We start from the raw sequence: 72,089 nt of genomic DNA, 5'->3' as shown, positions 1-72,089 counted from the left end.
TTTAACCCATCTGACTCGTCCTATTCCTCTGCACTTGCTTTCCAGTAATGGAATGCAAACTCTCAATATCTACATGCAAAACTCATGATTTACCTGATGCAAATTGGTACAGCTGTATTTGAATTCAATGGAGCTATGCCAATTTACATAATCTGAAGATGTGACCCAAGTTGTTTTCTGAGCACCTTTACCCCTCCTGTGCACGGTTTGGCTTTTCAAGTAACTCCTCCTTTATGTCTTACAAAGTAAGGTCCAAATTGCATCCTTGATCCACACATCTATTTACATCCTTTGAATACCACCACATTTGAGCAGGGCTGATGTTAGTCATTTATATAGGTTTCTAATTTTCAGGTTCTCCCCACCTCTGTGACAACATTCCTTTGACCATCTGCCTTCTTTTCAGACACGTTCACTGGCTCTGCCATAGTTTTGATGACAGCCTTTTTAGTATTGCCTTATGCATGACAGTCTCCACCATTATAGCTGCCAAATTGTGTAACATTTAATCACATTAATAATAACATCCACAGTGCTCCATTACTGAGAAGGCATGTCACTGCTTGTTAATACTTTTATGGAAGTGGCAATAATACAAAAGCAGTTTCAGCTTGGGGTCCTTTGAATAGCATATTTTAAAATCTCCACTGAAGTCTTCCTTAGGGTTGTCTGAATAGATGACCCGCAAAATATGCGAGGCTGAGATTTTCAAAGCTGCCTACAGAAGTTAGGCACACAACAGTTATTAAAATTAAAGGGAATGAGTTTATATCTAAATCTCAGTCATTTTTGGAAATCGAAACCTATGCACCTGTAGTGTTCACCATCATTTTTTAAGGTCTAAATAATCATTTCTTCCTTGTATTAGTCCCTGATTATTGTCATACGTAATAGACTGCATAGTTTATTTGTGTACCTCTAGACTCTTCACAATTTATTTTTGCATAACTTGAGACATCTCACTGATTCATACTATTTTCAGAAATACCAGGCATATCTTTCCATTCACCAGAGGAGCAGAACCAGCTACAGAATTTGCATATTGCATATTTGCATATGTACTGATCCCCTTTCAACCTTGACTAATACGAGGATATCCTCTTTTATATTTTATTTTTTGGTATTTTCCTTTTTTTATATTAACCTGGTGGTAGATTTACATTTTAAAAGAAAGTTTCCCTTTGAAATTGTCCGTGGGAATAGAAGAATACTTCTTGGTCTGTGAGCTGCATTTTCTTTGTGGGCAGATACCTGGCAAATGTGGAAGAACTGGAAAAAAGAAAAGGCAATTACTTTGTTTTGTCTTGAAGCTTCTATATCCACAGTAAATATTTTGATCTTCCTGTTCTAATAAAAGGGTTTAGAGCTTTCCAGTAAACATGTTGGTGCCTTATAGGGAGGCACAGCACTGTAAAGTATTCAGACAAGCTCTTTTCCCGAGTGCTCCAGAATAGTACTTTGCAGTGACTCTCTAGGATTGCCAAAATCTGTAATATTTCCTTTTTTCTGGTTTGCCTAAATTATGGCAAGGGACCAAGAGCCCATTACAGGCACTTTTAAAAACTGTATTACAAATTGAAATAAAGAAATAAGAAATCAGCCTGCTCCTAAATAGCGAGGGCTGTATGAAAAGAGGCCTATAGATCTGGATTCCTACTTCCTATTTTAGGTTCTCTTGTGACATCATTGCATCTGAATGGAAACTAACTTTTACAGAGTTGACAGTCATAGATTCATAGATTCCAAAGCCAGGAGAAACCACTTTGATCATCGAGTCTGACCTCTTGTATTACACAGGCCATAGAACTTTCCCAAAATAATTCCTAGAGCATATATTTAGAAAACATCCAATCTTGATTGCAAAATTGTTGTGATGGATTATACCAAGACACTTAGTACACTGTTCCAATGGTTAATTACTCTCATAGTTAAAAATGTAGGTCTTATTTCTAGTCAAAATTTGTCTACCTTCAACTTCCAACCTTTGGATAATGTTATACCTTTCTCTGCTGGATTGAAAAGCCCACTATTAAATACTTGTTCCGCATGTAGGCACTTACAGACTGTTATCAAGTCACCCCTTAATGTTTATTTTGTTTAATTAAATGGATTGAGCTTCTTGAGTCTAATCACTATAAGGCATATTTTTTTCAATCATTCTCATGGCTCTTCTCTGAGCCTTCTCCAAATTATCAATATCCTTCTTGAATTGTGGACATCAAACTGGACACAGTATTCTAGCAGTGGCCACACCTATGTCAAATACAGAAGTAAAATAACCTCTTGTCACAGAACATCTCTGTCACTATCCACTGGCTGGCCAGTTTGAGTGTTCTCGCGGTCACAAAAACACACCAGGTTATTCTTTCACCAAGGTGTGTATTTTTTTTTTCAAATTAGCACAGTGTAAAGCAAGTTTATAGCAGAGGGAGGCTTCCCCACACCCTTCATTCCTCAGCCAGCCCAGGCTCATCTTCTGAGTTTTCCTTCTGAGTTCCTTCCTAGCTTCCCGTCCACTTGTATCCCCCCCCAATTACATTGTTATCCCCAGTGATTACCCCCAGATGCTCATAATCCCCAACAGAAAGGTTAACTGCCTCCAGCTGGGCCTTCAATGTCAGTGACCAGGGTGCTGCTGATAGTGCCCTGTCAGACTGCTCTACTCCTACTCGAAAGTCGCCTGTTTATATATCTAATGACTGAATTAGCCCTTTTGGCCATAATGTTGCACTGGGAGCTATGTTCAATTTATCATCCACCACAACACCCAAATCCTTGTCAGAATCACTGCTACGCAGAATAGAATCCCCCATCCCGTAAGTAAGGACTACATTCTTTGTTTCTATGTATACATTTACATTTAGCCATTTTAAAATGCATATTTATTGTTTGCTTGCCCCCAGCTTACCAAGTGATCCACATTGCTCTATATCAGTGACTTGTCCTCTTCATTATTTACCACCAACTCCCACCCCCCCACCACCACCAATTTTTGTATCATCTGCAGACTTAATCATTGATGTTTTTGTGTTCTTCATGGTCGTTGATAGGAATGTTAAATAGCATACAACCAGGAACCGATCCCAGCAAGACCCTACTTGAAACACACCCTTTTGATGATGATTCCCCATTCAAATTACATTTTGAAACCTAACCGTTAACCAGCTTCTAATATATTTAATGTGTGTTATGTTAATTTTAAATCCTTCTCATCACAGGCACCAACTTTGTGATTTCCCGAGGGCTGCTCGACCCCCACTTCACCACAGGCCCCACCCACCCCTTCCCCCAAGCTCCAACCTCCACCGCGCCTCTTCCTGCCCCTACCCCAACTCTTCCCTTTTCACCCCCTCTCCTGAGCACGCCCTGCCCTCACTCTTCCCCTTCCCCCCAGCATCTCCTGTACACCACTGAACAGCCGAGCGGCGCTGGGGGAGGACAGGGAGGAGCTGATCAGTGGGGCTGCCGGGGGGTGTGGAGCACCCACTATTTTTTTTTCTGGAGCACCCATGGAGTCGGTGACTATGCTTCTAATTTTTTAATCAAAATGGCTTGTGGTACAAAGTTAAATGCCTTACAGAAGTCTAAGTATATTATATCAGCACCATCACCTTTATCAACCAAACTTGTCATCACATCCAAAAAAGATACCAAATCAGTTTGATAGGATCTATTTTCCATAAAGCCATGTTGATTTGCATTAATTACATTACGCTCCTTTAGTTCTTTATTAATTGAATCCCATATCAGGTGCTCCATTATCTTGCCCAGAATCGATGCCAGGCTGACAAATCTATAATTACCTAGATTACCATTTACCCTTTTAAAATATTGACACAATATTAGCCTTCTTTCAGTCTCCTGGAACATCTCCAGTGTTCCACGTCTTATTAAAAATCACTGTTTATTACACTTTGAAATTTAAATACTGTATTTAAATACTATGGGTTAGATCAGGGGTCGGCAACATTCGGCATGCGGCTCGCCAGGGTAAGCACCCTAGTGGGCCGGGCCAGTTTATTTACCTGCTGACGCGGCAGGTTCGGCCGATCGCGGCCCCCACTGGCCGCGGTTCGCTGTCCCGGGCCAATGGGGGTGGCGGGACGGCGAACCACAGCCAGTGGGGGCTGCAATCGGCCGAACATGCCACGTCAGCAGGTAAATAAACTGGCCCGGCCCGCTAGGGTGCTTACCCTGGTGAGCTGCGTGCCGAACGTTGCCGATCCCTGGATTAGATCATCTCTTATGTATCCCTCTAAAGGGCAGAAAACTCCAGGTCTTAAACCTATGACACTGAAGCTAACAGAAAGACTCTACTGACTTCAACTGGCTTTGAATCAGACCATTAGTAAATTTGGGCTTTCAAAATGTATGTCCAATCTGGGGATGGCAATGTTTATTTCTCTGTAGATGTTTGGCTTCCAAATCCTATGTATATCTGCAGCTCTGCACACAAAGAGTCCAGTTTGGCGACTGCATGCTCACAAGCAGGCCTCTGTGTCTGCATGGACTCCCTTTGACTTCAGTGAGTCTATACTTTGGCACAGGGGTTCACCCACTTACATGCAGTTGCGGGATCATGGCCAAAGTGACTTCACATGTTTCCTTCCCTTATCCCCAAAAGACCCTACCAGGCTTCATGACAGCAAAACTCCAGTAGCGTACGTTCCTTTATGAACCACTCTGCTGTCTGTTCTCCAATTTCACAAATTTTGAGACAGGATTCAGAGAATGGAGAAGTATAGCAGGTATTACATAATCCTGATCACCACTGAAAACATTTGAAGGGACATCCACAATGTCAGAGGAACTTCACTGAAGCCACAAAAGAGTTATATCAATTTTACCCTCCTGCATCTGAGAAAAGTGTTAGTTTCTTTTACCTAAAACAATATTCCTTGAAATCTGGAAATAGAAGTGCACATCATATGTAGAAATTCTAAACACCATTTCTAAGAATAAGAGGACAATTATTACACAATTCTTTCAACTCTTCTAATCAAGTGTTATGTCTAAATAGTTAAAATCCTTGACATCTCTCTGGAGGAGCCCAATAAAGTTGTTAAATGACTTTTAATTAAAAAAAACAACATGCGGCCAGATTTGTTGACATGGAATTTATACTGTACCAAATAATCTGCAGATGTTATTAAACCTTTCTTTAATGCCCAACCATGCTATACCTGCAAACATCTTGGCAATTTTTTTGTGCGATCTTCCTAGGGGGTCTCATAGACTCAGATGCTGAAAGGACAATCATCATCATGTAGTCTGATCTCATGCACATTGCAAGTCACAGAATCTCAACCACTCCCCCTGTGGTAGGCCCATAAACTCTGGCTGAGTTACTGAAGTCCTCAAATCTTGATATAAAGACTTAAAGTTACAAATAACCCATAATTTAGTCTAGATCAAACCATCAAGTGACCTTGCCCCATGCTGCAGAGGGAGGAATCCCCCGCCCCCTTAAGGTCTCTGCAACTCTAACCTGGAGAAAAATTCCTTCCTGACCCCAAACATGGTGATCAGTTAGATCCTGAGCATGTGAGCAAAACTCACCATCCAGACACCTGGAAAAGAATTCTCTGTATTAACTCAGAGCCCTCCCATTTCTAGCCATTAGAAATTTTTGTCAATAGCAGTTGCAGTTGGGCCATATGCCATTGTAAGCAATTTCATCATACCATCCACTCCATAAATGTATCAAGCTCAGTCTTGAAACAAATTAGGTTTTTAACCTCCACTACTTGTCTTGGAAGGCTGTTCCAGCACTTCACTTAGAAACTGTAATTTAATTACAAGCATAAACTTGTTTATATCCAGCTTATTCTTGTGCCAACAGTGGTCTTTAACTTAAATAAATTCTCACCCTCCCTGATGTTTATCCCTCTGTTGTATTTATAGAGAGTAATCATATCTCCCCTCAGCCTTCATTTGCTTAGACTAAACAAAGTTCTCATAAGGTATCAGAGTAGCAGCTGTGTTAGTCTGTATCCACAAAAAGAACAGGAGTACTTGTGGCACCTTAGAGACTAACACATTTATTTGAGCATAAGCTTTCGTGGGCTACAGCCCACTTCATCGGATGCATAGAATGGAACATATAGTAAGGAGATATATATATACATACAGAGAACATGAAAAGGTGGGAGATGCCCTACCAACTCTAAGAGGCTAATTAATTAAGAGAAAAAACTTTTGTAGTGATAATCAAGATAGCCCATTTCAGACAGTTTGACAAGAAGATGTGAGGATGCTTAACATGGGGAAATAGTTTCAATGTGTGTAAAGGCTCAGCCATTCCCAGTCTCTATTCAAGCCTAAATTGATGGTATTTAGTTTGCATATTAATTCAAGTTCAGCAGTTTTTCGTTGGAGTAAGGTAGATTCTCCATTCCTGTGATCATCCTAGCAGCCCTTCTCTGCACCTGTTCCAGTTTGAATTCATCTTTCTTAAATTGCACACCATATTGCAGACAGAATTGCACACAGTATTCCAAATGAGGTCTCACCAATGCCTTGTATAATGGTAATTAACTTCCCTATCTCTACTGTAAATACTTCGCCTGATGCATCATAGGCTTACATTAGCCTTTTTCATGGCTGCATCACTCCGGTGGCTCATAGTCATCCTATGATCAACCGAGACACCCAGGTCTTTCGCCTCCTCTGTCACTTCCAACTGGTAAGTCCCCATCTTATAGCAAAATTTCTTGTTAGTCGCTAAGTACATGACCATGCACTTTGCACTATTAAATTTCACCCCATTTCTATTACTCTACTTTTCAAGGTTGTCCAAATCTTTTGTATGATATTCTGGACCTCCTTCATATTGGAAATACCTCCCAACTTTGTGTCATCCACAAATTTATTAGCACACTCCCACTTCTTGTGCCAAAGTAATTAATGAAAATGTTAAATAAGATTATTTCCAAGACTGATCCTTGAGGAACTCCACTAGTAACCTTGCTAAAGCCTGACAGTTCACCTTTCAGCGTGATCTGTTGTAGTCTCTCCTTCAACCAAATCCTTTCTTATAACATCTTTTTATTCTTGTATTAATCAATGTCTTCTCCAATCTATCTAAGAATTTTTCTTGTGGAACTGTAACAAATATTTTACTGAAATCCAGGGTGATTAGATATACTGCATTCCCTTCATCTAGAAAATCAGTTATCTTTTCAAAGAAAGGTTGCAGAGTAGCAGCCGTGTTAGTCTGTATCCGCAAAAAGAACAGGAGTACTTGCGGCACCTTAGAGACTAACAAATTTATTAGAGCATAAGCTTTCGTGGACTACAGCCCACTTCTTCGGATGCATATAGAATGGAACATCCGAAGAAGTGGGCTGTAGTCCACGAAAGCTTATGCTCTAATAAATTTGTAGTCTCTAAGGTGCCACAAGTACTCTTGTTCTTTTTTCAAAGAAAGTGATCAGGTTTGTCTGGTATGTGCAACCATGTTGTATTTTATCCCAGTTACCATTTACCTCTATGTCTTTAACTTCTCTCTCTTTCAAAATTTGTCCTAAAACCTTGCATACTATTGAAGTAAAACTAGCAGGCCTCTAGTTTCCTGGATCACTTTTTATTTCTTTTCAAATATAGGTACTATGTTTTCAGTGTTCTAGTCATAGGGTACAACCCTGAGTTTATGGCTTCATGAATAATCTTGCTACTGGCGTGAATTTTCAGGTGTCAGTTCCTTTAATATTCTTGGATGGAGATTATCCAGGGCCCCTGATTTGGTCCCATTAAGATGCTTGAGTTTGACTTCTACCTCCTATGTGGTAATTTCTGCTTCTATATCCTTGTGCCCATTAATGGCCCTTCTACTGCCCTCATGTTCCTCATTACCCTTATTAAAAAATGAGGCAAAGTATTCATTTATTTGTTTGACTATACCTAGATTATCTTTAATCTCTATCCCAACCTCAGTCTTTAATGGTCCCACTTCTTCCTTCTTTACTGTCTTTTCATTTATATCGCTAAAGAGACTTGTACTATTATTTTTAATTTCCTTTGCGAGATCCAACTCTGCTTGGCTTTTGGCAAGTCTCACTTTTCCCTAACACTTCCTGACCTCCAAGAGGTAGCTTTAGTTGCTAACCCATCCTTTCTTCCAGTCCTGGTAGGGTTTCTGTTGTCTCTTAACAATATGTTTGAGATGCTTGTTCATCCAGTTTGGTCTGCAACCTTCCCTATACTTTTTTTTTCATACTTGCTTGGGAGGCAGGTTTCAGATAGTTTTTCTGCAACTTTGACTTAAAGTAATTCCAAGTCTCCTCCAGATTCAGAACTTTGAGTTCTTCAGTCCAGTCCACTTCCCTAACTAATTACCTTAATTTTTTAAAATTTGCCTTTTTGAGTTCAAGGGCCATATAGTTTCAGACCTATTTTTATTCATCCTTCCATTTAGTTTAAACTGAATTGACTCATGATCACTCAAACTAAGGTAGTCCTCTACAGCCAGTTCTTCTATGAGGTCCTTGCTTCTTAACAATACTAAATCTAAAGTGGCATCAGTTCTTGGTGACTATTGGTGACTATTGGTGAAGAAATCTGTTGGCTATCATATGGAAGATTTGGCCCTACCATTATTAGTAGCATTTGGCCTAGGATTTTTATCTGGGAAATTAAAGTATCCCACCTAAACCTCACCCCCAAAAAATGTTGGGCTAGAAACCTTGTCTAGTGGACTAAAAACAGAATTTGGAGATAAGATCACCTGAATTTTCATTTTGTGTCTGACGCTGACTCTGTGGGTTTAGTCAAATGATCTAAACACTGTGCCTTATCGTCTCCGTTTGATATTTTCTTTACAAACACAAATCCTCTCAGCAATCATCTGAGGTAAAGTGTTATATAAGAATCAAAAGTATTTTATTTTCTGTTGTAAAGACTCTATTGCCTATATTATTTCATGATGTGAGGGGTAAAATGAAGAAAAAAGACTTACCTACAAAATATGTTAAACATGTAGCATGCTTGTGAAAAAATTAAGTAACTTTAGTACTTGGGATAGTGAAAAACAAGAACACTGCCTGAGTGCCAATTCACACTTCTCCACGTAGCTCTGTCAATTAATTTCAAACCTAGATTATAATACCCCCTGTATTGCAGGCCTGAGAGCCTCTTGAGCATAGACTATCAATTCTACTAAATATTATGGTGCTTTGACATGACCAATTTGAAGCTAATGGAAACAAGTGGTAGAAGTCTTCAGATGAATGAAACCAAACTCATTTTCTCTTGTGATTGTTACTCAGTTTTCCAGAAGTCAAAAACCAATGTGCTAATCCCATGATACACCATTTTAAGTATCATCTAAGTATTTCCATTAGTATGTGTCAATGTTACCAAGTTTCCTCCTAGAACTGTAAGATTTATTTTCTCTATTGAATACAGTGTATTGATGCAATTAAAGTACAGCCAGTGTTTTCCTTAGTAGGTAATAGACTTTTAGGATGTTTATTTGTAATTAGCACCAGTAGAGTGTTCTATTGTTTCATTTCATTTAACATAAGGTATGCAAAGAGATAATTCCACATATAGTATTCTTTTTAATGGCAAATAGAAAAAAATGTCCCAATTGTACAATTCCTGCCACTTATCTTTTAGCTACAGGCAGTGAGAGAATATTTGCTATTATAAAAATATATACAAAATATGTCCATACTGATGTTTTATTAACTTACTTTAATAATAGACAATACCAGTCAATTTCAAAACTCGTTCCCTAAAACATCTACTTTAATGTAAAAAGAAAAAAATGTCTAAGTATATGGTAACTGGAAACTACATTGAACTGAGAATAATAACCTGAGTGGGCTCGAAGGTCTTCTAGCATAAACCAAATTGATTAATTAGGAACTTCTCAGCCCATGTCTATAATTTATTCAAATTCATTTACAACAATATTTGACCTGAACTTCAGTAATGAATATGTATAATATTATATCTGTAAATCAACTGTGTGTATATTTTATAGTATGATTACAGTTTAGGGAGAAGGAGAGGCTTTTAAAATCTAAAGGCTGAATTCCATGCCCACTTATACAACTGTAAAACCTGAAGTCATTGAAACTAGTCCACATTTACACCTGTGAAACTGATAGCAAAATATGGCCCTATAGTTGGCAAATGAGCACTCAACTGCAGTCTGATCTGGTAACATACTGTAATAGTATGAGGCAGAGATTCAAAGCTAAATGTGTGTAACAGGGTTTATTGTAACAGATTTAAGTTACCCCACCATGGCAGTGGTGCCACTGCTCCACATGGAGCAATGGAATAAGTTAGCAGCCCCAGGGGCTGAGTGTGGAATGTGGGGGCATTTACCCACAATTGTTTGTAGGTGTCAAGTCACTCAAACAGGTCATGCTCCAGGCTTTGTAATACCAGATAATGAGATTGCCTGAGGAACACTGACAACAGGAGCTTCACAGCAACATCTTGTAAGCCTACACTCATTTATCAATGACATTTCTCTTCACCACTTAGGTTTAATAAAGGATTCCTTTGATAGGATGTATGTCAGGCTTTGATAAGTGATATAGAGGGATCTGAGTATGGACAAGAACAACATAATAACTCTGGGCTAAAATGTATTTTAAGTCTAGCCAAGAGCAAAGAGTGGCATGTGAACTGCACCACCCCAGGACTAGTCTGCCTCAGGCAAACCTGTTATGGGTATTATTTAATATAAATTAATAACATGGGGTGTAAAATAATTAGGCTTAATCAGTCAAGTTCATGGAATGTATTGGAGACAATTTTTTTATTTCAGAAGGTGGAGAAAGCTCCTGGGGAGAGGCTGTTCTAGATTTGATTTTGACAAATAGGGAAGAACTGGTTGAGAATGTGAAAGTGGAAGGCAGCTTGGGTGAAAATGATCATGAAATGATTGAGTTCATGATTCTAAGGAATGGTAGGAGGGAGAACAGCAAAATACAGACAATGGATTTCAAGAAGGCAGACTTTAGCAAACTCAAGGAGTTGGTAGGTAAGATCCCATGGGAAGCAAGTCTAAGGGGAAAAACTATTGAAGACAGTTGGCAGTTTTTCAAAGAGACAATTAAGAGAACAAGAGCAAACTATCCCACTGCGTAGGAAAGATAGGAAGTATGGCAAGAGACCACCCTAACTTAACCAGGAGATCTTCAATGATCTAAAAATCAAAAAAGAGTCCTACAATAAGTGGAAACTATATCAAATTACAAAGGATGAATATAAACAAATAACACAAGTATGTAAACACAAAATTAGAAAGGCCAAGGCACAAAACTAAATCAAACTGGCTAGAGACATAAAGGGTAATAAGAAAACATTCTACAAATACATTAGAAGCAAGAGGAAGACCAAGGACAGGGTAGGACCGTTATTCAATGAGTTGGGGGGGAAATAATAACAGAAAATATGAAAATGGCAGAGGTGCATAATGATGTCTTTGTTTCGGTTGTCACCAAGAAGATTAGTAGCGACTGGATGTTTAACACAGTAAATACCAGTGAAAATAAGGTAGAATCATAAGAGGCTAAAATAGGGAAAGAACAAGTTAAAAATGATGTAGACAAATTAGATATCTTCAAGTCAAATATAGTGCCAATCTATAAAAAGGGAAATAAGGACAACCCAGGGAATTACAGACCAGTCAGCTTAGTTTATGTACCTGGAAAGACAATGGAACATATAATTAAGCAATCAATTTGCAAACAGCTAGAAGATAACAAGGTGATAAGTAACAGTCAGGATGGATTTGTCAAGAACAAATCGTGTCAAACCAACCTGATAGCTTTTTTGACAGGGTAACAAGTCTTGTGAATAGGGGGGAAGTGGTAGACGTGGTATATCTTGACTTTAGTAAAGCTTTTGATACTGTCTCACTTGACCTTCTCATAAACAAACTAGGGAAATGCAACCTAGATGGAGCTACTATAAGGAGGGTGCGTAACTGGTTGGAAAACCGTTCCCAGGGAGTAGTTATCAGTGGTTCACAGTCATGGTAGAAGGGCATAATGAGTGGGGTCCTGGAGGGATCAGTTCTGGGTCCAGTTCTTTTCAATATCTTCCTCAATGTTTAAGATTGTGGCATAGAGAGTACACTTATAACGTTTGTGGATGATACCAAGGTGGGAGGGGTTGCAAATGCTTTGGAGGATAGAATTAAAATTCAAAATGATCTGGACAAACTGGAGAAATGGTCTAAAGTAAATAGGATGAAATTCAATAAGGATGAATGGAAAGTACTTCATTTAGGAAGGAACAGTCAGTTGCATACATACAAAATGTGAAATGACTGCCTGGAAAGGGATCTGGGAAGTGATAGTGGACCACAAGCTAAACATGAGTCAATATTGTAACACTGTTGCAAAAAAAGTGAACATCATTCTGGGATGTATTAGCAGGAGTGTGATAAACAAGACACGAGAAGTAATTCTTCCGCTCTTCTCTGCGATGATTAGGCCTCAACTGGAGTATTGTGTCCATTTCTGGGTGCCATATTTCAGGAAAGATGTGGACAAATTGGAGAAAGTCCAGAGAAGAGCAACAAAAATAATTAAAGGTTTAGAAAACATGACCTATGAGGGAAGATTCAAAAACTTGGATTTGTTTAGTCTGGAAAAGAGGAGAGGGGGGACATGATACCAGTTTTCAAGTAAATAAAAGGTTGTTACAAGGAGGAGGGAGAAGAATTGTTCTTAACCTCTGAGGATAGGACAAGAAGCAATGGTCTTAAATTGCAGGAAAGGAGGGTTAGGTCGGACATTAGGAAAAGCTTCCTAACTATCAGGGTAGTTAAGCACTGGAATAAATTGCTTAGGGAGGTTGTGGAGTCTCCATCATTGGAGATTTTTAAGAGCAGTTTAGATAAACACCTGTCAGGAGTGGTTTAGATAATACTTAGTCCTGCCATGAGTTCAGGGGACTGGACTAGATGACCTCGCGATTCCAGTCCTATGATTCTATAATAAAGCATAATATAGAAAGGAAAGTTCAATATATTATCAACCCATCCAGGAGACAAAAGTGCAGCTGGTTAGACCATCTCAGAGCTTGAGTACCATTTCATTCCTATATACACGAACGTTGTTTACCACAGACAAAAAAGTTTCAGAATTTCTCTGTATTTTTGCATACCTACCACTCATCTGTTATCTCGCTTCTTGGACATATTTTCAAAGAAAAAGGAACATCTATGCAAAGACCTGAGTACAGATAATCTATCTGTCCAAGGTAATTTGTGCACGTTTTGCAGACCTCGTCAAAGTATTCCTCTTATTTCTTGACAGGTTTTACATACACAAAGAACATAGTCTCACATCTGCAGGATGGAGATTACAGCAGGTAGCTATCTTGTTTTGATTATAGCATTCCAGAAGTCAGCAAAGTTTAGAGACATCTGTTCCTTGATACAACTTAACATAAATAAAAGCATCTTGGAAAGAGCTTATAGTTATACAGAAACATACACCCGGTTACATTCTTTAATGCTAATCTGCTTACAGGTTTTGATGGACAGGTCTGGGTTCTTCTGGATCCCGTCCCCACTCAGCAGGGTGAATCGTTTTTCTTTTTTCCTATGAATTTATTTGGTGGTACCTCCACCCCCCTCGTTCCTTCCTGGCATGGTCACCAGGGCAACTTAGGAGGAAAATTCTAACCACAAGGTAATCCCCACTTATTTGCCAGATAGTTGGAGACTCCCAAGAAATAACACAAATACATACAATATATTCAACACAATAATTTTATTAAACAGGAGACAAATATAACATAACAGGGTAAAACACTATTGTTAGGGTCACCAGTGCTCAAGCTGCTAATACCAGTGACTTTCCCCAGTCATGGGACCTGATGTAGCAAATGTAAGATTAGTGTCCTGTTGGTACGCGTACTTTGTTGGGGCTCTTGATGACCTATGACCACTAAATTCTTCTCCGTAGTGGTTTAGCAGCGTGGCTGACTGGGTTCAGAACAGCCCAATGGACTCACAAGAGGGAGAAGATGGTAAATCCCTCCACAGGTTTAATATGCAGCAGGTTGTAAAATCCCCAAATCCTTATTCCCTGGCTCGAGAACACAGTTCAGGGAATAGGGGGTCCCCAAAACAAATTCCCTGACTAACTAACTAAAAGATGGTGCACTCACAAACTCCATGAATGATCCTCAGGTTCAGGGATGATTCTGGACTCCTCAGTCACTGCGGAGGGGCTGATCTCTGCTGGCAGGGATCCTCTTCAAGCAGGAATCAGACTGCTTCGGTCCCAGGATTTCCCCTCACCACAAAGGGGTGCAGGGCTCAAGTTGCATGTTACACAACTGTACTAAAATCCAAACTGTGGTCTCCTAGCCCAGCGTCCAGACATACACACAGCAGGCAGCAGCCCTGAACTAGCAGGCAGAGCAGAGCTGACCATGTGGTGACTGGTGTCACCTAGGGAGCTGGAGGGCTAACTCAGCCTGACTGGGCGAGTTTTCCAGCAAAACTCTACAAACTGGGAATCATCACTGGAGAAGAAAAAGCCCAGCTGAGGGATCTTGCTTTCAGGTCCCTAGAGGCCAGTTTTCAGGGGGAACCCTGAAAGCAGGCCTGAGACTCACCAGCTCTCCACACAGCCGGTCCTGCTCTTGCCCGGACTGGTTCCAGACTGACTCAAAATGGCTTCTCCCCTTTCCTGAACTCCCTGGGAAGGGCATCTCACTCCCTATTGGTTGCCAGGCAGACTCTGATTTTGCCTTGGCTCCCCTTCTTTACCAGGGACAGTGTGTCTCTCCCTGAGCTGCCAGCAGAATCTAGGTAATCTCCTTGGGGGTTATATATATATACCTATATCTATATCTATATATATCTATATATATCATTTTGATATTGCATACTGTGTACACCATTAATATTGGCTATTATTGTCACTAATATGATAACCTTTGCACACTTGCTTTTATCTACCGCCATACATATTTCACAAAAAGAGATATCTATCAGTCATCTACAGTATGTGGAGCAGGAGTCATGCAAACATTACAGCACCTAACTACAGTACAGTTTTACAGTTATACAACAATTGCTTGTAAGAGCAGAATTGATCTAAATACATCTGTTTGTCTGCTATGTCTTCATACTTAGCCTTGAAATTACAATACCGTATTTCCCCTTAGTTATACATTTTATAAAAGCTCTCTATGAATATATTTGCAAGTATACAATTAGCATAGATACACTAATACAATATAGGATATTACTTGCTTACTCTTAGCTACCAATACAGTTTATCCAGATAAACTGGTAGTTAGCAATAAAGCTATTTACATTACTTGTTAATATTTTTGTTTGTGATAGCTCAGTTTTATAGATTCCATATAGCTCTGTTTGTGAAAGCTCAGAGTTAACAAATTCCAATAAATTCTATTTCTTACATGGTAACATTACAACATCAGGTTTATAGTTTTTCAGTCAGTATTCTTCCTTTCTCCTTCTAGCCCATACACAAAGTGTTCTGTTACTTTGGTTCAGTTTGGTCAACATGCCATGAAGAATCACGGGGCTTTGGCTTAGCTTGGTCAACAGACCCCAGTGATTCCCTCCTTGCTCTAGGACAGACACAGATAATAATTTACTGCTGGCTTATACCAACCAATTGGGGCCATGAATTTGTTGCCTTCGTTCTTTTTCTATCATGACTGGAGGGAATGGTTTGGTCCAATGTGATAAAAACTAATATTAGATTTCATATATCTTTTATATCATAATGAAAGTGAATTCTGGTAGGATATACAAAAAAGGGCCACGTAGAAAGGTGCAATGTATGACTTCATGTTAGATAAAGGGCTCAACTGTGGCCAGCCCTGTGAGCAATTGAGGAGGCAAACTGAAAGGTCTTTCCTTTCTTGCCCATGTGCTGAGGCCAGCACAGTGTTAATCCTTGTGTTCCCCTACCATGCTCTGTCCTTCAACAATGGGTCCGCACTAAGGGGAGCACAGGTTGCACCCTATATTTGTGAAGGCATTACGCCCACCTATGGAGTACCAATTACAGATGTGGACTGACATACTGCCGTTCACCATGGGCTTTGGCAGTAAACTGCAGCTGGATCTGAAGTTTGTTCTATGAATATATTGCATGGACACAATCTATTATCCCTATGTCATGTGACAAAGTCTCCCTGTTCCTCAGTCCCCCATCTCTAAAATGGGGCTAATAATACTTCCTTTCTTCTACTCCTTGTCTCTTTAGATAATAAGCTCTTCAGGGCAAGGATAGTCTTTTCCTGGGTGTTTTTAGTGCCTACCATAATTGGAACTTGATCTCCTTTGGGACCTCTAAATACTACAAGAAATAAATAATAATAAGAAGGTGACAGGAACTCTAGAGGATTTTTGACCTGTCTATAATCACTGAGCAGGGTTCATATATTAGGATGAGGTGGGCCACATAATTAGTTCTTGTGATTTTAGGAGTATGATCATTGGTGGGCCTTTGTTTCCTTCCCATCATCATTTCTATGTTTCCATTATTCACACAAACCAGAAACTGTACATAATCAATATTCAGCTGCTCTTAAAATCTACTACACTATATATTGATGGGTATGTGGATTTTAAGTGGCTGAGACAGATATAAACTGGGATGATGGAGAGAACTAAATTATAGCCAATAAAGTTTATACATTAATACTTACAGTATAAAAATCAAGTGACATTGAGATTTATACAAGCAAGACAGTTCAATATACCATAGCTTGCTTTTTTTAAATAACTTTTGTTCTAGCATATCTATAGCTCTATTTCACAAGTAACAGAAAAAGTATATTTCTTCTCAGGCAGTAGTGAAGTTATAGCCACATAGTGAGATACAAATTGATTTTTTTTCTTTGTGTAGGATGGTTTCATCTGTTCTTCAAAAACATGGCAAGACTGTAGCAGGCATTCTCAAAAGGCATTACAGAAAAATGTTTAATCAAGTAAGTCCTATAAATACTATTATAAATTGCATTTAAAAATAGACGTCTGTGACTGGCTTGTTAGGATTTCCCTAGCATAAAACATGACTTTGGGGTGAGAATGATCCTGAACAGGAAACCTTTAATCTAAAATGTAACATAGTTCACCAGGAACTAATTCAAATGACTAAAAGGTTACTTTATGAATATTGTATTTTATAGCACTGAAAACATTTCTCTTTGTATTTTAACTCTGCTCTTTGATGTTTTATATTTCATATTAACTAATTCAATGGGAGATGAAGAAACTTAAATTAAAGGGGAAAGAGCAAACTGATAACATTTTTATACGAGGTCCTGTAAGCCATTTGGACCTTGACACAAAAAATATTATTGATCAAATCTTTAATAATTCTAGTTTAGCTTCCAGGACTCTAATCTGAGTACTATCTGCTGGGAATTTAAACCCTGATCCTACATTGAAATCTATGGGACTACTCACTTGCCTGAAGTTAAGCATGTGTTTAAGTGTTTGCACAATTAGAGAACTTTTCTGTATTGATGCACACGGGATTTGCCCAAATCTATCCTATTAATAGCAATTGTACAGGTCGCACGTGTTACTCCCCTGTGCATTAATGAAAGAAGATCCTCCGTTTTAGATGATTAATAATATAAATAAAAGCCTACAACAAAATAATTGTGGTGTATTGCTAATGTGATTTCAAGTTCTTTTAGTTTATTTTTCAGAATACAAAATGTATTAAGTAATGATCAGGTCATTTTATTGCATGAACCACCCAAATTAAAATGAGGCCAAAACTAATTTAGTTGTTTAATTTGTCCAATCTTGTCCAGTTTTGGCTAAGATCTTCTGTATATCAGGTTACCATCTGCCTAGATAGTGCAGTGATGAGCCCTCTATAAATGCTTAGGAAGGCCTTAGATGGGAGCTATATTCTATCTTGAACAGGGATATACTTGTTGATTATAGAATCATAGAATATCAGGGTTGGAAGGGATCTCAGGAGGTCATCTAGTCCAACCCCCTGCTCAAAGTAGGACCAATTCCCAACTAAATCATCCCAGCCAAGGCTTTGTCAAGCCTGATCTTAGAAACCTCTAAGGAAGGAGATTCCACTATCTCCCTAGGTAACCCATTCCAGTGCTTCATCACCCTCCTAGTGAAAAAGTTTTTCCTAATATCCAACCTAAACCTCCCCCACTGCAACTTGAGACCATTACTCCTTGTTCTGTCATCTGCTACCACTGAGAACAGTCTAGTTCCATCCTCTTTGGAACCCCCTTTCAGGTAGCTGAAAGCAGCTATCAAATCCCCCCTCATTCTTCTCTTCTGCAGACTAAACAATCCCAGTTCCCTCAGCCTCTCCTCATAAGTCATGTGCTCCAGACCCCTAATCATTTTTGTTGCCCTCTGCTGGACTCTTTCCAATTTTTCCACATCTTTCCTGTAGTGTGGGGCCCAAAACTGGACACAGTACTCCAGATAAGGCCTCACCAATGCTGAATAGAGGGGAATGATCACATCCCTCAAGCTGCTAGCAATGCCCTTACTTATACAGCCCCAAATGCCATTAGCCTTCTTGGCAACAAGGGCACACTGTTGACTCATATTCCGCTTCTCATCCACTGTAACCCCTAGGTCCTTTTCTGCAGAACTGCTGCCTAGCTATTCAGTCCCTAGTCTGTAGCAGTGCAGATGTAATACACAAATCTTTTGATGTAAAACACAACCCTTTTCCATCTCTAAGTTACTAAGGAAGAGATATGATTCTGGTTGGGAAGTGGTCTAATGAGATTTCCAAACCCTTTATTCCCACCGATGAGCAATTCTGCACACAGGTAGTCATATTGAAGTTGCATCTCATCTGAGGGAATTGCTCATCAGTGGGAGTAAGGGATTCAGTATCGATCACATAGTAGATTTAGATGGGTTTGGATGGTCCTTCTCCACATCTGCACTGCTTGGTCTCTGTGGTTATTTGGGCCCAGGAGGTTTCTGTTCAGGGAGAAAGACAGGGCATGAAGTCCCAGGGGAAGAGTAGGGGGAAATAATGGGATGTGGTGCTTTGGAGAAGTAAAAAAAACTTTCAGCAATGAACTTCGACATTAAAATTCCATCAGAAGAAAAATGATTTGTGCCCCTCCTCATGCACACAAACTGCAAATGATGGAAGTAAAGTCTACTGCAGATGGGCAATATTTCACATAGCCAGTATAGACACTGCCTTGATTCACTTTTGATGCATCAGTCACCTTAGAATGCAGAGTCATCTGTTTGAAATGGTAGTTTCATTTTTATTTGAACTGGTTCTATGCAACTATTAGATTCCCCACTTCATTATCTCATTGAGATTTGACAACAATGAAATGGGTCCATGGTCATGAAAACTGAGGAAAATACAGAGCCTTGATCTAATCTTTAATGTACGGTATAAGAATTAACTGCCTCATACTTGTTCTGCTGCCAAGTGGATTATAGATGACATGATAGAATTTCAGCCCAAATAAAACATTTCTATCACACCATCAAGCCATCTGGATATGATTTACAAAACACACTTAGCATTTCAATGTGCCTGATGTCTTTGAACAGTATGTATGGCACACATTGCTGAAACTAATATTTACTGATCCTGTCAAAGTGACATCACCATGCGATAGACTATTTATATGAATGAATCTTATCAGTAGCTTTAGCTGAGTTTTGAATACTGAGAGATTATCCTAATGTTGCTACACCCTTTTCCAAGTAGCTCTGAGCATCCTAGAAAATGTACATTTATTTTTTTTAAATGTGTTGATTTCAATGGGGTTGCAAACATTTAATTTTAGCTGAATTGGATCACTAATGTTATAATATAGCCACTTTGAATACGTGCATTGCTTCTTTAAAACCATGATAGGAAGCCAGGCAGCTGGGAATGGTTATAGACTGAAGTTCTCTAGTGAAGCAAAGAGAGAGAGAGAGAAGGGATGACATTGTTTTCCTTATTTTAATGAAGTTCCTTGTTTGTGTTAGAAGAAAATGACTCTTCCCCTTTGTCAGATAACAATCCATACCTCAGTCAATTACTGGATTTAGGAAATAGTTTACAATGCTATTATGTATATACTGGAGTTTAAGATCTTTTAGTAAAATTGAAGTACAAAGACCAATCCCCCCAAAATGTATATAAGGCTTGCAGGTCTCATGTGCCTTCCTAAAGAAATCCAAAGGGCTCATCTCCGGGAGGAAGATGCTTGGTTTAACCTAAGGTGTACATTTAAACCAACTTGGATAAACCCATGCAAATCCCCACACTGACACCTTTATTTTGGTTTAAGAGTGGCTTTTTCAGTTTAGCTGAAGTCAATAGGGAACAGATTTAAGGTAAAGCAAAATAAACCACGCAAACTGAAATAAGAGCATCCACATGGGGGGAGGGGGAGATGCACCTGTTTAATTACATCATTTAAAAAACTAAGCTAATGTAAACTGGTGCAACTTTCTCATATAGACAAGGCCAAACAAATTAAAATCTTTGAGGCTTCCAGGACTCTCCCTGTCAATACTGTTCTCTAACTTGTCAAAACATTAATGGGTGTGAGATTGGAACATACACAGATATCCAATGGACTAATTGTGGCTAGTGACTTTAGTGTATGAGTCTTAAATTAAAATTCAGGAGTTCAGTACATCAGATCATTTAACTCAAGTGTGGTGAATCTATCATGGCAATTGCTAATATGACTGCCGCAGAAGCAAAAAGAGACAAAATGTCACTTATCTGACACATTCTTGCTTTGGGGTATTTTACCTTTTGCGCAGACTTTTTCCTCAGTTTCCTCATGTATTCTGCCAACAGTTTGGTAAAGTTTATCTTGGCAAAGGCAACAGTAAAATAGAAACGTAAGCTTTCAAAATGAGAGCACATCCACTCTGCATTTTCTCCAGTTGGAGAACGAGCTCCACCCCTTTTCCAAATATTTTGTGACATGCACTTTTTCATCATTAATGAAGAAGGTTCTTAAAGACACAAAACATTAAGATTCATGCAACTGTAACTAAAAAAAGGTAGCTGAAGGATAGATTTGTATTGCTTAGTTAATTTGAAAGAACACATATGGTCGTAATGGGAATATGTACTTGCTTTGATTAAAAATCTTCACTAGTTTAAACCTGGAAGCCCAGATTCTGCTCTCATTCCCACAAAGTCAGTGAAAGAAATACAGATTTAGGCCACATAAATGAGAGCAGAATGTAGCCGTAAGGGCCAAATAGAGGTCCCATTGAATTCACTGGGAGTATTGTCATGGATTCTAGTAGGACTAATATTTAGCCTGAAATGATATTGGATTTTAAGGAGCCACAGTTGCATTCCAGGAGGGAATTCAGAGGAACATCAATCCAGAGGCATCCTGTTTGCAGAGGTTACAGGCAGTAAAATACTTTCTGGGTCACTGAAGGAACATGTGTAGGAATTACCTATACTTTTTTAACACGGTGTAGCATACATTTTACTCCCTAGCACTAGCCCTGCAAAGCCATCTGGTGTGGAAGATAGTGGGAAGAACAGGATCATAGCATTTGCTCTACCACACAAGCTAAAGCCCCTTGGGGGCTTCAGCACAGTTTGCAGCACTATGACTCCAATGTTCCTTGTGTTTAAGGAGTCTTGAAGCTTTTGCATCATTATGCAAGGAGGTTAGAGGGCCCAAAATCTGGCCCTAAAATTATTTCTCTGAAAGTGATACAGTTGAGTGCTAAGGAAAGAACTGGGTATTATTTTTAGTTTATAGTTTTTGCTTATCAATGTGTCATCTTTACTCTTGCAATGTTCATTTGAACCCATATTGTCAAGTTCCCGTGTAAATCAGATTATAATTAAGGACCAGTCAAGATGAACCTTTGTTCAGTAGCAGAGGCCACTATGGTTTGTGCCAGCTGACTTTTGAGGCAGGTTCAAGTAAATGGAGTGATTTTTTATTGAATTAATTGATAATTGAAAAATAAATCACTATAGGATCTCTTATGTTATTTAATTTGATAATAAACTCTATTCGTTTTATGGATCAGGTTAAGGGGGCATTTGGGACCTTGGACACTTGGTTTGGAATTTTGGCACTTAAGAATGGTTGAAGTTTTGGCAGAAGAGACAGTAGATTTTACAAAAGGGCAAAAGGCAGTCATGAATGAAATGATTAGTTGTGTTGCATGGGTGGTAAGAAGGGGTCAGGATGGGGAATGAAAAGAAACAAGTGCCAAGCAGTATGAAGAGACTAAGGACTTGTCTGCATAGTGTGGTGTGCTCTATGGGGGTATGATTTCTAAAAATCAATAACATCTTGTGCATCAATTGTTTTGTGTAGACTCTGCTGGTTGCACTAAAGTTTCTCTAGTACGCTATAATATAGTACTGTTTCAAACAATACTACATTAAGCACACCAGCATCATCTACATAGACCAATTAATGCACAACATGTGTAGACAAGCCTTCAGTTAAGTACAGCTGTGACGATGAGGCTAAAGAACCTGAAGCAGAAGATGAGAATGCAGTGAAGAGGTTTGACTAGGGGCATTCACTTATTTTGTCTCATTGGCTTCTTGTCTTTCCGCTGAACGCTGTAACCAACAATTTGCTTTTCATTGCCTATCCCCCACTCTGTCTTAATTTTCAGTATTTTTTTTTAATCTCACATCTTTGACCATCCCTTTGTAAAGCCAAAGTGGCTGCTTCTTTTTTGTGTGTTTTTCCCCTCCGCAGTATTTCTAGTCTATCTGCCCTGTAGGATTTTTCAGCTGTTCTGTCCTATAGGACTTCTCATCTACCTTCTGAGCTATTGGATGTGAATTCAAGTTCCCACTAGTCCTTATCCAAATACTGCAGTAGTTACATTCCTTATTTATCCTTTACTACTTAGAAAAAGAAACTTCCATTAAAGTTTATGGGAGATGAAGGGGCTGAGCACCTCAGGATTTGGCTCTTAATGTCCAATGAATGTGGCAGCCACCATATTGGCCAATATATGAAGGATTGAACCAGGCACTCCCAGAGCTAAAAGTAAGAATTTCTACAGCTTGAGCTAAACAAAGAGGCTCTATAGCTGAGATCTGCAGTAGACTCACATCTTTTACTGACTGGGCATAGAGAAGGACCCATAACACACACTGACTAATGAGTTACACCTGTGCAGCACTCAGAGCAAAGAAAAAAGCTCAAGGACTGATTAATTAGAGGGGAAACTCTAAAAGGTTCTGAGGCACATGAAGACATCAAGCAGTTAAGCTGAATGCCCAAACTGTCCCTGGGACTGGAAGTCCCACATGATTAGGCTTGCTCATGAGACTCTCATTATTTCCTGGCTTTGAGTGGAGATATTGTAAGAAGAATTTCTCATGTTATTGTAGGTATTTCCTCCAGAGAAAATTAGAAAGGGAAGAAGCACAAGAAGTAAAAACACCAGACACAACTGAGCTTTTTAAAAAAGTTGGTTTGAGATAAGGGAGAAAGTAGGTTTTGGTTCTCACTACATATCAACAGATTTGTCTATCATTACTGGCCCTGATCTCTGAATCATGCAGCAGTGTAATATGCTAGCACTAGAACTACCAGAACACTGTTATTTCTTGTTTGAACTTACCTACATATTTCATAGATTTGCTGTTCCCTGTCGTGCGGTAGCACATTCAAAGTAGGGGAATGATGCAGCTTAGTTTAATAGGTGAGAGTTAAAACACATCACATCACCTTCCCACTTAAATTATGTGAAAATGAGACTATGAAAATGCAGGACATATTGGAATACAGCCTAAAGTATAGATGAACTATTTTGGCAAAAATTATTTGATTTGTCAAATTCTTTGTGGGAGTCACAGTTTTGTATACGTTGAACATCTCTTACGGCTTTGGAGTGCTCATTCAATAATGTAGCCACATTTACAGCTTTCTCATTTCCCCACTAGAGAGCTGCTAATTAAACAAAAGAAATAGACATATCAAATACACCATCTGTGCCCTGCATTCATCATTCCCTCTGAAAGTCTTTTCTTTGCACAAAAAATGTCTTTTTTTCCAAACGAGAATATGTTTTCCCTTTTGTGTGACACATTCTATGGCCCAGATCCTCATCTGACATAAATTGGCATAACTCCATTGTCTTAAATGGGATTACACAATTTATACCAACTGAGGACCTGGCTGTCTTTCTTTTAAGAGTACAAATCTTTAGATTACCAGTCCGAATTACATTATGGTAAGTATTTCCTTGAGAAAATGACTTGGGCACTGGAGGAAATGCATATGTAATGCAATACAGGGATCCCTTAAGTACTTCTGGAGCAAAGAATAAAAATTTCTGCTGACTTCAAAGTCAGATTTACATTGGTAGGTCAGCCTGACAGAGAATCCACTGGGGATGAGCCTCCTTAATAATCAAGTTAGTAGGAAAACAGATGGGATTAGAAGTGCCAAATGTTTGCCAGCATGTATTAGCCAATCAGGATGAAGTTAAAGTCAAATCTTTCATGAAGGTCTCAGGGTATTGCATAGTAGCAAGCTTTCCTGCCCATATCTGCCACCCCAACTTCTAGGGAACCAGAGATTCCAATGCCAGATAAGTTTGATGGGGACTGTTACAAGTTCTGTGGTTTCATGAAACCCTGGCGGCTCCTGTTCCTTCTTCAGCTCCCATCATTCTCCACTAACTAGACCTGAGTAGAACTTATTATTAGTCTGGTAACTGGGAAGGACCTATCCTGAGCGTCTACCCTCCTGGAGTCTTCTAGCCCCCTGCTGGGGCAGTTCAAAGAGTTCATCCAAGCAATTGCAATTGTGTTTGATGATCTGAATCACCCAAAATCCACTAAGAATTCACTTCAGGGCTGCATCAGGGAAACAGGCTGGTTGCCAAGTTTGCCTGAGAGTTCCAGAGCCTGGCAACAGACACCAAATGGAACAAGGCAGTACAGCACCATCATTTCTGACATGCCCTAAGTGAGGATATCAAGGACAAGCTGGCACAGGTGGAGATGCTGCCTGAGCTGGAAGTCTTGGTCAAGTTGTGTATCATTACTGATGACTGCCTGACTGGATGCTGCCTGGTGAGAGAGTTGAGTTCCTGATCTCCTTCCGTGTTCTCATCACAGATGCCCATGCAGATCAGTTAGGTTTGGCCTTGTTTCTCTGACGCAGAGAAGGGCTGGGGCTGTACTTTGGGCTTGGGTTGCCAGGTTTCTGGTTTTTGACCAGAACATCTAGTCGAAAAAAGGACCCTGGTGACTCTGGTCAGCACCGCTGATTGGGCCATTAAAAGTCTGGTTGCAGTGCAGGGGCTCCCTGCCCGGATCCACATGGCTCCCAGAAGTGGTCAGCATGTCCCTCTGGCTCCTAAGCAGAGAGGTGACTATGGGGTCTCCGCGCACTGCCCCCACCCCGAGCGCTGGCTCTGTAGCTCCCATTGATTGGGAACCGCAGCCAATGGGAGCTGCAGGAAAGGCACCTGCAGGTGGGGGCAGCACGCAGAGCCCCCCAGCCGCACCTCTGCCAAAGGGACATGCTGACTGCTTCCAGGAGCCCCCTCCCACACCTCAACCCCCTGCCACAGCCTGATGAAAATGAGCAAGTGGGCAAGGGTTGGGGAGAATGAGCAAAGAGGGAGGGGAGGATGGAGTGAGCAGGAGGTGGGGCATCAGGGAAGGGGCAGGATGGGGGCGGGGCCTTGTGGAAGGGGTGGGACAGGGGACAGGGCAAGGGTGTTCGGTTTTCTGTGATTAGAAAGTTGGCAACCCTACTTTGGGCCTATGCCTGTATTGACAGAAATTTGGACACTATACCATGAGATGCCCTCCTAAGCACCAACCAGTGTCTCAACCAAAAAGACTCGAGAGTTCAGACCAAATAAAGGGGTTTGGACTGAGCCTACGTGACCCTCCCTCCCCACTCCAAAACCTTATGCCCCTTCTTGCCTAGCAATACCCTGGATATGGATGGACACTGTCAGCACACCCCAATCCCCCTCTGGCTACAACATCCCATCCTACCAGAGGCTGAGCTGAGGGCACTAATGGACTTGGTGATCTCCAGCAATTTCATGGGCTTAGACTTTGTCTGGGTTCACAACATTTCAACTCAGAGCAAGAGCATCCCCAGTGTAGTCTATTGATGAAGCCCTCCTCTCCTTCAGCCTGGTTACTCATCAAACAGCACCCTTGATGGTTACCACTCTCTAGGGTCACTGGGAGGTTCGACTGTTTGGTCTGATTCCTGTACCTCATTCCCCTGTTATCCATGGCATTCCCTGGCTTACCCCCAATGATTCACACATCTGCTGGGGGCCAGGTACCGTATGCTTCACATCAAGACTCTGCCATCAATTTTGCCTCCCAAAACCATGTTCCAGATTTGAAGCCCCATACAATCTTTGCCACCTACCTGAAAATTCAGAGACCGAATATGGCACACTGAAGGTAACTGCCGCCACCACCCCTGGAATCCCCTTCATAGTTTCAGAAATCCTGGAGAAATATCAAGATTACTCTGATATGTTCAATAAAAAGAATGTGGCTTTGCTGCCACATCACGATTGTAATTGTCCAACTGACCTGCAACCTGGAGCTGAGATACCCTTTGTCTGCATATACTCCCTCTGAGAACCTGAACTCCAGGTGCTCCAGAACTACCTCCACAAGAACCCGGAGAAGGGGTTCATTTGATCTTCCACCTCTCTGCTGGGGGCTCCAATCTTTGTGGCAAAAAGGATAACTCCTTACACGTTTGTATTGGCTACTGAGCTTTGAACAAAGTGATGGTCTAAAACTGCTATCACCACTTATTAACAAACTCTTTGAGAGGCTCCATTCAGCCAAGATTTTTACCAAGTTAGACCTTTGTGAGACCTATAACTTGGTCCGAACCAGGGAAGGTGATGAATGGAAGACTGCATTCCACACCCGATAAGGACATTTGAACTATTTAGTGACTCCTTTTGGGTTATGTAATGCTCTGGCAACATTTCAGCATTTAGTCAATGATATCTGGTCGGACATATTGGACCAATATGTGATTATCTATTTGGATAATCTTGTTTTTTCAGAAAACCCAGCACTGCATGAGCAACATATGCAGCACATTCTCCACAGATCCACCAAAACCCAAACCCAGATTTTATGCCAAACCGGAGAAATGTGAGTTTGACAAAGACAGTGAAGTTCCTTGGTTATATAATTTCCCCACCAAAGGAATAACAATGAACCCACAGAAGGTATCTGCCATATCCAGATGGAATTCCTCAAAGGTCATAGAGGCATTCAGTGTTTTCTTGAGTTTGCCAGTTTTGTCAAAGGATTCTTTCTAGGGCTGTCAATTAATCACAATTAACTCAGAAAAATTAATTGTGATTAAAAAATAATCATGATTAATTGTACTGTTAAACAGTAGAATGCCAATTGAAATTTATTAAATATTTGTGGATGTTTTTCTACATTTTCAAATATATCGATTTCAATTACAACACAGAATACAAATGTCAAAGGGGTAGCCGTATTAGTCTAGATCTGTAAAAGTAGCAAAGGGTCCTGTGGCACCTTATAGACTAACAGACGTATTGGAGCATGAGCTTTCATGGGTGAATACCCACTTCTTCGGATGCATGAGTCCGAAGAAGTGAGTATTCACCCACGAAAGCTCCAATACGTCTGTTAGTCTATAAGGTGCCACAGGACTCTTTGCTGCTTTTACGGAATACAAAGTGTACAGTGCTCACTTTATATTATTCTTGATTACAAATATTTGCACTGTAAAAATGATAAAAAGAAATAGTATTTTTCAACTCATCTCATACAAGTACTGTAGTGCAAACTCTTTATCATGAAATTGCAACTTACAAATGTCAGGGGTTTTTTTTTTGGTTACATAACTTCACTCAAAAACAAAAGAATGTACAACTTTAGAGCCTATAAGTCCACTCAGTCCTATTTCTTGTTCAGCCAATTGCTAAGGGAAACAAATTTGTTTACATTTTTGGGAGATAATGCTGCCTACTTCTTAAAGTGAGAACAGGCGTTCCCATGGCACTGTTATAGCTGGCATCAGAAGATATTTATGTTCCAGATATGCTAAAGATTTATATGCCTCTTCATGCTTCGGCCATTCCAGAGGACATGCTTCCATGCTGATGATGCTTGTTAAAAAAATAATGTGTAAGTTACATTTGTGACTGAACTGCTTGGGGGGGAAGAACTGTATGTCTCCGGCTCTGTTTTACCCGCATTCTGCCATATATTTCATGTTATAACAGTCTCGGATGATGACCCAGAACATGTTGTTTGTTTTAAGAACATTTTCACTGCAAATTTGACAAAATGCAATGAAGATACCAATGTGAAATTTCTAAAGATAGCTACATCATTTGACCCAAGGTTAATGAATCTGAAGTGCCTTCCAAAATCTGAGAGGGTTGAGGTGTGGAGCATGCTGTCAGAAATTTTCAAAGAGCAACACTCTGATGTGGAAACTATAGAACCCAAACCACCAAAAAAGAAAATCAACCTGCTGATGGCATCTGACTCAAATGATGAAAATGAACATGCGTCGGTCCGTACTGCTTTGGATCATTATCGAGCAGAACCCATCATCAGCATGGACTCATGTCCTCTGGAATGGTGGTTCAAGCATAAAAGAACATATAAATCTTTAGCAAATTCGACATGTAAATATCTCACAACGCCGGCTACAAAAATGCCTGTTCTCACTTTCAGGTGACATTGTAAACAAGAAGCAGGCATTATTATCTTCTGCAAATGTGAACAAACTTGTTTGTCTGAGCAATTGGCTGAACAAGAAGTAGGAGTGATTGGACTTTTAGGCTCTAAAGTTTTACATTGTTTTGTTTTTGAATGCAGTTTTTTTTTTTTTTACATTATTCTACATTTGTAAGTTCAACTTTCATGGTAAAGAGATTGTACTACAGTAGTTGTGTTAGGTGAATTGAAAAATACTATTTATGTTGTTTTTTACAGTGCAAATATTTGTAATAAAAATAAATATAAAGTGAGAACTGTATCCTTTTTGTATTCTGTGTTTTAATTGAAATCAATATATTTTAAAATGTAGAAAACATTCAAAAATATTTAAATAAATGATATTCTTCTATCGTTTAACAGTGCGATTAATCACGATTACTTTTTTAAATTGTTTGACAGCACTAATTCTTTCACCTTATTGCCCCGATAACTGTGCTTCCTTGAAAGGGAGTCCACTTTGTTTGGTCACCAGAGGCACAGTTCACATTTGATTAGCTAAAAAGATCTTTTACCTCAGTTCCTATGCTAATGAACCCAGATTCTGCCAAACCCTTCACCGTAGAGAGAGATACTTCCAATTTTGCCTGCGGAGGTTTTCTGTCATAACACAGTGGTTCTCATAACCAATTCCATGCCTGTGTCTTTTATTTATGAAAACTAACCCCCTGCTGAGAAGAATTATGATAAAGGTGGTTTTTGAGGAATGGAGACACCTTCTAGAAGGAGCTTGGTTCCCAATCCAGATCTTTACTGACCACAAGAATCTGGAATATCATCAAACTGCTCATAATCTTAACCAGCAACAGATCTATTGGTCTCTTTTCTTTGCCAGGCTTGATTTTGTTGTCACTTCGTGCCCTAGATTACGAAATGGCAAGGCAGATGCCCTGACCCACAAAGATGAATATGCTGAATCAGGCACAGCTCTCTCCACTACCATTTTACATCCATCAAATTTTACTCAAGGGACAGCAAACAGAGATCTGATGTCCCTCATCTGGCTCCAGTTTCCCCAAGACCTCCAAACTACCAAGATCTGTCAGACCCTAGCTGCTTCTAAAGTTCTGCCTAGCTCAGGGTTTCATTTGAAGAATGGTCTGATTATCGCAGAAGGCCCTTTTATATCCAAGAGGGCCAGCCCAGACTCAAGGTGTTAAAAGATGGGACACAATACACTAATCACCAGCCATTTTGGCTACTTCAAAACCCAAGACCTAGAGTTATGGAATTTCTGGTGGCCAAGGCTGATTACTGATGTTAATAGTTATGTTAATTCATGTGATCTGTGCTGTTGGAGCAAGTGCCCATGTGCCAAATCACTCAATCTTCTTCAGGTTGTGCCTACCTCATCTCAACCCTGGGCCTTAGTATTTTTGAACTTCATTACAGAGCTACCCCACTCGCCGGGATGCACCATCTTCCTTGTCGGTGTTGATCTCCAAACCAAGGTGATGCATTTCCATTTGCTGCCTCCCAGCTGCCCAGGAAACAGTCCACCTTTTTCTAGATCATTTTTTCAGTTGCATGGGCTGCCAGGCAAAGTACTCTCAGATTGAGGGTTGCAATTCACTTCTTGTTTTAGCCATGAACTCTGCAGACTCTTAGGAATGGAATTGTTTACCTTGTTGGTCTGTCACCCACAGACCAACAGGCAGACAGAACAAGTGAACCTTATCCTTCCAGTTGTGCTGGAACAAGTTTTATAATGGGGGTGCTGAAAGCCATTGAACGAAACTAAATCCTGTTTATGATGAAAACCACTTCAAGCCAACGGGTGCTGTTGTACCCCCAGCATCCCTAGTTGCAGCACCTATTCAGCCAGAAGCACTGTCCTTACTCCTCTGGTTCTAGCCAACAACTGACCAGCAGCTTCTTTTATATGGGCCTACTGGACTCTGGCTGCTCCCCACAGCCACTCTAGATAGTTTGGAGGACTCACCTCTACTGCACTTTTCCTGTGACTGGGTATGGTAGGGCTGTGAGGCCTCCAGCAGGGGGCCTCAGGGCCTGCTACACCCTGCCACAGGAAGGCATTGTCAGGGGCCAGCCTGCAGCAAAGCCAGTCTCCTGGAAATCCAGTGAGCACAGCTGGCCCTGGTAGAAGCTGTCTGATTGATTGCACTACCTGACTGGTTGCATGAGTCTTCAGGCTGATACTTTAACTCAGTAGCAGCAGCTAGCCAGGGGCTGCTCAATGCTTTCTAGTCTGCAACTGTGCTTAGTCTTGTCCCTGCCTCCACTGTCTCTAACTTTGCTCCTGCTCCTGCCCTATCCTGTACCTAGTCCAGCCCCCAGTTCTTTCCTTCTCTGACTCCGACCCTCCACTATGCCTTCTGATTGTGACTCCAGTTAACTCTTTTGCTTAAGCTCTGATTCCCAGCTATGACCATTGGTTTCAGTCCTGGAGCTGTCCCATCTGGACTCAGCTCTAATTGGTAGGGGGAACTCTTGCTTCAACTACTAGGCCTATGACTCACTGACATCAATATAGGTGACTCCCTTCAAATCAGACATAAGGCACATTGGTAGGCTATTGTTGAGGGAGATGCTACTACCCACTTTTGTTGCTGTACTTGCTCTATGGACATTTTAAAATTACATCTGCTAATCCAGGGCCTTTCACGAGTACTAAATTCATATACACTTAAAACAAAAGTTAAACACCAGGCAGAAAAATCTTTATGTACATTTTTTGAAACAGCTCTTTTAGACAAACCCAGACAGAATCTCAATTCCCTGCTTTCTTCTCCAATCCCATTTATAATAGCTGTTACATTTTTGAATCTATACCTTACTGTTGTGTCACATGATTGTTAAAAATCAATGCTTCAAAAAATTTATTTTCTCCACTTAATAGTCTTTGTAAGTCACATTAGTTTTCCTTGTTTTGTGTATAATGATTTGTTGCTTGCAAAAAGCCCTGTATAATTCACTTTATTGTAAATTCATTACTTATATTATTGCAAAAAAAAAAGTTGAGAAGAGAAATATATTAAAAAGCAAAATAAAGAGGTAGGAGATATTACCATGGCTGTATATCTTTGTTATTTACACACACACACACACACACACACACACACACGAAACGTTTTTATAAGCGCTTTGGCTTTCATGCATTAGGATACATGTTGATTCTGGGGGAAAAAAACATAACACCTTTTATTGCTTTACTGCTTGCACTATTAATTTAAATTGGTTAAGCTATCCCTCATGCATTATCAATAAGGCTAGACAAAATTACAATGTTTAATTTTCTTGAGATGCTTTTATTATTGTCTGGTGATATACAAAAGTCATAACTACAAATCAGTTAATTTCTCTGGTGTGTGTATGGTTTTTTTTTTTTTGTTTCTTGGGATAATAACTAGTGAAAACCAAATTGGACTATTGGCAGAATTCAGCTATCCTGAATGTATACCTTTCAAAAAGTGTGCAGAGTAGTGTCATCCATAATTTCGTACATTTTAAAAGAAGCATGTGAGCTAGGGCCCTCTTCTGCAGTCCTTACCCAGTGTGAAATTCACCACAGAGACCAGCAGGCCTGCATCAGCCTTGTGTATCTCAAAGCACACATAAGCCTTTGAAGTGCAGCTTATTTGGGACACAGAGTCTTCTGCAGTTCCTCTGCACAGGAATGAATTTCACCCTCAAGTCCCATTCCTGCAAAATTTTATGCACATGCATAACTTCACACATAAGTAGTCCCCTTGACTTTTAATTGTTGGTTAAAAATTCAGTGCTGTCTTGCCCCTTCCCTTAATGAGTCCTTAAGCAAAAACAGAGAAGACAAAACCTGTCATTCCTGATATTTCTTGGGGGGGAGGGGGGAAAGAGGGAATATCCTGCCAGGCATCTATTTATACATCATAAAGAACTCAAAAATGGCACAATTATCTTTCTTTGACGGTTACCTTCAATGGCTCATAATAAAATCAATGCTACTTCTCAGCTTGAGACCCTGGACTATAGCTACACCACTCTGCTAATGAGCTGTCTCCTTAACCAAACGGCAGAGGGGGAAGGAGGGTATCAGAAGATTTGCATGATATTTACTAAATATGAGCGTCAATAATGCACTGTAGCAGGGTGGACACCTGCTCCGGCCTGGAAGGGCCTGAGATAGCCCAGGGAGCAGGTAGCATGAAGGCTGAGCTGATTGAGGGAAGTGGCTGCAGATGGGGCCACACCCCAATCAGGCTTCAGCTGGCCTATATAAGAGGCTAGGAGCCTGGAGCTCAGTAGAGTCTCTCTCTGCCTTCAGAGAGAGAAGGGCCTGGCTGCAGGGAGCTAGACAGAGTACCTGAGTGGAGCAGGGCTGGGGAAAGGCTGAGGAGGTGGGGAGCTCCAGCCTGGATAGCCCCAGGCTGTGGCCTGGTAATAGACCAAGGGGTACTGGGGGTTGCAGAGGGCAGCCCAGGGTTAGGCTAAGGGAGCAGGTCTGAACCCAACCTTGCCGATGATGAGTGGCCTATACTGCAGTCTGCCCCAGAGAGTGGGGGCTAGCTGGTGACTGGCAGTGGCCTTATTGTGAGGTGGGGTTAGTGGGTGGGGGTTCCCCTGGGAGGGGAGACCTAGCATATGTATGGGTATTGCCAGGGGGCAGCACCCAGAGCAATGGGCACCGGGGTCCTGGTAGGGACACGGGGGCCAGAGAAGAGGAAAGGTGGATCACTGGCCTACAGAGGGTGCTCCAGAGGCTGGTGAGCTAATTCCCTGGACAACCAGCAGGAGGTGCCGCAGGGGTGAGTCCGAATACTCTTACATGCACTTATGGAGATCAGACTGCCATAGCACTCTGTCTTGGGAGAGCTTGACGCCTGGCTGAAGGCTAGTTGGCTGAAGCTCTGTTCAGACAAAGATGAATGTAATATTGGTGCTCAGCCTCAGCATCTCTCTTGGAAAGCCTTTGTCAATGTCATTTTCTTACATTACGAGAGTCTTCCGAAGTAGGCAGCTGTCATTTCAATGTTCCCAGTGGAAAAGCCATTTTTTTTTTAATTTTGCAAAAAGGAAACTTTGTCAGAAAATCATTCCGAGACACAAATTCTGTCCAGCTCTATTACCTCCATTTTACAGACTGGGATCAAAGAAAGGCTAAATTACTTGCCCAGGGTCACTGAGGAAGTTTATGGTGGAGCAAAGAACTGAACTGGGTTACCGAAGGCCATGATATTAGTAGGCTAATCACTGGACCACCCTTCCACGCAGCTTTGTGGATAGAGATCTAACCACAATGATCCATGCATTCAACAACTCCAGGGTTCATTACTGTAACTCACTGTATATGAAGTGGAGTATGAATACAGTGCACATCCTAAATTGATACAGAATGCACCTGCTCACCTTCACTAGAGGTTAGGCCACCATGAACACATCAGGCCTGTGCTTAAGTCCTTCCCTAGCCAGCTTTCAACGCCAGTTCAAGGCGTCATTTTAATTTTCAAATCAATTAACGGATCAAGCCCCATGGACGTCACTCTATGAACTGCTGTGGTCCTCTGGGTCAACACAGATAAGCCCAGGATGAAACATGAGAGAAATTGTGACAAAACATTCTCAGTTAAGGGAAACTGGAAGTTACTCCTGGGGCAATTCTGCACTACTGTGCATGCAGAATTCATGTTCCTTGCAAAGGTCTTTGCTTTCCGTAGAAAAATTACTTTGATAGGGAAGCCACAAGAGTGGTCAAGTGCCCCTCCCAAGCAGGGCAGGCACATTGTTTTGGGCACCCAGAGCAGCTGGCAGAGAAGTAAATCACTGCAAAGAGGTGGGTTGAGGATGCCCTATCTGGTGTCTCCTACTCTATGTTGGGCTTAGCTGCTAATCCTGGCTGGGCTGGGGGAGGACAGGACTGCCTCTTCCTCTGCATGGAGCAGCGGGGGCTGGGTCAGACCCACTCCCAGACACAAACCCTTGACCCTAAGACAGACATCCACCCTGTGGGAAAATTTACACCTGAAAGGCCATTTGAAAGGAGTCCCCATACTCCCCTCTTAAGTTTACTAAACTCAACTTTTCAGTTTACACTCTGACAGTAACTATATATTTCTATCCATGTCAGTAGAGATTTTCCTTCCAATTTCATTTTTTTATATATATATATATATATATATATATATATATATATATATAAAAATAAAATACACACACACACATTACAACACTTGTCCTCTTTACCCCCATTTCTTATTAGCAGGGGAGCACGGTCTTCAGGATGCATTGGAAGTATTTTATCACCATAAATGCGAAAGTATCCATTATTTTATCTATTTAAATAATATATATATCCCCAACCATATCTGAGAGGGAATAATTTATAATGAAGAAGAGCACCGACCAAGGGTTAGATAATAAAGGGCAGGCAAACAGAACAAAGCTGTTGATAAGGCGGAGAAAGAGAAAATGTAATGTCAAAATGAAAGGCTATTTGGCACCAGAATAACCCTGTGCTCAAGAATAGCTCACCTCTGTCGCTCTACTCACGCTGATGGAAGGAGAATGAAGTTGCAATACATGTTGAATGCTTTGACAAGAGGCAGCAGGGTAATAAATATACTTGACTATGAAGGTGAATATTTGATAATGACATTTTAAAATATTAAGAAGTAGGAAAAGAATACTTGGTGGGGGTAGTGGTGAACAAAATCTGACTATTTGTTAGGATTCTGAGTCTCAAGGAGAATGCATTTGATATAAATAGAAGAATTTCAAGGTCCATGCTCCAATATCTGTTACTCATATAATTGTCAGTTGCATATATTCACTCAAATGCTGTGGATAAAATATTTACCCATTCATTTTTACTCTCTGGGTCTGTTGAAACAAATATTCATCATTCCATACTTGCTTAAATATTCATCATTCCAATATCTATTTCAATTTTCCTGAATCTCCACTGTGTTTCAATACCAATTTTTTCTCATGTAATTTTTTATGGAAAAACTAGTGGACATATGCCATCTCTAAAGATGGTACAGGAGAAACTAGTTGAAAAATATAACTAGATTAAAGTGTAACCTTTGGGTGGGTTAGAATTTACTTCATTGTCCTTCTCCAGTCCTTAAAAAGTCCCAATTCCCATAGAAAAGCACCTGGAGACCCAGAATTCAGTCACTGACTATTTTCAGCCAGGATTGCACAGGGTCAACCTTCCCACAATCAAGTCCAAAAGAACAGAAGGAATGAATTTAATTCTTATGTACCAACTATGTAAGATCTTATGATAAAGAAATAAATAGTAATAACTTAATATTTACAACATAACATGGTTACTTTATAAACCACATATCCTCCGAGTTATACATTAATAATAATAAAAAAATAAATCTAAACAGATCAGTGTCCACCGAAACACAGTGAGGGGAAACTCAGAGTTCCCAAAAGCTTAGGTTGAGTTCACTTGAGTCTCAGAATCTTCAATCACCAAATCTATATAGTCTGTTGAATCAAAACCAACATCTTCCCACCACTTGCTTGTAGAAATTTTCAGTTAGAAACCATGAGGCTGTTTCTCCTCTCCTCTGCTGAAATCATTCAGTTAACTAGTCAGCTAAATAATTAACCACTCAGTAAGTATATACTTTTTTAAAAAACACTGTTACAAGAAAAATGCAAAACTGAGAATAGCAAAATAAATAACTTTCCCCATCATCACATTTAAATAAGAGACAAGTTAGTGAATCATACTACTTGAGACAATTTAACTGAAATACTTTGGCTAAAATAAAACATTCAAAGAATACAATTAAAATGAAAAATTAATTTTCCCTCCCAATTTCCCCATTCTATCATTAACACTGCCAGGGATTCCCTGTTGAAGGATTAACAGTATCAGTAACCTGCTGCAAAATGCTTCCAAGTTAGAGAAAACATCCTGTTTTCTGCTCCTGGGCTTAGTTTCTCCCAACCCACACAGGTCAAATGGCCTTTTGCAAAGCAGATGCCCTGACTACTTGCCCTCGTCAAGTCTGAGTACAGCAACAGGGAACAAATTGAGCATACTCAACCTACCACACCCTATAGGCGCCAACTCCATGGTGCTCTAGGGCTGGAACACCCACGGGGAAAAATTAGTGGGTGCTCCACTTTGTATGCCAAGCTCAGTCATCTTTGCCTCCATCTCCCCTCCCCCGAAGAGCACACTGCATCCCTGCTCCTCACCCTTCCTCCCAGTGCTTCCTGCCGCCTGGCAGCCTAACAGTTGCTTGGCGGCTCTTAGGACTTTCTGAGAGGGAGGGAGAGGAGTGGGTACGCAGCACACTTAGGGGAGGAGGCAGAGAACAGGCAGGGCAGGGGTGGGGACTTTGGGAAAGGGGGTGGAATGGGGGCAGGGTGAGAGTGGTGCAGGGGCGGGACCAGTGGCGGGGTGGGGGTTGAGCACCCACCAGGAAGAGGGGAAGTCAGCACCTATGCCACACCCAATTCCAGAAACTTCTGAGTGTTGAGTGCTAAATGTGCATCTGCCTAGCAAGAATGACCCAGACATAACACATTCATACCAAACGCAATAGATCTTAAAGAGATATCTCCCTATTAGGCATACAAAATCACACGTATATGGCAAACTGCTGGCTCATGGAGATAATCGCTCTTTTTTGCCAGTCATTGGTATGTAATGTGAGGGATACTTTCCAAGCAATGCACATGGACTCAGCCTTTCAGCTCCCATTTAAATGGATTTCTCCCATACTGATTTAAAATTTATTTTACTCCAAATGCATACTCTTCTATGCATAATACTATAAGACAAAATGAAGTCCTTGGCATACAAATTAACAGTGTAATATTTACAAAGTTAGCCATCTCATTAAATTGTTTCCATTTTATGAATTACAGGATGCACTTCTTACCAGGGGGATTAAGTGTTATATAGGCTTTTGTCTGTCCCCTTTCACTAGGGTGAATTTCACCCATCATCGCAGACAGTGCATTACACAATTATCTGACACAGGAGTTCAGCTGGTAGACGTTTCCCCTTTCCTTCTCTCCTCCCCTTCCCCCAGAGGAAGGGACCATATATTTTCTGTTTGCTTTTGTTGCAATCTCTTTCTGCAAATGGAACCTCAACACTGTAATGCTGAATATCAAATATAATTAGGGGCCTGTCTAAACAAACAGCGCATGGCAAACCATGGTGTAAATCTACCTTGTGCTCACCTGCTGTCTGCTAACTGTCCATCTGGATCATACTGCTTTGCACTTTAATTTTCAAAGTGCACTTTAATCTACCGTGCTTTGAAACAGGAGAAGATTAAAGCACCCCCAGGAGCTTCTAGTGCATGGCAGTAGGGTCCACAAGGACAATTAGTGCAAGTGGTCAGGGCAGCTGCTTTACAAAGGGCCACGTGCCCTGTGTGAGTTGGGAGAAGCTAAGCCCAGAAGCAGAAAGCAGGCTGTTGTCCTTAACTCTGAAGCATTTTGCAGAAGGCTAGTGATATGGTTAACTCTCTAACAGGGAAGCATGGCCAATGCTAATTACAGCCAGGGGAAATTGGGAGGGAAAAATAACTTCTATTTTAATTGTATGCTTTGAATGTTGTTTTGATTTTAGCCAAACTGTTCTTCTTAAATTGTCTCAACTAGTATGATTCACCAACTTTTCTTTAAATGTAGTCATGGGGAAAATGGTCATTTATATTTTGCTATTCTCAGTTTTTTATTTTCTTGTAACAGAGTTTTCTTTAAACCTATACACTTATCTGAGTGTTTGGTTAATCTGTTAGACTGGCTAACAGTGATTTCAGCAGAGGAAGGGTCTGCATGGATGTAACGATGCTGGTTCTGGTGGGATCCAACTGAGAGTGTCAATTCAGGACCAATTGCTTAAAACAGGGCAGTTACATCCCAAGGCTGGGATTTTTCCACCTCTAAGGCAAACCAAACCAGCCAGACAAAGAGGACTTTGGTCTCACCCCACTGGCTAACCACATGTCACACAAGCAATTCCTTTAGACCCTCCAGTTTCCCAGTATCACCACCAGTGCCACTTGTTATGGGGACAAATAGTTATGAAAACCAATACCCCAATAAAAGAAAAAAGGTTCTTCTGATCCCAAAGGACCAAGCCCCAGACCCAGGTCAATATACAAATCAGATCTTACCCACAAATTACGCTGTTGCCAATCCTTTAGAATCTAAAATCTAGATTTTATTCATAAAAGGAAAAAGATAGAGATGAGAGCTAGAATTGGTTAAATGGAATCAATTACATACAGTAATGGCACAGTTTTTGGTTCAGGCTTGTAGCAGTGATGAAATAAACTGCAGGTTCAAAATCAAGTCTCTGGAGTACATCCCCAGCTGGGATGGATCATTCAGTCCTTTGTTCGGAACTTCAGTTTGTAGCAAACTCCCTCCAGAGGTAAGAAGCAGGATTGAAGACAAGATGGAGGAGAGGCATCAGCCTTATATAGTCTTTTCCAGGTGTAAGAACACCTCTTCGTCGTTACTGTGGAAAATTACAGCAAAATGGAGTCTGGAGTCACATGGGCCAGTCCCTGCCTACTTTGCTGAGTTACAAGGTGTATTTGCCTTCTCTCAATCCATCAAGCAGTCTAGGCAGAGCTAACACCAACTTGTCTGGGAAGTTTCCCAGAAGCATAGCATAAATTTGAAATACAGACAGTATAGAGCAGGGGTCGGCAATGTTTGGCACGCGGCTCACCAGGGTAAGCACCCTAGCGGGCCAGGCCAGTTTATTTACATGCTGACGTGGCAGATTCTGCCAATCGTGGCCCCCACTGGCTGCTGTTCGCCATCCCGGGCCAATGAGGGCGGCGGGAAGCACCCGGCTGGGGGCGCAGGGTCTGGAGGTCTGGGGGCTGCCCGGCAAACCATGAAGCCGGTAGCACTCGGGCAGCTCCGCTCTTCAGCTGCACAGAGCTTAGACACCTCATTTGACCACCTTTATACAAGATTTGGTGCCACTACAGGACTTTGGTTGCAACCATGTTCTATATGGTCCCAGATTATGTCAATAACATCACAGTGGATTCCAGCTGAAGATTCCTACAAGCAAGTGGAGGGAAGATGTTGTTTTAGGCTCAGCAAACTGTATAGATTTGGTGATCAAACACTCTAACTGAGACTTAGGTGAACTCAACCTAAGTTTTTAGGAACTCTCAGTTTCTTCTCACTGTGTTTCTGTGGGGACTGAACTGTTCAGATTTTAATTTGTTTTCTTTATTTGTGTTTATGTATGACTGTGAAGGTAATGTCTATAGATAACACCTTATGATACAGAAAGCAATAATCTAATTTTTACAGCATAACATGCTATTTTATAAAGTTATTTAATTAAATTCATTTCTTTAGTTCCTTTTGGAACTTGAATGAGGGGAGGTTGACCCTGTGCAATCCTTGTGGAAAATCCTTGGGGACTGAACTCTGGGTCTCCAGCTACTTTCTATGGGAGTTGGGCTTTTTAGTCACTGGAGAAGGGCAATTAAGTGAACTCTAACCCACCCAAAGGTTACATATGCACAAAAAATTGTGTGCCCAAGCAATTGGTTATTTGCCCACACAGACTGGGGCAGAGCAATGCATTTGGAAGTTGGACCTGACCCCTTAGGAGTCCCTAGCAAGATTTCATCACTGCCTAGGATGCTGCTGACAACACGGTCTACACAAATTAAATGTACTTTGGACATTGTCCCTGTCCTAGCCCACTTGTTCAAAATCCTTTTACCTGCCTCTCTGGGGGAAATACCCTGCTCACTGCCATGGTCTGGAGGCATTTCCTCAACTGCTTCTACAATGGGTTAAGGCAGTGGTTCTCAATCAGTGGTATATGTACCCCTGGGTGTACACAGCGGTCTTCCAGGGGATACATCAACGCATCTAGATATTTGCCTAGTTTTATGATAGGCTACATAAAAAGCACTAGTGAAGTCAGTACAAACTAAAATTTCATACAATGACTTGTTTATATTGCTCTATATACTGTACACGGAAATGTAAGTACAATATTTATGTTCCAATTGATTTATAATTATATGGTCAAAATGAGAAAGTAAGTTTTTCAGTAATAGCGTGCTGTGGCACTTTTGTACTTTATGTTTGATTTTGTAAGCGAGTAGTTTGTAAGTGAGGTGTAACTTGGGGGTACACAAGACAAATCACACTCCTGAATGGGGTACAGTAATCTGGAAAGGTTGAGAGCCACTGAGTTAAGGGAAATACCATTTTCCCTCCAATTGCTTCTTCACTGTTACACTGCGACAATGTTGCAACTCACATGATTTTATCAAGTATCAGAGGGATAGCCATGTTAGTCTGTATCCACAAAAACAATGAGGAGTCCGGTGGCGCCTAAAGACTAACAGATTTATTTGGGCAAAAGCATTCATGGGTAAAAAACCCCACGTCTTCAGATGCCTGGAGTGAAAATTACAATAAATACAATAAATATACTGGCACATGAAGAGAAGGGAGTTACCTTACAAGTGGGGAACCAGTGTTGACAAGGCCAATTCAGTCAGGGTGGATGTGGTCCACTCCCAATAATTGAGGAGGAGGTGTCAATACAAAGAGAGGGAAAATTGCTTTTGTAGTGAGCCAGCCATTCCCAGTCCCTATTCAAGCCCAAATTAATGGTGTTAAGTTTCAAATGAATTGTAGCTCTGCAGTTTCTCTCTGAAGTCTGTTTTTGAAGTTTTTTGTTGAAGTATGGCTACTTTTAAATCTGTTATTGTATGTCCAGGGAGATTGAAGTGTTCTTCTACTGGTTTTTGTATGTTACCATTCCTGATGTCTGATTTGTGTCCATTTATTCTTTTATGTAGAGATTCTGTCTGGTTTGGCCTACGTACATGACAGAGGAACATTGCTGGCACATGATGGCATTTATCACATTTGTAGATGTACAGATGAATAAGCCCCTGCTGGTGCGACTGATGTGGTTGGGTCCTCTGATGGTGTTGCTAGAGTAGATATGAGGACAGAGTAGGCAACAGGGTTTGTTACAGGGATTTGTTCTTGAGTTAGTGTTTCTGTGGTGTGTAGTTGCTGGTGAGTATTTGCTTCAGGTTGGGGGGCTGTCTGTAAGTGAGGACTGGCCTGCCTCCCAAGGTCTGTGAGAGTGAAGGATCATTTTCCAGGATAGGTTGTAGATCATTGATGATGTGCTGGAGATGTTTTAGCTGGGAGCTGTACGTGATGGCCAGTGGTGTTCTGTTATTTTCCTTGTTGGGCCAGTCCTGTAGTAAGTGACTTCTGGGAACCCATCTCACTCTGTCAATCTGTTTCCTCACTTCCCCAGGTGGATATTGTTGTTTTAAGAATGCTTGATAAAGATCTTGTTGGTATTTGTCTCTGAGGGATTGGAGCAAATTTGGTTAGGGCTTGGCTGTAGACAATGGATCGTGGGATATGTCCTGGATGGAAGCTGGAGGCATGTAGGTAAGTACAGTGGTTAGTAGATTTCCAGTATAGGGTTGTGTTTATGTGACCATCACTTATTTGCACTGTAGTGTCCAGGAAGTGGCTCTCTTGTGTGGACTGGTGCAGGCTGAGTTTGATGGTGGGGTGCAAATTGTTGAAATCCAGGTGGAATTCTTCAAGGGCCTCTTTCCTGTGGGTCCATATGATGAAGATGTCATCAATGTAGTGCAGGGATCATCAGTCCCAGAAAGTAATAAAAGAGGGACATAATAAGGATGCTCAAGGAGAAGTCAAACCCACAGACCAATACAGTAGAACCTCAGAGTTATGAACACCTTGGGAATTGAGGTTGTTCATAACTCTGAAATGTACATAACTCTGAATAAAACATTATGGTTCTTTCAAAAGTTTATAACTGAACATTGACTTAATACAGCTTTGAAACTTTACTATGCAGAAGAAAAATGCTGCTTTTAACCATCTTAATTTAAAAGGAAACAAGCACAGAAACAGTTTCTTTACCTTGTCAAATCTTTTTAAATCTTTTCCTTTTTTTTTTTAAGTTTACATTTAACACAATACTGTACTGTATTTCTGGTTCCAAATTAGGTTTGTGGTTGACTGGTCAGTTTGTAACTTTGATGTTCATAAATCTGAGGTTCTACTGCACTAATAGCTGGCATTCCAACTCATACCAATAGCTGGATAAGCAGCTCCCCCATCAGTCTTACATAGAGGAGAGCAGATAATTCCACAGGTCAACCTAGCAAGGCTACTGCTAGCCTCCTGACCTGTTCAGCGTGCATTTGCAGAGTAAGTACTGTGTCAGCAGAAATCAATGAATACAAACACTCCCCACTAAAAATGTGAATGCCAAGGTGATCTGATTTCATGTGTCTGGTTCACGCTTGCCCAAAAGGGCTTTGTGTATGTATAAGCAACTATGCACTTCTGACCAGGCGCAGGGGATTGTCAGATTCCATATCTGATGCTATAGCAATGATGCCTTAATGATGTGTAATTAATAAAAAAATTGAACTGTTATACAGAAAATATCCTGGTACCAAACATCCCTGGGTCCGTACAGTACAACTAACTGTTTAAATTAAAGGGAAAAAAAAACATATGAGATACTTCAATTTTGGTTCTGTTCTCATAAAGATTACAAGAATAGGTAAAGAAGACACAACAGATAACTCAAGAGAAAGCAAGAAATGTCAGACTTTCCTAGGCAATCTGTCTTATTTTTTTTAAAGTACAAAATACTAGAAAGAATGACATTTTGTATCAGGTTTAACCCATTTTTATATCTGTTTTAAGGTTCTAATGCTGAGGATCACAGTTGATTCTTCAAAGCCTTGTACAACACAATGCTGAGTTTTCTTCTCAACTCCATGTGTTAATTTCTTGTAAATTGCAGTAGCTAGCCACAGTTGAGACAGTTGACCTCAAAATTCTAACTAAAATAACCTACTTCCAAAATTAGGGAAAATGTAACAAATTTGAAACAGAGATAGGAAATATATATCCTATATATGAAAACAGAGATGCTTTACCTAAATGAACTATTTTTTAAACACAGCAGAAAGGTTAAATAGTGCAAAGCAAAGTGGTGCTCTTCAGGCATTTCTTATGCCAAAAGTACATATGCTACATATACAATTTGCTCACTTCTCCTGATATAAGATCAAAGGGGTAGCCGTGTTAGTCTGGATCTGTAAAAAGCGACAAAGAGTCCTGTGGCACCTTATAGACTAACAGAAGTGTGTCTGACGAAGTGGGTATTCACGCACGAAAGCTTATGCTCGAATACTTCTGTTAGTCTATAAGGTTCCTCAGGACTCTGTCGCTTTCTCCTGATATAATTGATCAAATTGTTCTTCATTCTAGCATCTAACACACTGCATTGCACTACTGCAAACAATGCAGGTAAACACATTTTCCCACATGTTTACCTAATTTGCTTTTGCATTATTTACCATGTTTCACTCCAATTACCTTCATCATTCATGTGGAGACTGTGTGGCAAACACCACAAGTTATAATAACAAGGATTGAAAGAAAAAAGCATGATTTAACATAGAATAATATCTGAATCTGATCAACAGGAGAAGAAAATTCTACCCTTTCACTTCTTCCTGAAAACCCATTTGTTTTGATTAAATCAGACAAACTTACTATAATAAGAGGGTCTGAGCATTTCAGATGAGGAGTGCCTCCTACAAGTTGATGAGAATACTTATTACTTTGCAGGTGAAATCCAGAATCTTGCAGGTTCTGCCCCAAAAATGACAGGTACTTTCTTATCACTATCCCTCCTCCCCTCCCCCTCTATGACAGTATGGCGTGATTTGGGGTAAAGGTTTGTTATCCAGTCCATCCCCCTGCATTCTGACAATATTGACTTAATTATTCCTAATTATGTCCATTAGCTGAGTGACTAAACTGGCTTTCAAGTATCAGAGAGGTAGCCGTGTTAGTCTGGATCTGTAAAAAGCAACAGAGTCCTGTGGCACCTTTAAGACTAACAGATGTATTGGAGCATAAGCTTTCGTGGGTGAATGCCCACTACGTCGGATGCATGTAATGGAAATTTCCAGGGGCAGGTATAAATATGCTGGCAAGAATTAGTCTGGAGATAACTAGGTTAGTTCAATCAGGGAGGGTGAGGTCCTCTGCTAGCAGTTGAAGTGTGAACACCAAGGGAGGAGAAACTGCTTCTGTAGTTGGCTAGCCATTCACAGTCTTTGTTTAATCCTGATCTGATGGTGTCAAATTTGCAAATGAACTGAAGCTCAGCAGTTTCTCTTTGGAGTCTGGTCCTGAAGTTTTTTTGCTGTAAGATGGCTACCTTTACATTTGCTATTGTGTGGCCAGGGAGGTTGAAGTGTTCTCCTACAGGTTTTTGTATATTGCCGTTCCTGATATCTGACTTGTGTCCATTTATCCTTTTATGTAGTGACTGTCCAGTTTGGCCAATGTACATAGCAGAGGGGCATTGCTTGCACATGATGGCATATATAACATTGGTGGACTGGCTTTGCATACTTATTGAAATTGCCTGCACATTCTCTTCTATCCACTTGTTCCATTGCCTAACTCACCACTAGGGCCAGTTTTTTCCCCAGTATGTAACTTAAACAAACCTGACTACAGCTTAATCTCACTATGTATATTTCTGAATTTGTTCATTAATGAACACAGTTGATCATTGTCCTCATTATAACTTCCCTTTATATATTTATGGACAGTTATTTTCTCTTCCACTGTCTTTTTTTCCCTTCTACAATAAATATACCAATTCTCTTCCTCTATCCTCATATGTCTTATTTTCCAAATCATTTTATAGCAACCATGACCCCAATTACAGTTTAGAGGCACACACAGAAAAAATCCTAGATTGTAACCACGACCCTGAGGAGATGGGTATGTTTTTGGCACTCATAAAAAAGGGCAAAAGGATTTTAAAAACCTCTTTAAAATAATGTAGTGAATGTTAAGTATCAGAGGGATAGCCGTATTAGTCTGAATCTGTAAAAAGCAACAGAGGGTCCTGTGGCACCTTTGAGACTAACAGAAGTATTGGGAGCATAAGCTTTCGTGGGTAAGAACCTCACTTCTTCAGATGCAAGACTTGCCACAGGACCCCCCTGTAGTGAATGTTGTAGCCAGACACACCTCTCCCTGCCCCCTCCCCCATTTGCTCTTTTGAGTGCAGTCTGCACAGTTTCCTGCTATGCCATTACAAAGCCACAAGCAGCAGAAAGTCCCCAATGATATTAGATGCTTGCTTAAAGCTGTATTGCTCTGTACAATCAATTGAATTTATGCTTATGAATATGTAATCAATTAATGTAAGGAATGAGTGAGAGAGTGTGAGTGACAGCCAATGGCAAAGCAAAGAAGCAAATATTGCCTTTTATGGAACCATGGTATTATCTTAGTGAAGGTATAAATCTCGAGATGGGTGGCCAGGTCAGGGGTACCAACAAGGAAATGTAACAGCATGCTAAACTCGGGACCAGACCAGAAACAGTAGAGCCCTCCTGCGGATCCAAAGGGACTTCGGGGACTCTCATCACCTCGTGGCCAATCTCCAGGCAGCTGTCGCCTGGCCAGCCTCAACCACCTGCAAAATTGAAACTCTGCCAGGATGAATGTGATGGATGTGTGTTTGTGTGTGTGTGTGAGTATAGCTATATGAGACAAGTTTAGGTTCATGACAATAAAATAACCTCAGTGATGCTCTAGTTTGACCTTTGTTTGTGTTTATTCCTTGGCTGGTTCCAAGGACAGGTAACAAATGTACTGACAATCCATGTGAAAAATTATTTCCCCTGGTGACAGGAAACCACTCCAAACCAAATTCACCTGATTCCATGCCACGAGTCAAAAAAATTATATTACAAGTACAAATTTATAAAACTACCCATGATAAGACAAGTGTAACTTTATTCACCATTTTGTATCAAATAATAAGGCACCGATAGCTTTGAACTTACAGCATAGCTACATTCAATCATCATCTGTCAGTTACTCTGATATAGGTTAATGAACTTGACTGATAATAATGGGAAATCACAAGGGAGAACAGTCATGTTTTTGACTCATTTGAAAATTAAATGAATGTCCAGTAGTATGGAAAATGTGTGGGATGAGGAGTTGCATCCCTGTGTAAACTGCTGTCCTTCCAGTCCAATAGCTGCCCTACACCCCCTTATTCCCCTGCATGGATGTGCAAGATGGCTCATAATTGAGTTCTAGGGATTCAAGATTTGGCATAGAAGGAATACACTGTTCTCACTTGATGATGTAATACTGTGCCTTCAAACAGTGAGACAGAGCAGATTTCTCTCAAGGTTTAATTGACTAGTTTTAGTATTTTTTTTTCAGGTTTTTATGTAGAGTTAATTTGTACTGTAGCTTTCAAATAAAGAGTGGAGAGAACCACATATACTTATGTAAAGATATGTTCTTTTTATTATAATTGTCTTTATATGTAAAATCCATATATATATATATATATATATATATATGGATTTTACACACACATACATATATAAAGTTTTGAATACATTTAATTTCAAAAGTATCTCTACAAAAGTTTACCAGGATAATTATATTCAAGATAATATTACAGGCACACTATAGTATATATAAAAGACATTTTACTGCTTAGTATCAGAGGGGTAGCCATGTTAGTCTGGATCTGGAAAAAGCAACAAAGAGTCCTGTGGCACCTTATAGACCAGAGGTTCCCAAAGTGGGCGATACCGCCCCCTGGGGGCGCTGGAACGATCCAGGGGGGCAGTAGTAGCCTTGGGTGCAATTGGGGGGCGTTGAATAAAAATAAGGGGGCGGAGGAAGCATAAAGAAAGAAGAGAATATAAGAAAATTTTGAAAAAACGTTCGTACATGTTTCATCTGTTGTGTAACATAGAGTTAAAGTTGTACTAACTAGTTTATTTTCCAAATAAATTCACAAATTATAACCGATCAGGTGTCAAGTCTGCCAACAGCTCTTAACAAGCAAGTGTTGGCAGGCGAGCGTATCGCGCATTGTCGGGAAGTCCAGCATGCATCGGCAGGAATATGTGCGTGTAATGACTTGTTTACAATATGATACTATAAATAGGCGACATGTATGAAATCTAATTTAGATTGTTTCTGAGTTGTGTAAAAAGCAGTTAACAATAGTGCAATAAGTATTTAAAATTTTTTATTCATATTCAATACCTTCGATCTTTACGGATTATGGATCACATACAAAGCAAATTGTATTATTGTTGTTTCAATAAAACAGCAATTTACACGTGAGTATTTTTATACATTTTCTTACATATCTACCGTATGTTTCTGTGTCTCTAGTGCTTACTAATAATAAAATTGTAGCAGGCTTGTGTCGGTACAGTACTATTTGAAGTGTACAGTCAATATATTTGTCATATTTTTTATTACAATATTAACAAAAACAGGAATGAAATCGTAAAAAAACTGTTAACTATTAACATTTATTTATATCTATCGAATCATCTGTGTTAATTGGTAAATAAGGCGTGTGTTAATAAGGAACAATTATTTAAATAAGGGCAAACTAAATTAAAATTATTAACTGATTTTTAATTGCATATTGATTATTTTTTAAATTAATTATTTCTTGATAAATTTAGTTTGATATTTGACAATTTAATATCAAATACATATATCTAATGCTGAGCAAAGAACAAAACCCAGTTTATTAGTTTTATTAGTATTTTAGTTTGGTTGTCTTTTGCCGTCTTACGCAAAAACCACTGTATACCTGATGTTGTGGGCGATATTCTAATAACACATCTTTCTTTACTACATTGTAGGACGTAGGTAGAAATATAGATACATAAAAGAATGCAAATTTGTCACTGCATCTTTCTGTTTGTTCGCTTAAAGAAGGTAGATTTCCAAGGGGGCACTGAGTAATTTTTTTCTGAAAAGGGGGGCGCTGAGTAATTTTTTTTCTGAAAAGGGGGCGGTAGGCCAAATAAGTTTGGGAACCTCTGTTATAGACTAACGGACATATTGGAGTATAAGCTTTCGTGGTGAATACCCACTTTGTCAGATGCATTTTACTGCTTGTTATCTCTTTCAATTCAATCTTACTAGAGGTGTATTTAAACAATAATTTTGCTGTACTATAGAAGTGGCATTTAACCTTGTTAATTACCATGCTAAAGACGTTTTATTATGTAGTTCAGCTCTATTGAAATGCTATTTCAGATTGTAATTATATAGGCTGTAGATAGTGGTTGAACAAAACTCTTCTTTAATTATAACTAGGAAAGCTGTTAATCCATATGGATTAGAGCTTTCTTTTCGCTCTCTTTAAAAAAAAATACATTATGGGTTTCATTGTTAAAAAATGTTTGATACAAAATAGGAGCACAGTTAGTGGTCTAAAACATGATTATACTAAATATATTTTATTGAGAAATCTTGCAAAATTAGTCGTTTTCATTCTGCAGTAGCCTATTACAATTTCTGAATGTTCATTATAAAAGCATTATACACATACATGTATACACAGAAAAATAAAATAAATTATGCTTAAAAACATGTTTTTGTATGTTTCATATATAAATGGACATACAGAAATCATGTATCAAGCAGCCCTAGATCTTAAGTAAAGAAAATCTAAGGATTATCTGGAAAATGTTTTACTTAAGATCTCAGGCTGCTTAATATGTGCTATAAAATGACTTTTAGATTCAATTCTCGAAAATACAACACTGAGAAACAGTCAAATTCCTCCTTATCTGTCTTTGAATGCTCCAGTGTTGTCTGAAACATACATACCTACTGGCTGCTTTGTAAATTAGTTTTGAAATCATTTATTGTTTATGTCAAACTGAAGTGTCAAAAGAAGGTAATTCCGTTTTTAAAAGTTCAAATCAATGTGTGAGTGCTTCTTTTATTTGGCAGCAGATTAGTACAATAGAAAATTTTATCCTATGCAATGCAGTGAAGATGCATTTCTTCTGAGGAATCTGGGTATCTGACTCATCATAGGATTCCTTTTGTTCCAGTCCTCAAAACTTCAAAGCACTGAAAGCAAGTTTCTCATTTTCCTATGTTAAATTATAACATCCTCAGGCCAAAAAAAATAGTGTGGAATGGGCAAATACAGGGGTATTCCTATGCACTTAGTACTTAGTACAGGTCCAGAAAATAAAATCTTTGGAACTTTATTTATAGTAACTGATGCTCAGAGCCAAATATACTTATTTTGTCCTCATTTGCATGGAGCCCAAGAAGGGTTTTGCATACTGGTTATGCTTCTTTCGTGCTTAACATACTAAAGCAGATCCTGCCATGAAGTCAATGAGGCTCTATGAGAGCAAAGGTGTCCTCCCACACAGAGCTTACTAAAGGATCAATGTGAGTTTTGGATGCATAAGGAATTCACTATTGGGTCAATTAATATATTGCCTTGTAAATACAGTGGAGAGAGAAGGGCAGATGGTGAGGCAAGGGAGAAAAGATCAGGGTAGCATGGAAAAAGATCAGTGTCAGCAAAAAAATAAAATCAAGTTTTTGTAGCTTTCATGACACCCCCCTTCCGACCACCAAGTTTTCTCTAGGTTTTTCAGTGAACAAGTATGACAATTTTTGCAGGCAGAAGCATGTAATTTTATAACAAAAATAGCAATTTCCTCACAGATCTAGTTATCCAAAATCTCCCTCTGTTTTTTAAAACACAGTATCACGTTTAAATAATGTAAAACTATCATTTTTACACATGAATGCACATAAAGCAAAAATATATATTTTTCTATGCTTCGTTGGTGGATACAAAGAAATGGGAGGAATTAAGTGTGGTGAATATATCCTTCCCTTTGCCCTCTCAGATCATGTATACTTAAAGCATTAAAAAACTGTCCCAGTTCTTCTAGTCTAATGGCAAAAACCACAGGAACTGCCACAACCTGGTGGATCAACAAGAACCCACAAAGATCCCAAGGGAGCTATGTATAGCATCTGTATAGAGGCCCTGTCCCTCTGCACTAGGTCTGGGCTGGGACCCACTGGCCCACTCTCCCCCATCCACCCACCAACATTCCTGACTGGTTCTCTGGCAGAATGGTTCCACCAGAACATCAAACTGACAGCAAGTAGTCCTGCGGTCATAACTGGGCTCTACGGATGCTATAGAAAACATATAGGGTAACATTTTCAAAAGCATCTAAATTACCTAGGTGCCTAAATCCCCCTTTCAACATGATTTAGAGGCTTTTTAAATTGATTAATACATATCCTATTGTTGCATTGTCTTTTATAGGGGGTCTTGATAGAGGAATACAGAGCCTTTCCCACAGTACTGTAAGATTGAGTCTAGCCCCAGTAGTGATCAAAACTAATTGCTTCGACAATGTATTACCTGCGAAACACATGGATTATCATACATTTGTGAAGTATATCTCAAATGATGCTGTGCTTATGGTCTCATTATCCTTAAACACTGACTTTTTGTATGGAAGTTATATTTGTTTCAGGGGAACCTGTTAAGAGGTTTATTAAGAGTCCAGAAAGGATTCTGGGGTTAGCATTTTATCTTTTAATATTAAAGACTGCTACCCAACTTCCTGTAGAACTAACCTTTTCTTTTCTTCTGGAAGAGTTTCCTTCAGGAGAAAAGTCATGCTACTACTGCAGCAGCACAACGGAGCTATAACCCCCTTTGAATGGTAAACTGGCTGCTTTTCCCTCATATTGGGACATTTAGGAGGAAAGGGTTCACCTGTGAGTGAATGACTCAGAGTCCAGCACAATAAGGAGACAGCAATGAAAAGAGTCATGGGAAGCCTCAGCCAATTTCAATTATAGTAATGCAGGAGGAGAGTAGCTTATGGCACAGTAGTTCATTAATCCTGTAAGAAAAGTAGTGCCCAGAGAGAAAAGAAATATCCAGAGAAACAGGTCTAGTTTTGTGAGAGTCTGAGTATAATGTCCTTATGTTAACTGTTTTAATTTGCAACTGTAGTGAGTCGGTGTGGCTCCCCTCCTGTCCAGAAGAGGGAGCCCACGTGCCGGCACCGGAGTGGGTGGAACCACCACCGCCTGTCCCCGCCCCCCAGAAGTCAAGGGGCGGGACAGGAAGTATAAAGGCCGGCCGCCAGAGCTCAGTTGGGGCCCAGCCACCACAGGGAGCAGACGTGCGGCCGGTAGCTCCTGGCCAGGAGCCCGTCGAAGACCGGGGCTTGGACCCTGGCTGGCCTGAGCTACCCCGGGCCCGCTACGAGGAGGAGCCGCCGGAGCCCGTTCACGCCCGCCACTGGGAGAACCCCTGGGAACCGGACCCCACTAACCCTGAGGGTGAGACTGGACCCGAACCCCTTCGCCCCTGCTGCTATCCAGAGGAGCCGCCTGAGGACCATTGGCCGGACTTCCCGGCAGAGCTACCAGACTTGCCGCCGAGCCCGGGCAGAGAGGAGCCCATGGAGATGGACTGGCCCGATCCCGGCGTAACGAACGAGGTAGGCTGTGAGGGGGATCACGGAAGTAGCCCGGGGATAGCCGACCCCGGTCCGGCTGCAACTGAGTGTGAGCCTATGTCAGTGTGTTGCGGCCTGGATACCCCACTGACCAGCAGCGGCAGCAACCGCTGTTAGGGCCCCGGGCTGGAACGCAGTGGAGTGGGTGGGCCTGCATTCCCCCCTGCCACCCCCTGCACGGGTGGCAGGCTTCCCCCTCACCCAACGCTCGGCTACAGCAAGCCTAGGCGTACCTTACCTTTGAACTATTTGCTCGCTCAGCCCCTGCAACAAGGGCCTGAGCCTTACTGTGTTTGCCCCGCCCTGATCCAGGGCCTGGGCTTTGAACTATTTGCTCGCTCAGCCCCTGCAACAAGGGCCTGAGCCTAACTGTGTTTGCCCCGCCCTGATCCAGGGCCTGGGCTTTGAACTATTTGCTCGCTCAGCCCCTGCAACAAGGGCCTGAGCCTAACTGTGTTTGCCCCGCCCTGATCCAGGGCCTAGGCTTTGAACTCTTTGCTCGCTCAGCCCCTGAAAACAAGGGCCTGAGCCTAACTGTGTTTGCCCCGCCCTGATCCAGGGCCTGGGCTCTGAACTATTTGCTCGCTCAGCCCCTGCAAACAAGGGCCTGAGCCTAACTGTGTTTGCCCCGCCCTGATCCAGGGCCTGGGCTCTGAACTATTTGCTCGCTCAGCCCCTGCAGTCAAGGGCCTGAGCTTTAACTGTGGTTGCTCCGACTCTGCACTAAAGAGCCGGAGTTTCGGGACTAACTGACTACTTGTTCCCACAGTAGTGAGTCGGTGTGGCTCCCCTCCTGTCCGGAAGGGTCGAGCCCCGGCTAGGACCTACTACAGCAACATTTGTCAGTCATTAATTACCTTTCCCCCGAGGACTGGAGTTCAACCCTTTTTATTGCTCCCTAATCCAGAACATCTCTATTGCCACAATTATTATCCAGTTGTTATTCAGGGATCTACTTGAAATGGAGTTGATGATCTTGGATTAAGGCCCATGTACAAATATGCTTCTAACACTTCAAATCCTTGTTGATTTTTTCAATGACTAAGGTTCTACTCTGCCACAAGCTCCTTCTGGGCAGATCCCTAAATCCAAACAGAGCCCAAATGATTTTACTTTTCACTATTTAGAATAACTGAGACTCAAATTCATGACCTATTCCTTATGCATTTATATAGCCAAGCAGAGAAGATAAGGCTCCTAAATATTTCTTTCCTAGGTATTTCAAGTTCCCAGTGCTTAATTTGTAATGAAAGAGGCAAGCCTGACCTGGCAAGCCCACATGTGCCAGGGCTATGAACTGCCGAGCCTAGAGGTGCCGGGGCTCGGCCCTGGCAAGCCCTGACGCAAATTAAGCACTGGCCTCTCCCTGCTCTAGCATATTCATATTATTAGGCCCTAAATTTGCTGTGAAATATCTAGATAAAAGACACAAAGTCAATTCTCCTTCATAATGTATTGTCTGCTAGGAAATTACTACTGTTCCTCACTCTCAATACTCCAATGATGTGTGTATACTATCTGATTAACACATACTTCATTGCATGCATTGCTTTTCTATGTGTATTGATTAAAAATATTTCAGTCTTCTGGGGAAACAATGCAATTTTCTTATAAAAAATTCCTTATGCCAGTATAAAGGTGTGAAACACGTACATTTCCATGCAGTACATATAAAAATGTTATGCTGTTAAAAACCTTATATAAATGCCTTCCTATCTTTCGCAGTATGTTGTTATGGGAGGGAAGGAGCCAGGGTAAAGGAAAAACTGGTCATAGTGGCACGGGAAGGGGATTACAAAATTGTCAACTTTATAAATAATATCAAGTGACAGTTTTAAGGTAAAATTCTGGAATGTCCAAGGCCACCTGAGGGTTTTATATGCACTCTGGTGAATTTTAGGTTTATTTTTATATGAATATCTACAATATCAGAGCCTTTGGACTAATACAGACAGCTTCAATGTTGCAAAAATACACATTACTCTTTTTCCTCTTGGACTCCAGTGTTGCCAGTGTGATGCTTTCCAGGGGTACCCAGGGTTGTGAGACACCTCAACACCACTTGCCCTTAGCATGAGGCTGTCCAGTCTGGGCTTGCAATGGACCAGCTCCTTGAAACCACCACCCTCTGGAAGCATAAGCATTACCTTCCAGGACCTCACAGGCTTTGCTCTTTCTGTACAGGTAGCGAGAGGTACACACCAGCCCCCAAGTCCTTGAAGTGTTCCCTGCAGTGTCCAGCCCCTTATCTCCAGAACACTCTCAAAATTACCAGGCCTGCTGTTCCTAAAGGAACAGAACATACCAGCTGTGAGATTCATCTTAGAATCACTTTGCTTAACACCGCAGCATTTATATGCTGGAGATCTGTCCTTATCCTAAATGCAGTGGGCCAAATCCTTCAATGGTGTAAATCAGTGCAGTTCCACTGAAGTCAGTGATTTACATCAGCTGAAGATCTGCTCCAATATGTGCTCCTAAAATGATTTGTTTTCCATCTGGCCATTGAATCAACAACCAGCTAGAAGAGGGAGGCAAGCTGGTCAAGAACACAAGCCAGCAAAAGTCAGCAAACTGATACAGAGCTGAAGCAGCTAGACCAGGGGTCAGCAACCTTTCAGAAGTGGTGTGCCGAGTCTTCATTTATTCACTCTAATTTAAGGTTTCGCATGCCAGTAATACATTGTAACATTTTTAGAAGGTCTCTTTCTATAAGTCTATAATATATAAGTAAACTATTGTTGTATGTAAAGTAAATAAGGTTTTTAAAATGTTTAAGAAGCTTTATTTAAAATTAAATTAAAATCCAGAGCCCCCCGGACCGGTGGCCAGGACCCGGGCAGTGTGAGTGCCACTGAAAATCAGTTCACATGCCGCCTTTGGCACGCGTGCCATAGGTTGCTTACCCCTGAGCTAGACCAATAAAGTGGACAGTAACAATAATAGCTCTACGAAGAGCATTGGTATCAGTAGCGGCAATAGTACATGAGGCTGAGGCCCATTTTTGGGGAAGAAGTTATTTCAATTAACAAATCAGTTGAGTCAGACAGTGCATTGTCATTAATTTTATGCTTGGGGTGGTGGTGGTGGTGGTATCAGACTGAAAACCCAGTGTCTTTTATAATCCAAGGAGTGTGAAATAATAAAACAGAAATGCACGGTCATAGCCAATTTCTTAAGGTAATTCCTTAAAAAGGTCCCTACTCTGTTTTAAATATTTTTTAATGAGAGAAAGTTTTATTCTGAATTACTTTATTAAATACATTATGAATTACAGTAACCACAATAAATATTTTTAAAAGCTGTAGGAAATTTCCCACACGGTTAAAATATGAATCATTTTTAACAGAGTGATATAGAAATGGAAGACTTGCCATCCTTAGAGAATGAAACTCCATTTCTTCAATCACTTATACATGTCTACCTTTAAGCATGAGAAGTAATTTGGATTTTCATATGTTTAAACCTAAGCATGTGTGTAATTGTTTGCAGGCTTGGGGCTGTATTTTTAATCCTAACTTTATGTATACAAGTTATTCTAATGATACTGAAAGAAATAGTTTCAAAGAATCCAGATGATGCTAAATTGGCATTAGTTAATACTGAGATATGAGGACATCTTTGTGAGAAATATTTTGGTTAGGTAAGCAAAAATGCCAATAATTGAAAAATATAGTTAAACAGAAGTATGTAAAATAACAAATCTTGGAGCAAAAAATTCATGAGGGGTAACAATGTAATGGAAAAGTAAAAGTGCATACTGTACTAGAAAGAGATTAAGGAATTAATGTAGAAAAATCCCAGCAGCCTGAGGTATAATGCATAGCAATTGGGACTTGGTCACTGTACTAAGAGAAAAACATCAAAAGAAGTGGCTTTTTATTGTACACAGTTAAATCTCAGCTGCTGTAAGTTTCAAAAAGTGGTTTGGTTCTGAAATCCTTATTCAAATAGGAACTCCCTTTGACTTCAGTGGGACTTTTGCCAAAGTAAGGACTGCAGGATAGAGAAAGGAATAAGCAAAATGATACCATTTCTAAATACTGTTATGCTAGGGGTTGGGGGAAACTTTACTGAAGCTAGTAGGAGTAACAGTTGCCCTTCATTCAGGGTAGACGTAAAAAGCAATTCAGCGCCTTCCTGGAATCGATAGGTGAAACAATAGGAGTCTCCTCCCAAACACAGGCAAGACTGGAGTAGGAATCAAGCCATGAGGCCCAGGGGTTTCTAACAAACTTACTGGAGTGCAGCCATAAGGCAGCAGAAAACCAAGAACATCCAGAAAAGGACTTGTATCATGACCCTGAAAAGAGCAAAGATGGAGAACTTTTGAGTAAAATGCTGGCTGGAAAGCGGTGAGCAAAGAAATTGTCTCCTGCTGCTTGATTGCTACTATGTTCAGGGAAACATACCTGCTGGTAAATTCTTTGTAAATAAACAGGTTTGCACCAAAGAAATACCTGACTCAATCATCAGTCTCTCCTTCTAACGGAAAGAACCCACAAGACCCAAGTTTTGGCTCCTGCTTGAGTATAAAAGGGTATTAATACGGTATCATTGTCTCATGTCCATATTTCATTCTTGCCTGAAGTCAATCATAGAGCCAGATGCGATGTGGCCATGGCCTTTTTGTGCTTTGTTCTGGAGTAAAGGGGCAGTCATAAAGGGGTAATGTGGGGAATCTGCACCAATCCCCTCAGAGTTGCCAGTGCAGGAGTAGATGAAAGGAATGAGGGGCAGATTAGGGGAAGAAGAAATGTGGCCAGGGCAGCCTTGTTCTTTAAGTATCCAAGTCTTCTGCTGTGATCTATATTGGAGTTATGGTAGTAGGAATAGCAAGTTAGGGAACCCTTCAGGTTCTCCTAGTCTGCCTTGGGGACTATCCCAATGTCAGACTTCAGTTTCCTGATCTTTAAAAAAGAGAAGGAAAGGCAGCAACAAGAAAACTATGAACTAGATTGAGACTTTTAGCCTCAGCACTTACTAGGGGTCACCACAGAGTTGCCCAACCCCAGTGCGAGTTTCAGAAAGGATTTTACTAGAGGCCACAGTCCCTCCTGGAGCTCTAATGAGCACTGGTGGAGTAGTGCTTGGATGATGCAGAGTGCTTATCTACCTACCCAGCAAGTAGTCTCTCTACTCTACTAAAAGCAGGGTCTGTGATTTTCTTTGGCTACTGCACAAGATGCACAGAGAGGGGAGGATATACCTCTATTTCCTTCCCCCACTCTCTGTCCTACCAATAGTATAGGCAGGGATCATCTAACACTATATTAGCAATTCTGATGCATTCCTTTCCCTAGTTACTCACAAGCTATTAAAAATCTGTGTGATGCCTTGCCTATATCCCTTGATAATTCCCTCAACATTCGGAGATATAATTTATATGGACTCGATGCCTTCTCCACTTTTAATAGAGTAGTTTATGCCTTAGCAGACAGATCAATCATAGAGCCTTTAAACATTTTATCCTTTCCGCATGCCTCTGAGGAAAATGCACTGTATCTTGTCTCTGGAACTTGACCCTCAGCTTCTTTGTGTGAATAATGAAGCAAAGAATTATTTCAGGGTGTCAGCAGCATCAACCACATCTGGCACTAACTTCCCACTCATTCCTTAATGGCCCCAGCGATTCCTTGCAAAGCTCTTTGCTTCTTGTGTATTTAAATAGCTTATAACTGTTTATCTTTAATTCCTCTACAATACCCCTTTTATTACTTTAATTCTTAATTTTGCCTTTCTGGTCAGCTTTCTAGACTTCTCATAATGTTAAGCTGTACATAATACTTTGGGCCTGATTCTCTACTCTGTGAGACTGGAATAACACCTTACTGATGTTAAAACAGTGTAATGGAGTAGACAAGAATGCTTTATATCACTTCAACACATTTCTGCCCAGTTACTTTGGCTTCTGTGTTGATAAAAGTGATGGGAAAACCAGTTTAGGTAAAATAAGACTCTCTCAAAACGCCCAAAGCCTTTACTTTATTTTAGAATGAACTTAAATTAAAACCTTATTTGAGGTTTTAAAGGGTCTGGCTAGTCAGAAATTGTAGGTGGAACACCTCTGATAAATAACTGTATCCACAATCTCTCACCCCTGATAGGGGAATTCCTATAATTCCATTACCCAAAAACAATCCTCTTTACTCATAGGCCACACAACCAGCCCTCCAACAGGCCTAGACTCGCTCAGGAGAGAAAAACCTGGTGGATTTATATCCTTCACTACTGGCAACTTCAAGGGGAGCTGGCTGGCTTGCTCCCTTCCTCTATCTCACATTTTCTGAGCCAACTCCCTTTTTTTGAAGGTGATTGTGGATTTCTGCATATGGTAGCACACTTTGTGATTTCACAGCCAAAGAGTGCATTAATGGGACAAAAGGAATGGCAGCAGCAGCAGGTCTCAGGGGAGTAGTTAGGCCTCACTGGTGCAGAATTGCAGGGTGGACAGGCTATTCATCCACCAGAAGATGACTTGGAAGAGTTGGAAGATGTAGGCCCAACAGCCAGTCCCTAAAATATCAGAATTGGACAGTAAGGGGAAGCAGGCAAATCAGCCAGCCACTGCTTGAAGAAGTCAGGAAGCGTGTAGAAGCCTCTACATCAACCCTAAGAAAGGTAAATAGGGGGAGCCTATAATTTTTTGGGATGTATCTTACATGAGTTTGTTTAATACACTTCACATTTTACTGATGCATGCATTTTTTTCTCCTCTGCAAAGCAGTTATTTAAAATTAAATTAATCCGTAATAAAGTCTAGATGTCCCTTTTATTTTGCAACTTTCACCACATACTTTGTGCATTTCAGTGCCTAGTGTGGAATATGTTAGTGGAAAACAAGACAATTATATAGATGAGTGGCTGTCTGCGATGCTTAAGTCTCATTTTCTTTTAGTATTCAGGTACACAATAAGAAGTCATTCATTCATATTCATAGATATAACTAAGTAATAAAAAAAAAACTAAATATATACACTTGTTAAAAACCTTTGTGGTTTATCAGTGTATAAATCATGCCAATTATCCTCTCCCCTGACCATTCAAAAATAGATGAAAACCATTTGTTCAGTTCATTAGAGTTATCATTGAGTTGCATCAGAGTGGGTGGAAAGACGGTGGGAAGGGAAAGACAGTTATGCCTGTCTTTGATAGCTTTTTTTGGTATTATGAGCAAGAAGACTCATGCAGCTTGCTGAAGGCCAGGTTTCTCTGAAGTCCTTTACAGGTGGTTCTTTGAATTAAAGAAAGTGACTTGCTCTGTCTTGTCCCACTGAATTCTGCATTCAATGTTTGGTTTCTCCTTCACAAGACATTCATAGACCAATCTGTAAACATGATTTCTGTGGTCTGTGCCTAATATCACATTTGGATTTTATATAATTTAATTCCTGAGAATTAAGTCGTACTACCCACATTTTGTGGCTTTTGTTCTCACAGCTTTCACATTGTGTTTCATGAATTGCTCTTGAAACTTTGTTGTTATGATATTTGCTGATCTGCAGCTTGAAATTGCCTTGCGGTTTTCTATGATAGATCCCCTCTGCTTTATTTATTATTAATCTGCTTTATGGAAAATGGAATGAAAACTACTGGCAAATGTTTTTAATTTTCTATTCTTTAAATCCATTTAAATCCATTCTTTAAATAGTTTAATCCATTTCAGGAGCTTTCAGCAGAAATGTCTTTCACCAGTGGAGACCTGAGTTTAATCCTGGCTATTATGTGAAAATTAGTTTGTTGGTACAGTCCTAGTATCTGTGAGTCATATATCCGTATCACAGATCTACAGCACTGGTTGATATAATGAACAGTCTCTCCTTAAGAAAGGCTGGGTGTCACAATAATAATCTGTTGCAGATAGTGATGTGCATTAGTAGAGTTATGTGTGTGTAGATGTGGAAAGTGTGTACATATTCTCCATAGAAATTTTTCTTTATCAGAACTGTTAGAGGAAATGCTAAATGGAAAATAGAATGGAGAACAAGAAATTAATGAGACAAAAATAAAATATTTTCATATCATCACTACTACTTTCACAAGGTAACATATTATTCTTTGCTGTTGATGGAATGAAATACATATTATCAAGTTTCCCCTTCGTAACAGTGACTGGCATAATGGAGAATGCTTAGTGAGGCCTGTTTTAGTTTTGGGTTGCCCAGAATCAAGATAATGGAATGTACAGAACAGTGGGGTAGCAACCATCACCATACCGAGTTTCACTTATGTTATATTCCGCTGATGTGTCTTCGAAGAGGTATGTTCAACAAAATGGATGAAGCAATAAAAGTGATGATGGGGAAGAAAGATCTTAGGCTCTAAATGATAAAAGAGAAGATGAATAGACATTACTGTCTATCAATTCCAAAATACTTGTGGATTTCTAGAGGATTTGGCTTAGAAGATGTTAGTGCAGCACTAGTCTGCATATGTTTTACTCATAGATATAGAATTAGTTATTTTAACACAGAGGCTGGAGATCTTTATTTCCATTTGCTGCTCCAAGATAACCAGGTGAATTCAAGGAGATAAAAATATGGGAAGTATTCTGTTACTATTTATTATTTTGGGAAAATATTTGCAAGGCCCTGCTCAGAATGCCCTCTGGTAATCAAATTATTATTCCAATAAACTTAAAACCAAGCCAATTATTTGAATATACAAAGTGCTATCCAAATCTTCGCTCAGAAACAAAACACATCTATAAAAATGATCTTTATGCTCACAGCCCAGGTCAACAGAAATCTCTGGGTAATTTTGAAAAGATATTCAGAGATCCTCCAAATATCATATGAAGAATAGTGCATGATAATTATCCAAAATCTGTGTAATTTTTAAAGTGATTTTTACTTCAGTTTTCTAACCCCTAGGCAATCTCTCTTCCAATTAAGTAATAAATAATCTCTCAGTTGACAATGGCATTGATAAGATCCTACTTGGAATACTATGTTCAAACTTGGTACTTTACTATACAATGGATACCAATTAAAAAGAAAGGATGCAAAAAAAAAAAAAGACAAGTAAGGAATTCTAAGGAATTATTTATGAGGAAGAGTTAAATGAACTAATTCATGGCTAGGGAGTAACTGTTTAGCTTGGATAACAGGCTAATTGTTTTAAGAGAAAGAATTAAGTGAATTTGTCACCTATTCTACTTAGGGCTGAATCAGGGAAAGCAGCCAAGGCAGCAGAATGGATTGAATTTTGAGTTGTGGGAAGAAAGGAGGGTGAAGCTGGAGAAAGGTTCCATGAGAAGTATGGATTGGGAAGTAAGGGAGAAGCAGGAAGAGCATAGTAGTAGCGGTGGTGGACATGAAATGGATTGAATAGTTGGTCGGGGCAGCCACCAGATGGGAAGGGATGGTTAAGGAGAAGATTCATCTTTGCTCAGTCAAGAAAAGGACAAGAGAGACTTGAGGCCATATCAATTGCTAGTAGAAATCCTCATTTATACTAATGAGGATTCTGCTTAAAAATGTGATGGAACCATGTTGCCCACATTAAGAACGGTTAGAAAACCAATGGAAAGGAACAACAAGAGATTATATAGTCACTCAGAAAGTTATTCTAGATCTGTGCTCTCAGCCTGTTCTATACTGTGACTCTATGTTACAACAGAGAATAGTTTCAAAATCCCTTGCCAGAAAGCCATGAAGAAAGGGATGTTGGTCAGAAACATCTAAAATCTGTTTGCAATGCTCCAAAGGGGTCTTGACCCCCAGATTGAGAACCCACACTCTAGATCATAACCTTCACCAAAATAGAGATTCCAGATGGATGATCTATGAGATCCCTACTGGCCATATCACTATTATTTTTATATTTAAATACAAGATCTCACTGAAAAAAATACAATGAGGGTCATTCAAGAACATTCAGTAGTCAATTAAACTAAACTACTGGAGCAAATTGGTAGAAATTCCCAAAATATCACAGTACTCCACCATAACCTGCAAGCATCAGACCAAACAAGCATCTCCAGCCACACTGTAGAAATGCATGTTTGATATACTTTATCCAATATGTTGCTCAACTGTAGGAAAATTAACTAGGAGGTCACTTGTCTAGTAATCATCACATTATAATAAAATATGAAGAATAAGTTGTTAAATTCTATTTTCAATACATGTTGTTCTAGAATTTTTACCAGCACCTGGGAGACCACTTCCATTGTTTTTGTTTGCTTGTTCCCCCCCCCCTTTATTTATATTCATAACACCAATACAAGAAAAAATCATCTTAACATTTTAGGGGCTAAATCATTTCATTAAGTTACAATATCTCCTCGCTATCTGATCTTATATGTTGCTCATCCTCGTGGTATCTCAGCATCCCCCAATCACAGAGCAAGTGAGCCTATATGTTCTCCTCCATGTCTATCTTCTCACTCCCTTCCTTTTGAAAAGAGAGATGATAGATGGGTTTTGTTCTTCATGGTCCCTGCATATTCATTCTTTCAGCTCTTGTTGAGGGTAGTGGGACCTTTGGTCTATTACACTGGACCCTATAGACTATCTCTCTCTTTGACTTGTAGGCAGTGGCTTTGTATATTTGGAGAAGAGGCTATTTCAGCCATTGTTTTGCTAGATGCATGCAGCTGATGCTGCTCCACTGCAGAGTGGAATTCCCACTTCCTTGACCCAACTATTTGGGGCAAGAGGCCATATCAGCAGGTCAGAAGAATAACTTTTCTGCCCGGAGAGAACTCATGATCCACAGCACTGGTATTTTCAGCCGCCTCCATAAAAAGTAATAGGAGGCAGGTGTATCCTAACAATGGGGTAAGTAGCACCTGTGGCGCCATGAACCAAAAAGGCCAGTCCTGGGCACCTGTGTTGAGGACTATAATTTGTCCAAGGTGTTTAGGAAAGAATCTCAGGAAAGAGCGTTCAACTTTGATACTAGAGCAGTGGTGGGCAACCTGCGGCCCACTGGCCACAAGCGGCCCATCAGGGTAATCAGCTGGCAGGCCGTGAGACTGTGTTTACATTGAACGTCCGCAGGCATGGCCGCCCGCAGCTCCCATTGGCCGGGAACGGTGAACCGCGGCCACTGGGACCTGGGATCTGTAGGCGGCTCTGCCTGCGGACAATCAATGTAAACACTGACTCACAGCCTGCCAGCGGATTACCCTGATTGGCCGCGTGCAGCCCGCGCGCCGCAGGTTGCCCACCACTGCATTAGAGGGCTAGAAAAGTTTCATTTTTTAAAAATGAAAGCTGAAATTTTTCAGACAGTTCAAAAAATTATTTTACCAGATGAGACTGGTATACTATTTATCTTATGTGGCTCCTATTACTGTAGTACCTCACAATCTTTAATGTATTTCTCTTCCCTGTGAGATAGGGAAGTATTATTCCTCTTGAACAGATGGAGAACTGAGACACAGAGAGACTATAAAAAGCAACAGAGGGTCCTGTGGCACCTTTAAGACTAACAGAGAGACTATGTGGCTTGCTCGATGTCACACAGGAAGTCTCTGGCAGAGCAAGGACTTGAATCCAGGTCTCCCAAATCCTAGGGTAGTCCCCTAACCATTGGATAATCCTTCCTCTTCTGTAAGGTACATCCATTTCTAGTTTATACCTATTTGGCAGGAATCCTAGTATGGTTGGATTATGCCATCTAGAGTACAATATTCAGCCCACTAGGGTTTGTTGAACTTGTTGTAATGATGATGTACCGTAGTTAAATGTTAGTGGCCCAGTCCTACTCCTGAGATGTTGAGCATTGACACCCAGGGAAGGTGCAGGTGCTTAACACCCCTCAGGATTTGGACATGCATATTTAATAGAGCTGCTCAGAAAATTTTATCTATTTTTTTCCTCACATAAACCAGAAAATTAGGTACTTCTTCCAATGAAAAAGTCAAGAAAAAAATCAGATTTTTAATAGCACATTCGGTGAAATCCTGGCCCCAATAAAGTCAATAGTAAATCTCCCATTTACATCAATCAGGCCAGTTCATCCCTAAACTGGAAGCTTTTTGGCACTGGGACTGTGTCTTTCTGAAAGTTTGCACAGCATTCTCTGCAATGAGGCTCCAGTTCAAATAGTAGTAAGAATACACTTGACAAATCCTTCTTCTAATGCATTCATTTGCCTTGTTACCAATCCAAGTGCATTGCAATTTGTTTAGTATTGATTGGGCTAAAAAACTCCTGAGATTTACATCTGTATAGAATTTGCTGGAAGACCAAAGTCAGATCTTGTTACAGCTACACTCTGTGCTCCAAATTTGCAAGACCAATGCAGGATCCTTGAACAACTTTCACAAATATCACAAATATTAAAAGGTAAGCAAGGAGGACTTTTTTTCAAAAACCATAGCAGGTTCATTTGTTTTTTGTGCTTGTGCTGGATAAAACATGAGATTGGAGTCGTGGATTAAGTGTGTGTTTTATCAGCTGAACCCCACAAACACTGCAGACACACATTATATATCTCCTCTGGAATTCTGTAGTCATGTCCTTCATCCAGGTGCAGCTTGCATGAATAATTGTAATATCCCTTTGCAATTTGCATGTGTCTTAAAATAACAACATATACCAAAAAAACACAGTTGTCTCCCTGAGCTTTTTTTGTCTTTTATCCAAGCCATAATTACAGAAATAGTGCAAGAATTTATATTTGTTAATCCACTAATGTAATCATAAGGCCAGTTTCCCCAGGAAACAGTAAAACACACAGAGACAAGGTGGGTGAAATAATATCGGACCAGCTTCTGTTGGTGAGAGAGACAAGTTTTTGAGCTTACACAGGTCTGAAGAAGAGCTCTATGTAGTCTCAAAAGCTTATCTCTCTCTCACCAACAGAAGTTGATCTAATAAAAGATTTCACTTGTCTCTCTAATATCCTGGGACCAATACGGCTACAACAACACTATAGAAAACCACACAATAAGAGCCACATGTACATTGTACATATAGAAGAACAGAGGTGAAATATTATGGGAAAGTTTGGGTTTTTTTCATGTAAGTTTGATATGAAGAGAAAAATTATTTTAACTGGCCAACTACTGCCCCTAGGAGCATACAATCTCAGTTTAGGACTAGATGGATGAAGAGGTAGACAAAAGAAATGGAAGAGGTGATTTCTAAAGTGTACTAATATCTGCATCTTAATTGGTCCATGGTGCACACTAAAAGTTCCCTAGTGTGCTTTAATGTAGTGCTATATTAAAGTGTACTAGGGAACATTTACTGCTCTCCAGCAGGGTCTACATGACCCAGTTAATGCACACCACATTTGTGCACTTTAACAATTCAATCCCAATACATGCATTACACCAACATGTAGATAATGCCTGTGTCTTGCTGATTCTTTCTGCATTACATTTTTACAATATGTTCGTTCTTGTCCATCCAAACAGGTAAAACTCTCATCCAAGCTATCATCATCTCACATCTCAAATGGTGCACACCCTTTTCTCTGGCCTTGGCAAATGAAATCTTGCCCTGCTCATGTCCATTCAGAATGCTGCTGCAGGATCATTTTCCTAGCCTGCCATTTTCACTATGTAACATCTTTCTTTGTGTCTGTTTACTGGCTATCTCCTCTTCTTGACATCAGGCTTATTGTCTTCATTTTCAAGACTCTTCACATGTATCCCCACCCTACATATGATATCTCATTCACTATTGAAATGTCCATTCCTGCCTACATTGGGCTAATTATGCCAGCCTCAATCACCCACTTGTTAAATTTTCAAATAGTTGTGTTCTCTCTTGCATATTGACCCCAATCTTGGGAGGAACTCCCAGTAAACATTCATAAAGCTATGCCATTGTCCTCCTTCAAATCCTCCTCAAAACTTTTCTTTGTTGTAATGCAATAAACTTGGCAATGGTTAGGCCACCAGTACTCTTTCACGCTGACCAGTATTTGGTCTCATTGTTTGTTTGTATTCCCCTATCCATCTGTTGCCTCTTGACTTATACTTAGATTGCCATCTGTTTATAGACTCATAGACTTTAATGCCAGGAGGGACCATTATGATTATCTAGTCTGACCTCATGAACATTGCAGGCCACAGAACTCATCAACCCTTTCCTGCAGTAGACCCAAAACCTCTAGCTGAGTTACTGAAGTCCTCAAATCATGATTTAAAGACTTCAAGTTACAGAGAATCCGTCATTTACTCTATTTGAAACCAGCAACTGAAACTGTGCCATGCTGCAGTGGAAGGTAAAAATCTGAGCTGGGGTTTCCTGAATCTAAATATGCCAGACAGTTGGACCCTGAGCATGTCATCAAGACAGACCAGCCAGACACCTGGGAAAGAATTATCTGTAGTAACTCACAGTCTTCTGCATCTAGTGCCCATCTGCAGCCACTGGAGATATTTCCTACTAGCACTCACCGATGGGTCACTTGCCCTTGTAGGCAATCTCATCATACCATCCCCTTCATAAATGCATCGAGCTCACTCTTGAAGCCAGTTAGAATTTTTGCCCCACTAATCCCCTTGGGAGGCTGTTCCAGAATTTCACTTCTCTGATGGTTAGAAACCCTCATCTAATCTCAAGCCTTAACTTGTTGATGGCCAGTTTATATACATTTATTTTTGCATCAACATTGGTGGTTAAATGAAATAACTCTCCTCCCTGGTATTTATCACACTGATGTTTTTATAGAGAGCAATCCTATCTGCTCTCAGCCTTCATTTAGTTAGGCTAAACAAGCCAATCTCCTTGAGTCAAGGTAGGTTTTCCATTCCTCTGATCATCCTCGTAGCCCTTCTCTGCTCTTGTTCCTGTCTGAATTAATCTTTCTTAAACATGGAAGACCAGAATTGCACACAGTATTCCAGATGAAGTCTCATTAGTGCCATGTGCAATAACACTTCCCTATCTTTACTGGAAATACCTTGTCCAATGCATCCTGGGATTGCATTAGCCTTTTTCACAGCTGCATCACATTGGCAGCTCAGTCATCCTATGATTCACCAATATGCCAGGTGTCTCTCCTCCTCAGTTGCTTTCAACTGATACATCCCCAACTTATAACAAAAATTCTTGTTGTTAGCTCCCAAATGCATGACCTTGCACTTTACACTATTACATTTCATCCCATTTCTATTACTCCAGTTTTCAAGGTCCTCCAGATCTTCTTGTATGATATTCTGGTCCTCCTTCATATTGGCAATACTCCCCAACTTTGTGTCATCTGCAACTTTTATTAGCACTCTCCCACTTTTTGTGCCAAGGTCATGAACGAAAATGTTAAATAAGATTGGTCCCAAGACCGATCCCTAAGGAACACCTTTTCTTTCACCATTTGTTCCAAGGCCTTGCATATAATTGAGGTCAAACTAATGGGTCTGTTGTTTCCTGGATACGTTTTTCCCCCTTTTTTAAAAATAGGAACTATATTAGCAATTCTCCAGTCATAGTGTATAGTCCCCGAGTTTACAGAGTCATTAAAAGTCCTTGCTATTGGGCTTGCAATTTCATGTGCCAGTTCCTTTACTATTTTAGGATGGAGTTTATTTGAACCCCCCCCCTCCCCCAAGTTGGTCCCATTAAGCTGTTTGAATTTGGTAATTTCTACTTCCATATCCTCATTTCTATTAGCCACCCAGCCATTACCCCAAGCTCTTCATTACTCTTATTAGAAACCAAGGCGAAGTATTTGTTTAGGTGTTGGGCCATGCCTAGTTTATCTTTAATTTCCACTCTGTCATCTGTACTTAGTGGTCCCACTTCTTCTTTCCTTTTTTGTTTTTATTTTTATGGCTACAAATGTTTTACTATTGGTTATACTTTCCTTTGCAAGGTCCAAATGTGCTTGGTTTTTGGCAGTTTTCACCTTTCCCCTATACTTTCTGACCTCTAACAGGTAGATTTACTTGCTGAACCTTCCCATCCTTCCTTCCTTTTTGGCTTTCTGCTTTCTCTTAAAAAACTATTTGAGATGTTTGTTTATCCGGTTTGGTCTGCGACCCTTACTACAATTTTTTTCCCCTTGCTTGGAATGCAGTATTCAGACAACTTCTGCAACTTTGACCTAAAGTAATACCAAGCCTACTCCACATTCAGATCCTTGAGTTCTTTGGTCCAGTTCAATTCCCTCATTCCCTTTTTATTTTTTTAAAGTTTGCCCTTTTGAAATAAAGGACCTTAGTTGCAGAACTATTTTTGTTTATCCTTCCATTTAGTTTAAATTGACCTAGCTCATGATCACTCAAACAAGTCTGTCCTCTACAACCCATTCTTCTATGTCCTCACTACTTGTTGGTTCAGTGACTATTTAGTGAAGAAATCTATCAGTTATCACATCCAGGATAATGTGGGCCTTACCATTATTAGTTGCACTTTTCCTCCAGTATATATCTGGGAAGTTAAAATTCCCAATAATCTCACAAATCCCTGTAGTATTTATGTCAATAAAATACTAAAGAGGTCTCTATCCATATCTAAATTGGATCATGAAGGTCTATAGGGGACCCCAAGCACTATCTCAGTGGAGTCTCTGTTACCTTTCTTCTCCAAAATGATTTTGACCAAAACAGAGCCTGTTTTTCCATTCCATCACTTCTAATTTATTTGCAATCTACCTCATCATTAATATACAATGCTACTCCATCACCTATACCTTTATGCCTGTCTTTCCTAAACAGTACATACCCTTCAATATGTGCATACCTATTCCACCATGTTTCTCTTATTCCTTTAATATATGGTTTCACTTCCTGCACCAATAGTTCTAGTTCCTTCATTTTGTTACGCAGGCTTCCTGCATTGGTGTACTGCTTGACTTCACCGAGATTCTGTGCCTGATTAGGTATAGTCATTCTACTGCCAATATTGCTACCTGACTGTTAGTGTTATAGGTATTGGAACTATCTTTCCTCTTGATAACCATTCTCCTACCCTCTGTTATTCCTTTCTCCATTGCTGTATCCTTTCTTACTTGATTTTGCTCCTGTTCAATGTTAAAATCTGGCATGGAGATTACATGAGTATCTCCCAACTGTCTCCCTCAAATTCCTAATTTAAAATTCTTTGATACAGCAACTAGCACAATGGTGTCCTGGTCCTTGACTAGAGGCTCCCAGGGACTATGGTAATATAAATAAATAATAGTAATAATAATAAGGTTCAAAAACATTCTGACAGAATATGTCTACATCAGAAAATACCATTGCGTCTAAATCAACACTTTGTGGGGAAATGTAAATTTTGACAAATTTCATTTGAAAAAACGCAGAATGTTTCAATTTTTCATTTCAAAACAACTTTCACTTCATTTTTTATTTTATATTAAAGAATATAATAAAATTTAAATAGTCAAAATCAAAATGAGATATTTATATTTTAGTGAAAAAAAATCAGTTGATTGAATGGAAATGTTTTTTACCTAAATTTTTCTTTTCCAGGAAATTCTGAAATTCCTTTATATTTGTTGTTTAGCTTCAAAATCACAGAATTTCCCAGGAAATGGGAATTGTGGTTCCTGCACTGCTATAATGAACAGTAAAAGATAGAATCATTAATGCAGTGAAATAATGGACAATCTCCCAATGAGCTAATAATGCAGCTAGGTATGGTGAGGCTAAACTGAGAAAAGTCTTAAAGGCAAAGAGAATTGTCAAAGGCGCAGATGGCAGTTAGGCACCCAAGTCCCATAGATTTTCAATGGGAATTGAATGGCAAACCACTTGTGCCAAAGTTCTGGAACCCTTCTCCCAGGTTTCTGGACCCTTCCCCCTTGCAGGGTTCCAGAGTTCAGGCTCCAGCCTGAGCCCAAACATGTACACGGCCATTTTAAAGCCCTGCAGCCCAAGCCCTGTGACCTCAAGTCAGCTGACATGGGACAGCCATGGGTGTTTTATTGCAGTGTAGACATATCCTCTATGCCTAAGTCTGGATACTAAAATTTGAATATTATGATGGGCCCAATAAAAACTAACCAATAATTAATATTTTGAAGCATGAATACAGAATATTCAGTATGAATTATTGACAAGCTACAGATTGAGTCACTGAAATTATTCAGAAAATAATTCTAAATAACTGAAAAACAGAGAGGTATAATGTGCTGGCCAATGATTCATCAATCAACAATCAACATCTTGAAGTTAATCAAATAAATTTGTTATGAATTATTCACCCATGCTGTACAAATTACATGGCCTAATAAATGAAATTACATCCAATTGTGACACTGCAAGGAATGAAAATACTAGCAGCAGGAGATTAATTTTAATGTTAATTCATATTAATGCGGGAAATTTTCCTTTTAGAAGATTTATAGCATGACAAAACTGTGGGAGAAAAGGAGTAGCAAAAACAGAGCAGACAAAGACTTGGAGCCAACAGGGAAAATTACCAAGAAAAGAAGCAGTGGAGAATGCAGCATTCTTCATCCATAATGTATATTTTGTATATTGTCTAGATTCTCAAGTAGTCAAGAAACGCTAGTCTACTGGAGTGGGCTATTGCCTTGTTGGGAGAGAAATGTCTGGACAAAGACTTAGAATAAACAGTGCATTTATATATTTATAATATGCACATTGTTCCACTTACAAGGATGGGGGAGCAGGAGATGGGGGAGGGGGTCATCAAAGCTAAAATAGACCTACTGTAATGCTACATTCAGAACTGCACAAAACAGGCCAGTACTCATATTCTCCAAGCAGACTACCTTCCACTGCTCTGTGTGGTTGGAGTCTGAAGGAATAATTTATTTAAAAATTTATATGAATTGTACATTTGTGGAATACCTACTAAGGGCTTATCTATACAAGGAGATATTCCAGAATAGCTATGCCTAACTAACTATTCCTAATTAACTCCATGTGTGGATATTCTTATTTCAGAAGAAAAGTGCTGTTGTGATAATTGTACCTACAAATTTACCCTAATTGTGATCTCAATTGAAAAAGTTCATAAGATGTCACAATAACCTATAAAAAATGTTGAAGAGAAAAGTTACATGTGATGCTGGCAGACAAAGTGCTAGCTCTTGCCAAGGCTGCAGACATTAGCTAAGAACTTACAAACTCATAGCTGAACTGGTCTGATCTGCAGCTGTATTTTAGCAGTGTTCAAAATAAGTATTAGTCTTATAAGAATGTCTTTAATTTTTAGACTCTATGAAATGCTTATAAATTGCTTCATGGATTAATCTCACTTGTCTGTATTCCATGCTATAAAGAAATATGTATGTTTTGATTTATAACTTTGAAAATATTTGCTCTAAACTTTGTGAACTCAAATGGAAAGAGTGTTTCCCCCCACCTGTCCAGAAGAACTAAAAAAATCAGATGGGCCGTCAAGGAACATTGAAAGACAAAGGATTGGTTACTTACCCTATCTCACCTTGGAAATGCCATGTTGAAGGAAGCTTGTCCTATGGACTTGGCAGCTGAATGAAGAAACTAAGACAAAGACACTGTAAAATGTTCCATCTCTTTGCTGTTTGAACTCTCACAGGGCCAGAGACGCCAAATTGAAGCCTCAGATCCCTACGGGGTGCCTCTTGGTCCACCCTGAAAGATACTTTGAAGTAACAGATTATTACAACTCTGTCACTCTTAGGATTTGGATTCAACTCATTTATGTGTGTATGTTTGCTTGCTTTAACCTGTAAATAACTATCTTATTTCTCTTTCCTAGTTAATAAATCTTTCAGTAGTTTCTTAGAGGATGGGCTACGGCGTTGTCTTTGGTGTAAGATCAAGGGAAACAATTGATCTGGGGTATGTGACCGGTCTCTTGGGACTGTAAGCAACCTGAATATTGTTTGATTTTTGGTGTAAGTGACCATTTATCACTAAGTCCAGTTTGTCTGGGAGTGGCAACATAAACTGGAGAGTCTAACGGGACAGTCTGTGACTTGATGGTAATATGATTCAGGAGTTCATATTTGTTACTGACTTAGTAAAATCTAATTATAGAACATACCATCAGTTTGAAGTGTCTGTCTGTTTATG

Source organism: Malaclemys terrapin, chromosome 3, assembly GCF_027887155.1.
Source record: "Malaclemys terrapin pileata isolate rMalTer1 chromosome 3, rMalTer1.hap1, whole genome shotgun sequence".
In the NCBI taxonomy this organism is placed as follows: Eukaryota; Metazoa; Chordata; order Testudines; family Emydidae; genus Malaclemys; species Malaclemys terrapin.
This window is presented reverse-complemented; position numbering follows the sequence as displayed.